This window comes from Dermochelys coriacea, chromosome 4 (genome assembly GCF_009764565.3).
Source record: "Dermochelys coriacea isolate rDerCor1 chromosome 4, rDerCor1.pri.v4, whole genome shotgun sequence".
In the NCBI taxonomy this organism is placed as follows: Eukaryota; Metazoa; Chordata; order Testudines; family Dermochelyidae; genus Dermochelys; species Dermochelys coriacea.
Window position 1 is genome coordinate 88068721 of NC_050071.1, and position 72089 is coordinate 88140809.

The 72089-nt window shown below is 40.6% G+C and overlaps 1 protein-coding gene across 1 annotated transcript; it reads left to right on the forward strand.

The window, feature by feature from the left end:
- The first annotated feature begins 22638 nt into the window (after positions 1–22638).
- Positions 22639–55787, forward strand: MSR1 (macrophage scavenger receptor 1). The gene is made up of 10 exons (XM_038400528.2): positions 22639–23778; positions 25823–25936; positions 31635–32059; positions 34526–34712; positions 36919–36999; positions 40928–41008; positions 44109–44162; positions 53336–53518; positions 54828–55380; positions 55693–55787. The coding sequence occupies exons 1-9, from the start codon at positions 23640–23642 to the stop codon at positions 54959–54961; spliced, it is 1398 nt and encodes a 465-aa protein (XP_038256456.2). The 5' UTR covers positions 22639–23639; the 3' UTR covers positions 54962–55380; positions 55693–55787.
- The last annotated feature ends 16302 nt before the right edge of the window (positions 55788–72089 follow it).

Here is a 72089-nt window from a genome sequence, read left to right on the forward strand (position 1 = left end):
CTGAGTCTTTAGGCCTAGTCTTGTATATGTCGTTTTACTATGTAAAAAAATGACGATAAAAAGGACTTCATTTGCATAGCTGTACAGCAGCAGCCTTTCACCCGTATCTGAATAGCATCTACTTGCTCTTTCCATTTTGCTAAATGGTAAGAGGGTGCTGGCTAATAGAAGCCAGGATCCAGGAGCTAGGCAGTGGCACTCCTGGTATGAAATAGGTTGAGAATCACTGACCTAATATATAGGAAGAGGTTCATGATTTGTTTGTTTTTATGCTGACCTATGCAGTGTTCTGATCTACTTTAAAATTTCCTCTATAATTATTCTGTGCTTCTGTGACTCCTTTGAAATAAGGTATGTTTTCTACGTATAGCTAGATTTATATGCCAGGAATCATGCAAATTTCACTGCTTCAGCACTCTAACAGAGAGTTCCTCCTTTTCATTCTCCCTGCCACTAAATCATTCACTCTCATTTATTTATTTGCTACTATAAACTTTCACAAAATGGTCCCTATGGAAACACTTTTTTTTTCTGATCTCTCTCTATGCCTTATTGCCCATTATCACATTAATCTTTGTAATATTTACATTTAAATTCAGTTTCCTAGTATCTCAAAGTACTCATCTCAGTACTGGATTCTGTCCCCAATCGATTAACTTTTTTCAATGAATTTACCCTCCATGAATTTCCATGGGGACTGACATCTACTTTTCCACAGAAAAAGTACATCACAGGCAGCAAAAACACAAGCTTGCTTCACAGGGCCTGCTAATACACCTTACATCTAAACTGGAGAGAAACCATCTAGGGGTTCTAGCAAATCTGTCTGATCTAATTGATTTTTGTACCCCAAACAGTGCAGTAATTCACTGATCCCAAGTAATTAGCATTAGAGTGTTGCATTTAATGGCTAGCTCCAAAATCATTCTTATCTTTTGAAGGAGTGAATTCCATTGCTGAGGTCTCCTGAATTCACAAAGCTTATCAAGCTGGTTGACAGTTGCATTGTTTCAGTGGAATGTAACTGTTTTGGGAAATCCTGCTTATGGAAGGAAAGACAATGCCTCAGATAGTTGATGCTGGACCCATGAAAAGCTTTGAGTATCTGGACAGGGACCTTAATTTAACTCTGTGTTCAATATTGAACCAGTACAGAGGGCAGAGCACCAGGATAATGCGTTCTTGGCAATCTCTGATGCTAAATAGAAACTGCTACATTTTGTATAAGTTGGAGCTTTTTCAGGGGTTAATTGCTGTATGTTGCAGTAATCAAGCCTGAAGTTCATGTATGGGATAGGATGGTGCACATCTTTTGATCACAGTCACAGTCACAGATAGTTTGATTTCTTTAATTTTTCTGTTGTGTTTGTTGTTTTACTGCAGTGGCTATTAGTTGACCAACTGATCAATCTGTGGGGAGATGCTGTCTTAGTGATAGATGGTGCCGTTTCTTCAGTGAACTTCCTTCTTTCTTCTAGCTACACCTGTGTTCAGCTTTAGCCAGCTGCTCTTTAGCCCACCGTAGATTTTTGCCTAGGTGATGAGAAAGCAGTGTGCTGTTTACATTTGATATAAAGGAGATCTAGAATTGGGCATCATTTCTGCACTGCTGGCACTTGGGCTGTCTTGTCAGATCCCCAGCAGTTTTATATTGAAATGTTATATTTTGAGGAGGAGAGGATTCAGCCTTGTGGGACATTGTATGTGAGGGCATTGGAGGTCTAGGCGCAGTCGCGGTAACAAGTGTCTGGGTTTGCTCTGAGAGGAGGCGCCTGAGGCATTGCAGGGCATTTTGTGCATTTCTACAACTTCTTGGAAGTGAGACAGGAGCACCTAATGCTCCATTGTCTCTAATGGGGTAAGAAAACTGTTTAGGTTCCATGGCTATTCAGTTCTAGCTGCTTCTGATAAAAATGCCAACCAAAGAACCAGTTAACTGTAGTGAGTTGTTCTGATGACTATATTGACCATTTGGAAATGGTACTAAAAACTCATTCCATGTAGGCCAGCAATTTTAGCTGTCAGATGTTAACAACTTTAAGTTATTAGAAAGGCAGTACTGTCTGGAAAAAAATGAGCAAGGGGATTGAGAGTCAGGAGATCCTGAATGCTAATCTGGTTCTAACACTGACTCCCTGTATGGAGAATCATCACCTGTCTTCATCTGTAAAATATGGATGATAGTATTGACTTCCCCCCTTAACAGAAAGGAGTGTTGGGAGGGTTAACTTCTTGCCAATGTTTTGAACATATGAAGTGGTGTAGAAATAGGAAGGATATTATGTCATCCCTAAGTGACCTGATTTGGAGGTGAATCAATGACCTAGAGTGAAAATAATCTGCATCTGTATGTCAGGGTTCTATCCCTTTGTCTTTTTGGCATTATGTATCTTGTTTTGGTTTAGTTGAGCTCACTAAAATTATTTCATTTAATAGAACTTTGTAAATCATCACCAGACCATGTCCATTTGCTGCTATGCTTTTTTCCCTGCACTCTTCTGCATGTTTCTATGACATTATTGTTTTGGAATCTGTGTACAATTTAATGTAATCATTGTGTCTTGTCTCCTCCAAAATTAACCTCTCCAAAATTCTTTCATGAATAACAACATCTACAAGATGTTCCTACTTACAGATTTTGGAGCATATTTAAAGGTCTGTTACAAACTGATAAAATGTTTCATCTGCTTTTTGTTGAACATATGGCGTGCAAGTGTGATGTTTTTCTCAGGATGTCAATCTTCATATAGTCTGATAAAAACATTGATTTTTTTCACTTGCTCATTTTCAAATGTGAATATGTTGTAAATCTCTTGGGGCTGTTTGCTCTGGACAATGCAGTAATACTCAGCACTACAGTCCTCACAAGAGATCCACTTCCTGGACACTACAGTACTAATAAGCAATGGTCACATAAACACCATCCTATACCAGAAACCTACTGACAGCCATACTTACCTACATGCCTCCAGCTTTCATCCAGACCACACCACACGATCCATTGTCTACAGCCAAGCTCTACGATACAACCGCATTTGCTCCAACCCCTCAGACAGAGACGAACACCTACAAGATCTCTATCAAGCATTCTTACAACTACAATACCCACCTGCTGAAGTGAAGAAACAGATTGACAGAGCCAGAAGAGTACCCAGAAGTCACCTACTACAGGACAGGCCCAACAAAGAAAATAACAGAACGCCAATAGCCATCACCTTTAGCCCCCAACTAAAACCTCTCCAACGCATCATCAAGGATCTACAACCTATCCTGAAGGACGACCCATCACTCTCACAGATCTTGGGAGACAGGCCAGTCCTTGCTTACAGACAGCCCCCCAATCTGAAGCAAATACTCACCAGCAACCACACAGCACACAACAGAACCACTAACCCAGGAACCTATCCTTGCAACAAAGCCCATTGCCAACTCTGTCCACATATCTATTCAGGGGATACCATCATAGGGCCTAATCACATCAGCCACACTATCAGAGGCTCGTTTACCTGCACATCTACCAATGTGAGATATGCCATCATGTGCCAGCAATGCCCCTCTGCCATGTACATTGGCCAAACCGGACAGTCTCTACGTAAAAGAATAAATGGACACAAATCAGACGTTAAGAATTATAACATTCAAAAACCAGTCGGAGAACATTTCAATCTTTCTGGTCACTCGATTATGGACTTACAAGTCACAATATTATAACAAAAAAACTTCAAAAACAGACTCCAACGAGAGACTGCTGAATTGGAATTAATTTGCAAACTGGGTACCATTAAATTAGGCTTGAATAAAGACTGGGAGTGGATGTGTCATTACACAAATTAAAACTATTTCCCCATGTTTATTTCCCCCCCTTCCCCACTCTGTTCCTCACACATTCTTGTCAACTGCTGGAAATGGCCCACCTTGATTATCACTATAAAAGGTTTTTTTTTCTCTCCTGCTGGTAATAGCTCACCTTACCTGATCAATCTCATTACAGTGTGTATGGTAACTCCCATTGTTTCATGTTCTCTGTGTATATAAAATCCCCCTACTGTATTTTCCACTGAATGCATCCGATGAAGTGAGCTGTGGCTCACAAAAGCTTATGCTCAGATAAATTTGTTAGTCTCTAAGGTGCCACAAGTACTCCTTTTCTTTTTGTGGATACAGACTAACACGGCTGCTACTCTGAAACCTGTCATTACGGGTTGGTTATTTTTCTGATTTGAAGCCTTTCCCTGTCTTGTTTGTATGTAATTTTTGTTATATTTGTCCTTTCCAATTGTCTGATCTAGTACCTTCAAGGCTTTACTGCTTACGTATGTGAAATTCATCTGTTTTTTGGCAAAATCCTGAGTTTTGCCTCTGACACTTTATTCCATATTTGTATTATCCTTTTGTTGAATGATTCTGCTCCAGTTATTTCTAAAAATATCTTTACTTTCCGATTTTTTTTAGATTATATTGTAGTTTTTGAATCTCTTCCTTGTGTTTAAATTAAAGTAATTCTTAAGGATGCTTACATTAAAGTCCATGTGTATTTTTTCCATGTACCTGAGCTGTACAAGCATTCCCTGCAGTATCCAGTCCCTTATCCACTGTACACTTAGATACCAGGCCTGCTGTTCCCAAAGCAACAGAACACACCAGCCTGAAAGACTCAACTCAGAAACATCACTTTGCTTAACACACAGCACTTACATATATTTATAGTGAAAACAATAATAAGTTTATTATCAAAGACCAGGCATTCAAATGATAGTGAGTAAGAATATTGGAAACAAATGGTTCCATATAAAACAAAATCATAGTACACTTTCTAGAGACTAAAATTGATTACAGGTTAACCTCCTGTCTAAAAGAGCTTATCTCACCAGAAGTTCGCTCCAGTGTTTTCAACTAAGCCTGTTTAAGATCCCACTGTCCATTTTCTTCCTATGTGAGGGATGCCAGAGTGTCTCCCCAGATATAGTCGAACTAACCTTTAAACAGCACCTCTTGGTAAGATACTTCGCCCCTCCTCCCCCATTTTTTCTTTCTGTTTAGCTTGTTTTTGAAATTCTTACAATCCTTCATTTACATTCAGTTCAGATGGGATAGGACACCCATTGTGAACAAAACAATACTCAATTTACATGTAAATAGATACATGGATAAATATTTCTTGTCTGACAGAAAACCTGTTTTTCACCTTTGCTGGCGACCAATACATCAATAGACTTTAAGAACATTTTAGTATATATATGTAACTCCTTACACAACATCCATCCATACATTTTGCAATGATAACAATTACCTTTCATTTGAGACCTTGTGACATTCTTCAGTGAACTTAAATGTAGATACTAGACTCAGGAGATTCCTGTAGCCCCTCTGCACCCCCTTGCCAGTTGGCATTAAGAGGATTTTTTGGTCACAATCCGATATCCAGCATATCATTTTAGGACATGCTTGTGAGTGTGCTGCTTGTATTCAATGTACAGAGTAGGGCAATAATGGTCTTAGTGTTGTTTCCCAACAGAAAAACAATGGTTATGTGTTCCGCTGAGCATTCTCACAGCTGACTCACTACAAGTTCCACAGCTGCAATGGACGTCACCTAAGTGTTTTCTGTACAGAAAAGTGCACATTATTTGGGCACTAGGCATCAGTTAGTCATAACTTGGTCTCTTGATAGATCACAGACTAAACTGCGGTTGGATTGTGGAACTGAACATAAGCATATTTTGGTTCACTGCAGATTCCCAGTTCATTCCCTGTAATGGTTGCAGCCCCGTAAGCATAATGGTTAAAGCAGGTCTAAGGTGGTTTAACCCAATATATCTAGCAATAGGCAAGCTGACTCTTATGAAGGAAAAGGGAAGATGAATGCTGCCTGCATGGAAAATAACTGGAGTAGCCACACAACCCAGTCTTTCAAAAAATGTTTACATTGAGATTTTTCCAGTTATGTAAAATAATTCATAAAGAGATTAAATTCATGTTGCATAACAGCAAGAGCAAGCCTATAGCAGTTGTAGACTATGTGTAGACAGATTAATGACACCATTTCAGTACTTCCAGTGTTTGCAAGGGATTTATTTTCTCTGAGCCCCCACATCCAGTGAAGAAACATGAATCAACTGGTGAACAAGTTTAAGCTGCAGTAACCTGCTCACTAAATGACAGCAACAAAAAACGTTAAGGGAAAGTTAAAATTTTCCATAGACATTGGAAAGCTGTGGTTTAACAGCAGATGACTCATGCTGAAGATATGGCCAATCCCAAAGAAATGTGTCTCATAGTATGATCAGGCCCAAAAATGTTAATTTATTGGGTGAAAATATAAAACATTATTGTATAACAGGTATACAAATTACACAATATATTTGTATTTGTAATTTTTGTCCCAAAAAGCACAATTAATAGTATATGGCTATTTTAGGGTGGGACATAAGGCACATATAGAAGTTATGGACCAGCTTCCACTGAATTTCAAAGATTGGGTGACTAATTCTCTTAAGCATGTGTGAATCCCTGCATACTTTAATTTTTTTAAATAATCTTTCGGAATATAACAACATTCTGAATATATTGCTAGACTTTCGTCCTTAGCAGAGATTAAGGATAACTCTTTGATTACTGATGAAAAATTATTTCTTTTCTGCTCATTATCACATTCATTTTCTGCCTTAATGGGGTGCATTTGGACGACATACTTACCCTAAAGAAAGCTGCAGGACTCCATAAGGTCTGTACAGAGACTCATTTCTTCATCTAGCTCAATTCTAACTATTGGTTATATCAAAATGTGGCAGATTGAATTTATCTATAGATCAATAGAGTAATCTAAAATGGCTCATTACTGAGTTTCACAAGAACTGTTGGTTTCTGCCATTATTTGAAAATGTAAAGAAAGAAACCATGTTCCAATTTTTCTAATAAATTATCTGTACAGTGTACTACATGAAAAATACCCACTATTCAAAGTGCAACTACTTTGGAAAAGCTGACATTGACCATTGATAGATCATGAAAGCATCAGTGTCACTGTCCAGAAAGGTTAATAGCAATGTTTGAACACCACTTTAAACAGATATGAGAGCTTCAACTGGCCTCTATTAAATGAGAAGCCAACACATAAAGCAGATAATCTATGCAATGTATTCACTGTGGTGTTTGCTGTGTAGCAGATGAAATACTGTGTTTTGTCCCTGTTGAAGTTTTTTTTCAGGGAGGGTGGCTTTATTTCTAAATATCTTGGCATGAGAGATGGTTTAAGGTATAGGCTAGCTTTCAGAATATGTATCAAGAATCTAGATATATGGAGATAGCTGCGTGGCTGTGCTGAGATACTGAATATCTTTCAGGAATGGTCTAGCAGCCAGAAGACAAAACTATGATTCTCATCTTCGCCCTCCACCATTCCTCAGCATTAGTGAATTGCATAATGTTACTTAACTATCCAGAATGTAGACTTACGATGGCTGAACTCTGTCTTGGGCTACACCAGTTTCTGCTGGTGTAACCCAGAAAGCAATGCTTCTATTAGCAGAAAGTCCACTGTGTGGGGCAGAACCAGGAGCACAAAATGCCTACAATCAGTAACCTGCAGCCAGTGAAATCTAAAAATGGTGACCAGGCCAATGGATGTGCTGATTCAATAACTCTGCCTTTACTTACCTGGCATTGAAAACATACAGTTTACTAATAAAAATACAATTTGCATTATGCACTGGCAGAGGTGAATACAACCCTTCTTCCTTTAATGTATTATTCTTGTCTGTTTGAAACCTCTTGCTGCAATCACCATGAAAGATATTGTGGAAACACATTCAATCACTCTTCAACAAAAGCCTATGGATATACCTATGGGTAGATGCTAGGGGACCAGGACTAAACAAGTGATACTTAACCTCTCTTTACTATTTTCCTTCCTGTGGCTGGTAACACAACATCTGCCTTTATCCATACGGCAATGTTGTTTTTACAGAAAAATGACTGTTCAGCTTCTCATCTATTGTTATTTATCACATGCAATTTGGCCAGAGTTATGACATTGATGAATACCCCAAACTACAAAGCAGATTTACTGAATGGGATTAGATTATGTGTAAAGAGCTCCTATGCTGTGTAGTGAAAAGGAGCAGAGAAGTCCAGACACAGTGCAAAGTGAACAGGTGGCTGTGCCCCTTCTCTCCGAAAGTCCATGGAAGTCCCTCTGCGTGAATATCACATGGTGGGGTTATGTACATTAGGGAGCTAGTTGGCTTGAAGTGGGGATGGACTGAAGAGGACCCACTTATCTGGAAAGTGAGAAGAATTTCTACTAGAAAATCAATGAGAGGAAATAGTGGAGCAGCATTATCTTTGGTTTTGTGTCTTTTAGCTGCCATGGAAGGGGGAGGAAATAGATGTATCACAGGGAGCCACTGACAGTACAGATCCTCAAAGGTATTCCATTGATTTCAATGGAAGTTAGGAGCCTAAATACCTTTTGAGATCTGGACCTAACAGCCCAGCTCCTGAGTGAGGAATGCAGACAGCTAGAACATGAGTAGCAGTGAATAAAGTCAGTCTTGTCCATGAAGGTGGCCTGGGATCCAGGAAATTGGAACTCAATACATCTATGGATCCTTGAGCTGTTCCCTCAATGGTTGGGGCACTTTACCCCTTCCTATATTTTTTCAACCGGTATGGAATAGTTTGGGCCTAGATCTAGAGAAAGTGACCCTGTTAATTATGTTATTGAGTCCATGTCAACATTATACATAAACTCAATATAAATATTCTTCACTTATGCATGCAATCATAAAAGGGGTGTCAATTACTACATATGTAATTTCTGGGGGTGCTAGAGTTTACTTCATCACCTCTCTTCCAGTGCTTCAACACAATTCATACAGAAAAGCACATGCAGACTCAGAATTCAATCACTGAGGATTTTTGAAAGAATTGCACAGGGTCAAACTCCCCACACTTATGTCCAAAAAGAACAAAAAGATTGAACTTAATTCTTATGTACCAACTTGATAAAATCTTATAATGATAAAGAAACATAATAGCTTACTTTCTACTACAATAATAAGACTACGTCATAATCCACATACATTATCTTCACAGATATACATAAATGTAAATACAAAAAATTAAATATAAATAGCTTAGTCCCCACAGAAATGTAGAGAAAATTAACTCCAAGTACCAAAAGCTTAGATTGAGTTCATCTGAGTCTCAGTTCGTCTTTGTTCCTTAACTCTGTACAGTCCGCTGAGTCAAAAATACTGTAGTAATATCTTCCCTCCTTTTGCTTACAGAAATCTCCAACTGGAACCCACACAGACTCTTTCCTCTTCTGCTGGACTGTGGACCTGCTCAGTTTGCTAGTCAGCTAATTAACCAACCAATCAGTATTAAGTACATAAATACAAAATCCTGTCACAAGAAAAATAAAGAATTAAGAATAGCAAAATATAGATGACTTTTTCCCTGTTATCACTTTTAAATAAGAAGAGCGCTGGTGAACCAGACTGGTTAAGACAATTTAATGAAAATCAGGTAACATTCAAGGTTAATTAAACAAATTAAAACAAAAAAAGATAGCTTTTCCTCCCAATTCCTCCTTTTTAATAGTGCCAATGATTCCCTGTTGGAAAGGTTTCAGAGTAGCAGCCGTGTTAGTCTGTATTCGCAAAAAGAAAAGGAGTACTTGTGGCACCTTAGAGACTAACAAATTTATTAGAGCATAAGCTTTCGTGAGCTACAGCTCACTTCATTGGATACATCCAATGAAGTGAGCTGTAGCTCACGAAAGCTTATGCTCTAATAAATTTGTTAGTCTCTAAGGTGCCACAAGTACTCCTTTCCTGTTGGAAAGCTAACAGTAGTACTAACCTGCTGCAAAATACTTCAGCATTAGGGGAAATCTGTCTGCTTTCCGCTCCTGTGGCTAAGCTTCTCTCAACCCACCCACATCACATGACCTTTTGTAAAGCAGCTACCCTGACTATTTGCCTTCAATAAAGTCTGAGTCCAGCTACGGGGGCCTATTGCGCTACCCAAAACTACTGCACCAAATTCCAGAAACTTCTGGACATGTGTATCTGCCTATCAAAATGTTCCAGACACAACTCATTACTCTGCCCCTTCTTCTTTCTAGATCTCTTAAAGAGATCTCTCCCATTAAGCATATGGATTACACATATATTGCTATATTGGATACTCCTAAAGATGAACTCAGATTTGGTTATACATTACAAGTGATTGTTTCACAGGTCACTGTGTGTGTAATTTCAAAATAAACAGTGCAATTGCATTTTTGTTCCCAGGCAGAAAACTATCCTTTTCATGGTGCTTCCATAGCACGTATCTGCCAGTGATATAGGTTGTTTGTACAGTCATGCTACAACATGCAAGAGGGAAGGAAAAAGCCATCTGTCATTTTATTTATTTCTCACCGCATTATGTATATAAAGTGAAGATTGGTTATGCATTAACATTAGCCAGAATAAAAATACCTTTGCATATTTTTTTCTGCTTCTAAACATCTATCATTTTTATAGCTTTATGTTTGGAAGATAGATAAATGCATTCTATTGCCTGTGATTTTCATAGATATATGTTAGAGAAAGAATTCAAACAAGCTAATAGAGCCATGTACAACATGCCCTCTGAAGGACAGATTTGTCTAATTTGTAATAGCACTGCAAAAATCTTTACAGATTTTCTTGTCATAGGTGGGTACTCCCATAGTAACCTTGACCTGAGTGTTTTTGCCTGTGCTTTCCAAAGTTTCTCCTTTTAATTGCTCTAAAAAATAATCAGTGATATTTTTGTGGGTGTGCTACATGATAATATGCAGCATTTAATTCTTATTTACAGGAATTTATTTCGTGTAATCTGAACACATTTATTATTTTATTTGTAGTACAGTAGAACCTAAGGGTCTCAGTTAGGATCAGTTTGGCCCCATATGTGCTACGTATTGTACAAACATATAGAAAGACCTGGTCCATGCCCTGAACAGCTTGCAAATCCAATTTGCAAATTACATATGTGAGTTTAACAATTGCGAGAAAGAGATACAACAAAGACAATGCAGTAACATTTGTCATTCCCCCCCCTTGAGTCTTGTGATATTAATGTTGGATTTTTTTCCAAGTTCCAACTCCTGGAGTCAAGTCATTGAGCTGGGAACGTCTACCTTTTTTTTTAAAAAAGAAAATGACTACATATTATAATTGTGGAGAACATCTTGAAAATGTAAGTTCTAAAGGCACAAAGATCATATGGACACTAAAAAGACCTACAACGTTATTATTTTTAATATCATGATTTGAAGCCTATTTCATGACTTTGTGCATTTTACTTATGATTTTGGAGTGTTTGTAATTGCCAATACTCATTTCAGTAAAAAATCATAGTTTAGATTTCCAAAGCCAGCCAAGGGAATTAGCTGTGCAACCACTATTGAAATGAATGGGATTTGTGTGTTTAGAAATAAACTTCAAAAATCTGAGTCTATGTGGTTAGTCAGGTCAATTATGTGCACGCACACGTCCAAGGAATGGTGATCACACTGCCTTTCTTTATGAGTAAATAAGAGATTCCCAAACTTTGTAACATGGGGTCTGTAAGGGACTGCGGAAAACTTTGTTACGGCCTAGCCAGGGAGCTTCCGCTTTCTTGAGCCGAGAGGTTACTGTGGGACATAGATAGCTGCTTCATTATTGTGGGATAGAGATAGTTTTTGAAGGACACAGCTGCTTTGCATGGCCCTTCGCCAGGTAGTAGAAAGCCCCCCTTTAAAAAGCACCTAACTTTATATTCATGAGCTGTTTTTGTGTAATGCTTATTAATGCTGACTGTCTGCCCCTCCGTCGGACTGCGTCCCAGGCAAAGCTCCAGTGTGCTGGGTTCCCCACCTCCATGACTGCAATGCTTGGAGTCCCTGTTGCGGGTGGGTCACTAACCTTCAATAAAGCCAATAACTCACAGCTGTGTGTAAGCCTCATTTTTCTCAGAGTACTCCTCCCAGACCTGTGGTGCTTCGAGCACCTTGGCCCAGAACAGGGTCACATAATGGAAAAATGACAGGTTTCAGAGTAGCAGCTGTGTTAGTCTGTATTCGCAAAAAGAAAAGGAGTACTTGTGGCACCTTAGAGACTAACAAATTTATTAGAGCATAAGCTTTCGTGAGCTACAGCTCACTTCATCGGATGCGTGCATCCGATGAAGTGAGCTGTAGCTCACGAAAGCTTATGCTCTAATAAATTTGTTAGTCTCTAAGGTGCCACAAGTACTCCTTTTCATAATGGAAAAAGGCAGGGACAACTGGTATAGAGGGGTTTACATTGTTATACCTTAGATTTTAGAGATGTTATTTAATATTCTTCACATAGCTTTTGCTTTCAAACTCTAATGTAAGTAAATACAGTTCATAGAATCATAAACTATGAAGATTGGAAGGGACCTCAGGAAGTCATCTAGTCCAACCCCCTGCTCAAAGCAGGACCAATCACCAACAAAAACATCCCAGCCAGGGCTTTGTCAACCTGACCTTAAAAATCTCGAAGGAAGGAGATTCCACCACCTCCCTAGGTAATGCATTCCAGTGCTTCACCACCCTCCTAGTGAAAACATTTTTCCTAATATTCAACCTAAACCTCCCCCACTGCAACTTGAGACCATTACTCCTTGTTCTGTCATCTGCTACCACTGAGAACAGTCTAGATCCATCCTCTCAGGTAGTTGAAAGCAGCTATCAATCCCACCTCATTCTTCTCTTCTGCAGACTAAATAATCCCAGTTCCCTCAGCCTCTCCTCATAAGTCATGTGTTCCAGTTCCCTAATCATTTTTGTTGCCCTCCGCTGGACGTTTTCCAATTTTTTCACATCCTTCTTGTAGTGTGGGGCCCAAAACTGGACACAGTACTCCAGATGAGGCCTCACCAATGTCAAATAGAAGGGAACGATCACATCCCTCGATCTGCTGGCAATGCCTCTACTTATACATCCCAAAATGCCATTGGCCTTCTTAGCAACAAGGGCACACTGTTGATTCATATCCAGCTTCTCGTCCATTGAAACCCCTAGGTCCTGTTCTGCAGAACTGCTGCTTAGCCATTCAGTCCCTAATCTGTAGCGGTGCATGGGATTCTTCCATCCTAAGTGCAGCACTCTGCACTTGTCCTTGTTGAACCTCATCAGATTTCTTTTGGCCCAATTCTCTAATTTATCTAGGTCCCTCTGTATCCTTTACCTACCCTCCAGCATATCTAACACTCCTCCCAGTTTACCGTCATCTGCAAACTCGCAGAGGGTGCAATCCATGCCATCCTCCAGATCATTAATGAAGATATTGAACAAAAACAGCCCCAAGATCGACCGCTTGATACCAGCTGCCAACTAGCCATGGAGCCATTGATCACTACCCGTTGAGCCTGACGATCTAGCCAGCTTTCTATCTACCTTTTAGTCCATTCATCCATCCCATACTTCTTTAACTTGCTGGCAAGAATATTGTGGGAGACAGTATCAAAAGCTTTGCTAAAGGCAAGGAATAACACTTCCACTGCTTTCTCCTCATCCACAGAGCCAGTTATCTCATCATAGAAGGCAATTAAGTTATTTTGATCTACTAGTATCCCGGGTTTTAATTTTCCAGCCCAAATGACTATTTATCTTCCATTTTCTCCCCCTAGTAATGTTCTAACTCTCCTTTATCAAGTGACTCAAATACATTCCATATTGGAATAGGTTTTCTAGACAATAGAAAAGTTGTGTAAGGAAAAAATAATAATACCAATTTTTCTTCCTTCTCCTGTTTAGCAGTCTAGCATTTTCTTACCACCGGATGGACGTTTGTTTTCAGTTTCTGTATCCCATTCCTCTGTATTTAAAATATTATAGAACTTAGGGAGCTGAGGGCAAAGAGCCTGGGGTTAGCCTTGTCAAAACACCTTACAGTACCTATACAAATTTCGTGGGCCAAGAAAGCCGCATCAGATCGGGAGGCATCAGATTTTGTGACAGACACATTTTGGAACATACCATTCATAGTTATGGTATCTATCAGGTACAGGATATAATGCTTCACACAGAAAATGAGCAGAAAATCCACAGTCAACTATATATTAAGCATTCCATTTAAAACAGTATATTATTATACTGTTGGTAATTAGCTGATGAGTCTCATGTTATATTTTTGATGAAAGCCATGCAGTTTTCATGTGCTATACTGATTTTTTCTTTTATTTTCTGCTAATAATTTTTTATACCATGATATATCTTACACCGTTTTGTGAGCTCATCTATTATTTTTAGAACTCAACAACCTCTCTAACAATTTCCCATAAAGTCATCTGAGAGAAGACTGATTGGCACCAACCTCGTAAGCATAAAATTCTGCTATTGATGTAAAGTGTCATTTATTGCACAATCTATTTTGACCTCACATAGACACTTATTCCATTAAAAAACATACAGTATGTTAGGGAACTACATCAGCATTTAACATTTTTAAGTAACCCTTTTTTCTTCCTTATTAGTATATTAATGAAAGGTCATTAAGAATGTGTGTGTGTGTGTGAGAGAGAGAAAGAGAGTGCTGAAATGCTAAATATTTTATTTAATGTGAAGACGATAATTTTGCATTGAACTGACAATGAAATCTGGCATGGGTGGGCATATCTGGCCCCAGGAGAATAACTCCAGTGCAAGGAGTATCCTCCCTTGACAAAGAACCAGAGTAGAGATTCCTGTGCAACCCACTACCTCTGCTGCAGAGGGAAGGAGTATGTCCTCTGTACTGCTGCAGTTTCATGATTTAAAATATTTATGGTCATTTTTGGAGTATTAGAGCATTTATTTAGGCTTCTGTAATTTATGTGTAGGGACTGGCCCCATGCAAAGCACTGCAAAGTTTGGGGAAGCGCAGAGAAACTTTATGCCAGTTTTTCACATGCCTAGGGTGACCATCTATTCAAAATGCAAAAATGGGACACATGAGAAGCCCCACTTTTTCTCTGTGGCCCCACCCTTGCTCCTCCTCCTCCCCTCTGAGGCTCCACCCCCTGACCAGGGTGGTAGCTGGAACCAGGCAGTGGTAAGAGCCACCCAGGGAGCCTGAGCCACTGTGGGCAGCCCCGGACCCTCCACCTGCCCTGGACAGGAGGCTGGAGTGCCCAAGAGCAGCCCTTGACCCATGTTCCTGCCCCCACATGGCACATTGCCCAAAGAAGGTGGAGAGTCTGGGGCTCTGGGGCTCCCCACAGTGTCCTGGGCTACCTGGGTGGCTCTTACTACTGCCTGGCTCTAGCTTCTGGCCTGGCCAAGAGTGGGGCGTCTGGGGAATAGGAAGGGCAGGGGGCGGGGTCTTATGGTGAGGGGGGCTAAGGTCCCCCCTCCACCTTTCCCCCCCAACAGGAAGAGGCTGATGCCACCCCTAAGCTTCAGGCTGGCATGGAGCGGTGCCACAGGGACTCTGTGATAAATGCTGTCTTGCAGTCATTCAGCCTGGACCAGCACTTGAAATGTACATTTTGGGACTGTCCCACCCACTGTCCCACCTTACGCTGAAGCTCTGGCCCTATGAATATTTCAGAGAGATTAACTAAATTGACTCATCAATATCCCCTAAATACGTTACTTAATATTATACATTTCATATATATGGCAATATATAGAGAGAGATAGTTCTCTACACTTTTTCTTATAGAATTATGTTGAACAGTCAAAAACTCAGCTTGGTTTTGTCACTGTAGTTTCAACGAGAAGCAGAATCTTTCCGCATAAAAAATCCTGATCTTTTTTCCTCTCGCAATTTGGGATCTGCTTTTTGGTAAAGTCATTTCAAAAGCATGAGATTTTAAATAAAAATTATCTCAGGGGAGGAGATAACTTGGTGCCATCCAAAATGCACATTAGATGCAAGACTTTGAAATGCTATATTGTACAGAGATATCAAAACTACCTCCTATAGTTTCCTTTATTTGATGTTACCGATTACACAATAAACAGCATGAAAAGTCAAAAGGAAGTAGACAATGGAAAGTATCTTACTAGATTGGTATTTTAAATATAGGAAAGTATAATGGTATCTTGAATGCCATTATATGATTACTATTGGTTATGATGACTTTTAACTGGGACCATTACTGCTAGCTGTTTCCCACTGCAGTTATACAAACTTTGTCTCCTTGTCTGTGTATGGTCTCAATTCTGGCAAGAAAAGTATCACATTTTGAGTAGTGTAGTCTAGGGTAAATTTGGCTGAACTGAGTTTACCCACTTCTTTCTTGGGGAATATGGTATTTAGTTTAGGTTAGATTACCCACATTTTTTTTTACTACTATGCAACTGTGTATTTCCTAAATTTGTGGGCTCAAAACAGTTTTGTCCATTTGCATGGAGGAAATTAATACAATGAAATAAATAAATAACAAAACCTCCTGAAACGCAAATAATGACTGCTTTAATGTATGGGAAAAGGCAACACTCAGATTTTCAAATGTGTTGATGATAGAATACTTGCTAAATCAGGGGTGGGAAAACTTTTTGGCCTGAGGGCCACATCTGGGAATAGAAATTGTATGGTGGGCCATGAATGCTCACAAAATTGGGGTTGAGGTGCAGGAGGGGGTGAGGGCTCTGGCTGAGGTTGCGGACTCTGGGGTGGGGCTGGGGATGAGAGTGCAGGAGGGTGCTCCGGGCTGGGATCGAGGGGTTTGGAGAGCGGGAGGGAGATCAGGGCTGGGGCAGGGGGTGTGGGGTGTGGGGAGAGTCTCTGCGTGCAGGCTCTGAGCAGCGCTTACCTCAAGTGGCTCCCGGAAGCAGTGGCATGTCCCTTCTCCAGCTCCTATGCAGAGGTGCAGCCAGGCATCTCTGCACGCTGCCCCATTGACGGGCACAACCCCTGCAGCTCCCATTGGAGTGTGTAGAAGCTGGAGCGGGGCCATGTGACTGCTACCGGAAGCTGCCTGGTATGGCCCTGACCCTGCACCCCGGCTGGAGTGCCGGAGTCAGGCAAGCCCCAGACCCCGCTCCCTTGCAGGAGTTCATGGGCAGGCTTAAAATGGTCTATGAGCCATAGTTTGCCCACCCCTGTGCTAAATGATCATAGTGATCACTTCTGAACTTCAAGTCTGAGCCTATAAAGTCATAATTAACACACTAATTATGGCCTGATTGTATGAGTGTTTTTCTTTTTGTTTTTATTAATTGGGTGACTCTGATTTTAAGTGGATTTCATTCAGAGTGATGCCAATTAAATACTGAAGAACAACCATGCAGGATTCCACAATCTGTCTTGCTACTAGTCAGTTACTGTGACACTATCTAGAACAGTGGTCTCCAACCTTTTTACACCCACAATCACTTTTTGAATTTAAGGGCAACCCAGGATCTGCCCTGCCCCTTCCCCAAAGCCCCGCCCCACTCACTCCATTCCCCGCCCCATCTCTCCGTCACTCACTCTCCCCCACCCTCACTCACTTTCACCAGGCTGGGGTAGGGGTTTGGGAGGGGCTGTGGGCTGGAGCCAAGAGGCTCACAGTGTGGGAGGGGGCTCTGGGCTAAGCCTGGGGCAGGGGGTTGGGGTGAGGGAGGGAGTGAGGGGTGAAAGTTCTGGGAGGGAGTTTGGGTGCAGGAGGGGAATCATAGAATCATAGAATCATAGAATATCAGGGTTGGAAGGGACCCCAGAAGGTCATCTAGTCCAACCCCCTGCTCAAAGCAGGACCAAGTCCCAGTTAAATCATCCTAGCCAGGGCTTTGTCAAGCCTGACCTTAAAAACCTCTAAGGAAGGAGATTCTACCACCTCCCTAGGTAACGCATTCCAGTGTTTCACCACCCTCTTAGTGAAAAAGTTTTTCCTAATATCCAATCTAAACCTCCCCCATTGCAACTTGAGACCATTACTCCTCGTTCTGTCATCTGCTACCATTGAGAACAGTCTAGAGCCATCCTCTTTGAAACCCCCTTTCAGGTAGTTGAAAGCAGCTATCAAATCCCCCCTCATTCTTCTCTTCTGCAGACTAAACAATCCCAGCTCCCTCAGCCTCTCCTCGTAAGTCATGTGCTCTAGACCCCTAATCATTTTTGTTGCCCTTCGCTGTACTCTTTCCAATTTATCCACATCCTTCTTGTAGTGTGGGGCCCAAAACTGGACACAGTACTCCAGATGAGGCCTCACCAGTGTCGAATAGAGGGGAACGATCACGTCCCTCGATCTGCTCGCTATGCCCCTACTTATACATCCCAAAATGCCATTGGCCTTCTTGGCAACAAGGGCACACTGCTGACTCATATCCAGCTTCTCGTCAACTGTCACCCCTAGGTCCTTTTCCGCAGAACTGCTGCCGAGCCATTCGGTCCCTAGTCTGTAGCGGTGCATTGGATTCTTCCATCCTAAGTGCAGGACCCTGCACTTATCCTTATTGAACCTCATTAGATTTCTTTTGGCCCAATCTTCCAATTTGTCTAGGTCCTTCTGTATCCTATCCCTCCCCTCCAGCGTATCTACCACTCCTCCCAGTTTAGTATCATCCGCAAATTTGCTGAGAGTGCAATCCACACCATCCTCCAGATCATTTATGAAGATATTGAACAAAACGGGCCCCAGGACCGACCCCTGGGGCACTCCACTTGACACCGGCTGCCAACTAGACATGGAGCCATTGATCACTACCCGTTGAGCCCGACAATCTAGCCAGCTTTCTACCCACCTTATAGTGCATTCATCCAGCCCATACTTCCTTAACTTGCTGACAAGAATGCTGTGGGAGACCGTGTCAAAAGCTTTGCTAAAGTCAAGAAACAATACATCCACTGCTTTCCCTTCATCCACAGAACCAGTAATCTCATCATAAAAGGCGATTAGATTAGTCAGGCATGACCTTCCCTTGGTGAATCCATGCTGACTGTTCCTGATCACTTTCCTCTCCTCTAAGTGCTTCAGGATTGATTCTTTGAGGACCTGCTCCATGATTTTTCCAGGGACTGAGGTGAGGCTGACCGGCCTGTAGTTCCCAGGATCCTCCTTCTTCCCTTTTTTAAAGATGGGCACTACATTAGCCTTTTTCCAGTCATCCGGGACTTCCCCCGTTCGCCACGAGTTTTCAAAGATAATGGCCAAGGGCTCTGCAATCACAGCCGCCAATTCCCTCAGCACTCTCGGATGCAATTCGTCCGGCCCCATGGACTTGTGCACGTCCAGCTTTTCTAAATAGTCCCTAACCACCTCTATCTCTACAGAGGGCTGGCCATCTCTTCCCCATTTTGTGATGCCCAGCACAGCAGTCTGGGAGCTGACCTTGTTAGTGAAAACAGAGGCAAAAAAAGCATTGAGTACATTAGCTTTTTCCACATCCTCTGTCACTAGCTTGCCTCCCTCATTCAGTAAGGGGCCCACACTTTCCTTGGCTTTCTTCTTGTTGCCAACATACCTGAAGAAACCCTTCTTGTTACTCTTGACATCTCTTGCTAGCTGCAGCTCCAGGTGCGATTTGGCCCTCCTGATATCTTTCCTACATGCCCGAGCAATATTTTTATACTCTTCCCTGGTCATATGTCCAACCTTCCACTTCTTGTAAGCTTCTTTTTTATGTTTAATAAAAAACATAACTCCGGGACTCCGGGCTGAGGCAGTGTTGAGGCAGTGTTGGGGTGTAGGAGGGGGGTGCAGGGTGTGGGTTCTGGTAGGGGGTTCCGGGCTGGGGCAGAGTTTTGGAGTGCAGGGGGGGGGTACAGGGTGCTGGCTCTTGGAGAGGGCTCCAGGCTGGGGCAGAGTGTTGGGGTGCAGGAGGGGATACAGGATGCTGGCTCTGGGGGTGCTGGCTCTGGGAGGAGGGTCAGGGCTGAGGCTTGGGGTACAGGAGGGGGCTCGGGGTGCTGGCTCCAGGAGGGGGCTCACAGCTGGGACTTGGGGTGCAGGAGGTTGGTGACCACTGATGTAGCACATGGCCATGACACCATGACTAGTAATAACCAATAAACTTATGAGCACAGACTTGGGCACTATTGCTCTGATACTGCAAAGATTTATGCACATGCATATTTCTGAAATGTAAATACTACCACTGAAAACAAATTCTATTCAAGTTAAGCACATGCCTAAGTCTGTGCAGGATCAAAGCCACGATCTCCACAATAATTGGGGGTAAATAATATATGAGAGAACTATAATTAAATAGTTGTACAAATAACTTATTGCAAATTACTTATTAAAAATTGTATTCTCAGCGTTGAAGATCCCAAGGTGTATTCTCATGTTGATACACAGGGAGATATCCACATAAGGATAAATTTATTAATATTATCTTCAAGCATCTACATAAATATTGATGCTGCATCAGCTTTTAAAACTAGTCATAAGAGAGAATTTCATTTCCTTTTCTTAATAAGAGGAAGCAAAGGTATTATGTAACTACAATTTTCGGGTTTTGCTGAAAAGAAAGAGGCTGCATAAGTCAATTCTCCTTCCATTGGCACTAAAGGTAAAAATATATATTTTAATTATAACTCACAATTTCATCCTTTTTTAATGAGAAAGGGGAAAGTCCTAAAAATAAATTTCTCCCCTCAATGTTAAAAGGCATCTCTATTACAGCTCAGCTTCTTCTTCAGATAATAGAAAAATGTTATATATGTTGTAGGATTCAAGGGAAGTTAAATATCCAGTGAGATCAGCAAAGAAAGGCACAGTATTCTATCTTGTAATACATTTTGGAAGTCTCCATTATTTATGTGAAAGCATATTCATCCTGAACAGAATATCTTACTTTGTACTTTTAGTAATATTTTAAAGTTAATAAGTTGTGTCATGCTGAATAGATTGTCAAACATTGTTATTGTAATGTATCAAATTGCTGGACTGCTGATCAAACATTTCTAACTGTATACAATAGTCCCCGTTTAAAAATCAGCATTACTAACTGTTGTTATTTATTCTTATTTGTTAAGCACCATCCAGTTACCACAGAGTGGTATCTCAAATACCACAGTTTTCTCCGAAACTTAGAATAGGAAGTAATTTTGTGCTAAATGTTGGCCAATGGTGGCTTTTAATAGTAACCTCTGTGCATGGTGTTACACTGTTAGTGCGGGGAAAGAAATGCGAAAGGCAGAGTGAATGTAGGAAATGCACATACAGCTTTATAGGATATGAAATGAAATGTCTACTTTCAATATAGGATAGTAAAACAAAAATGTAATTTTCTTCCATCCATGCAGATGGGATATATAATTTTTATCTGTTTCTCACAAAGCACTAACAAGTAACTCGGATTTGTATACATGTAACTAGAATAATAAATCATAAATGAAATTTCTTATGGTTTCCTGCACTAAAATATAATCAAATTGCTTTAAAAAAATCGAAATTGTTGTGGATAATCAACATGCAAACTATTAAATATTGTAATCTGGATTTTTAGCAACCCAAGCCCATAGTTTACAATATTCTTAGTTCCTCAAAACTTTCCCTACCATCTGTTCCCTCATTAGTGTTCTCACTGATAGCCTCCCTCACCTTCCAAATATAAATAAATAAAAGATTGAATCTACTCCTTCCACCTCCAATAAATATAGGTATCATCAATGTTTCAAATGAACTGAAGTTAGATGTCAGTGATTTTTTTTCTTTCTTTTTTCTTTTTGAAGAAACTGGAAAGCCTTTGAAAAGGATTAGCTTAATCTAAAACAAGTTAAGCTCTAAAAAGAAAAGAAGTACTTGTGGCACCTTAGAGACTACCAAATTTATTTGAGCATAAGCTTTCGTGAGCTACCGCTCACTTCATCGGATGCATTCAGTGGAAAATACAGTGGGGAATGCATCTGATGAAGTGAGCGGTAGCTCACGAAAGCTTATGCTCAAATAAATTTGGTAGTCTCTAAGGTGCCACAAGTACTTCTTTTCTTTTTGCGAATCCAGACTAACACGGCTGCTACTCTGAAACCTGTCATTAAGTTAAGCTCTGACGTCTGCAATATTTTTCTGAGTTGTTTAATACTTTTAATCTCATTTACTTTTGGGCTCCTGTTCATATACTTATTGTATTGTTGATATGCTTCACTTTTGCTGGGAGTGGGCTTCTTTATAGATTATACGTTCTCAGCAGACATTTAAGTTCTTTACCTGTAATTGGAAATTCCACACCCAGTCAGTTGTGGCAGCAGAGAAGATAAGTAATCTCAGTTGAAACCTTTTTTATTAGATCTATCTTGTATCCACTTGTAGTATTTAATTATATCAATTCAGGATTAAATTTATAAAGGGAAAATTTAATGCAGTTGAATTGCTGCAGGAGCTAAGAAAGTAAACTCATTTGTGGTTTCATTTGAATATTTCTGAGCAGTTTGTCATTTGAGCATTGACTTCTGAATATTGTACTACAGTTTTAAGATATCAGGAATATTTTTCTTAGAAATAAAGAAGTTCAGTACATATTAAAATACAATTACTTGGGTCCATCACATGCAAATTCTTTAACCCCACAGTTATTTCCCCAAGACTCATCAATACAATGAAATTTCACTGTCACAAAAGCAGAAATGACATTTTCTGGTCCCAATAATAGCTCTCTGGGCACTGGCATGTCTGGGTGCTAGAAGATATTGTGTTAATGTAATTATGTCCTATGAAAACCTTGATTAATAGTCTATTTACTGTAGATCAAAATTGAAAATGATTTGTGGTCTCATCAGAGTTCCTTGTCCAAATTATAGAACCACCACTATACAAGTGGGCATAATTACTAATCTTTTTTTTTTTAAAGAGACATACTTTGGCTAGATTTTAAAGGGTTTCTATAACTTAACATCCACTAACGATATTAGCTATATAAGGAGAAGGTAGCTATGTGTGTGATCAAATATCCTGTTTCAGGGTGTATGATGTTTGCTTGCAACTGTCAGGGGACTTTCCCTCATTATACAAAATTTCACAGCTGCCTTGGGCCACTAGGGTGGAATTGAGAGAGAAGGTTGATTTTCCTCGGACGCCTCAAGTGCCAACCATTATCAAAAACAGGAGGCTGAATTAGATGGAACCATAGTTCCAATCAGATATGACAAATCCTTTGCCATCTTATTCACACATTTTTAATTCTTGAGGGTAATATTTTTTTATTGCATGCTAGTGTGTGGTTGGAGTTTTTTTTATTTTTTTTTGGTCTTCATTCTGACTTCTATTGGTACACACTGGTCATAATTCTAATCTCACTTACACTGGTGTAAATATAGGTCCCATGATTTCAGTGAAGTTACTCCTGAAGAGTGTGTGTTGTTGATAGAGCACTGGTCTGGAACTCTGGGACCTGGTTGCTATTTCTGGCTCTGCCACTGGTCTTCTGGATGACCTTGTGCAAATCACATCTCTGCTCTGTGCCTCAATCTCCTCTTCTGTAAAATAGGGATAATGATAGTGTCCTCCTTTGTAAAATACTTTGAGATCTAAAGCTTTGATCTAGCTGAGGAGAATAACCCATAAAATTCTGTTAGAAGAAGAAGAGAACTACCATCTGGGGGGTATGTTCTCATTCAGTTAGAGAGTGAGAATTCAGTGAACTCAAGTACATGCATAAGTACTTTCCTGAGTTGGAGCCTTAATGTTTGATTAAGCTGTTATTTGTGAAGAAATATATAAATACAAGATATTTAAAATATATGTGCACTATTTTAGCCTTTGACATTCAAAATATGGCAAGTTGTGAGGAAGATCATTCAGATGGAATTTTCTGCACAGACCGGCATTCTGATTGCGTCAAGTTTGATACCTTGTCTGAGAAAGCATTGTTTTCACTATGTAAGTACTTCATATGACTCCTTGCTAATTCCTCCATCATCAGAGAATGACACTTATTAATTAAAAGTTTTCAGTAGAAAATGATACACTTCTTCCTAGATTATTTTCCCTTTAGAAAAGACACATTACTTATTTTATATTGACTGTGTTACTCACTTAGGATGAAATTCTTCTGCACCTTTTAAGCCACATATAAACACTATTTACACATTTGCCTATTGTGGCTGTGCAGAGATGCTCTTACAAATTCAGTGGCCTAAGATTACATACAGATGGTATGGAGGGATTGAAATCTTTATTCTAGCCCCAAAGCTTCCAGGAGTCAATCTGGCTCATGGCAGAACTTAGATCAGCCCTTTCCTGGAGGGTACTCGATATAATGCCCCTTGTCAATGGCCCCACAGGTTATGTTCCATAGCCTGGGAATGTATTTGCCATGCCTCCTTCCCCATAATTCTCCCTCCATTGGAACCAGGAATAAATGACTTAGCTCTAAGATAGCCATGTAATTTTCCATGCTGGGGGAATTCTGAGTTGCTCACTTAACAAGACTTTATGACCTGTTTGGACTGTCAGCAAAGCCAGAATCTGAAATCTGGTCCTGTGTATCAAAATATTTGCCCTTTAGGAAAGGCCATTATATTTAGATACTAAAACACTGGAGGTACCTGAACTACTGCAAACTAGTTTGGTATGTGTCTCCCCCAATTCCTAAAATTAGAGAAACACAGTATTTTCTTTCAAAAAGCAAGTTATTCCAAAAGGCTTTTTCAATGCAATATCCAACTGTAAAATAACAAAAACTGAAACCGAAACCCTGTTAACTTGCCTCTTGTAATTCAGTCACTGTAATATGAATTGTACACATAAATATCCTTGAGAGATTTCATGAAGAGAACTATAGCGCCAGAGATTTGATATGGCAGAGTTGAAAAAAATGAAAGCAAAGTTTAAACTTGATAACAAGCCATACATTTACTTTTAGGCTGTCTCTTACCTGGTGACTTTGGACTGAAAATATATCCCTACTATAACTTTAATTAATCATACTACCTTAATCCTTGAATTTATTGCAATAGCATTCAATTCTTAGTGTAGTTTAAAACTGAGAAATAAGTGAGGGCTGTTCACTTATCTTTTCTTTATATACTGCTGTTTAAAAAGAAATACTGTTTCAGCTAACAATGTCACAGAATGTTACCAGCTTTCTTAGGGTAATTTCAGCATCCCAGATTTTGCCCGTGCCCCCAAGAAAAACTCATAGGGAGGAGCTTTTTCTGAGGAAATTATCATGATGATCCCCTCACTAACTTCCTCTCAATTCTTCCATTAGGGGCTGGAGTTTATCTCCATGTGGAATACATCAGCCTCTCAAACCAGGCATATCTGGAAGGTGGATATCTGCAGGAGTCCCGGCTTATCCACCTGGGGGCCATTTGCCTCTGTACTGGCACCGGCCCCTAGGGCCATCCCTTGTTCCTCCTACCAGATTGTCCTGGATGTAGCTTCTTTTTGGGCCCTTTTTCCCCCAGAGGGGAAAGATAATACAGCACCAGAATGTATTATATGTTCTTCCTAAGGTCAATTAAAGGGGAAACAATGATGGCACTTTAACATCAAGAACTGGAGGGAAAGGAAGGTGAGTACAGGAAGAAGAAATCTCAGAGGAAAACTGGAGTCAGAAGAGTGCTTAATTTAGTAGGGAGAACCAGATGGCAAATCTACCTTTCTTAGTGATCTTGGTGACCACTGGTCCCACTGTGAGAATTGGCATTATTTTTTATTATTCAAATTACTGGTGCTTATCAAATGTAAAACATGTTTCCTGAAGTATTTTTATTATTTATTTAATACCCCATGATTATTTTAAAGTTTCTTTAGGGGGTTCAAAATTTCTTAATATCAAGAAAAAATATAGTGTAATATTATATATTCTGGGCTCCTTCTGTAGTCTTTAGTCAGGCAAAATTCCCATTGTTTTCAATGGGAATCTTGCCTGAGTTGGGGCTATGGGATTGAACCCTCTATGTCTAATTCTTTGCAGGTCCAAAAAAGATCACGGATCGTCAAGGAAAAAAACAGAAATGTTTTATGCTTACCCTCAGTGTTCTCTATCTGCTTGTGTTTGCCATTGTCTTTGTAATCATCAGACTAGCAGGTAAAAATTTAAATTTATTATACCAAAGGAAACAAACAGGTATGGGTAATCTTAAGCAAGAGATTTAGTAAAGAACGATTATACCTGGAATTATTTTTACATCAGTGAAGAGCTAAAGTATGACTTAGGATTTGAATGCACAGTGTACACTAGGGTCAAATTTAATGCAGTGATGGTTAGTGCTCCTGGATCAACTAAACCCCAGCGCTTGTGTCCATCCACCTGTATTTGTCACTGCTCCAGAAAAACAATGCTGCCTTCTTTGTGCACTAGGCTTGATACACTGGCTATCATGTTTGCCTTTCTCTGCCTCCCTTGAGAACCAACCTTCATTTCCTTTGGAAGCACCATTGAATAATTCCTTCAGGTGAAAATCCAAAACTAGTTCAAACTGTAAATAAGACACACGATTTTAGCAGCAAAGTTGACCATTGACACAGCCTGCTGAAGGAAGCTGTAAATTCATCATAACTTGGAGACTTGAAATGGAGTCTGGATGTCTTTCTAAAAGACATGCTCTAGTTCCATCACAGATTATTGGGCTTGCTAGTTTTCACAAATGTAGCTAAATAAATAAATAAATTTCCTTTACTGCAGAAATTGTTGGACAGTAAATTCTATGATCTGTCCTATGTAGCAAGTCTGACTAGACAATCAATGTGGCTCTTCAGGCCTTAAAATGTATTAATCTCTATCTAACAGAAAACTGTCAGTTATGAGCCCTCTGATGGTTCATGAACATTGTTTCAAAGTACAATATTAATGCTCTGCTGTTGCATGGAGTTCCATGCTGCTTACGGATGGTCACTTGTACTGGCACAGAGCCATTGATTTCCATGGAGATGCCACATGAGTGAAGAATCCACCAATGCAGATCTCCTTAGAGGACGGGGGCATTATTTCTGTGCATAAAAAACATTCCCCCATGTAAGGTTAAAGACAATTAAAATTCTTTCCTTGCTGGAGCTGTCTTATGTTAAAATAATGTCTGTTTCTTAGTACATACTTCCCAAATTTTACAATGATATTTCACTATCTCCTTCAGAAAGATTCTTTACATATCTCTTGTATATGTTTCAAGTAACTGGCTTTTTGTATCGCTAATAAGACTAAGCGACATCTTCCTGAAGACATTCCATTAATATGTAAATAACTGAACTCCTTTGTCTAATGATTGGGGGCCAGATCCGAAGACCATTGAAGTTAATGGAAATAAACCATTGACTTTGGATCAGGCCCTGTGTATGGGCCTGTATGGGTATGGGTTGGATAGAGCTGTGAAAAGCACAATAAAATATAAATGGAACACCAAAATTGTAATTATGGAAAAGATGTCATTTATTGACTTTTGTGGCAAAAAATCTGGGCATTTTCTTTAATCAATACTGACAGATTAAATAAAGTGGCCTACAGTACTTAATTAAATCCTGAGTACAGAAAGGCATTCAAATGTTCTTTGCGACAAAAAAATCCTCTTTATACTCATTTCTTTTTATGATACATTTTTATCATTATGACTATTGTAATTTTCTTTTTACTAATCAAAATGAGACTTTCTAAGAACTGACAAGAAAAGAAAAATTATCTAGAGTCCAGATCTGCATTGCATTTTGTTCCCCATATATATCATGATCCAACCCAGAGACAGTGGGAAAGCTCATATGAAAGTGCTTGCTCTCCCTGTCCCCTGAGGAGTCCAAAGAGGCATACTGGAAGTTCAGCCACAGACAGATTGACCTGTATCAAGGAGTAATGTAGTCCTATTGGAAAGTGTGCCTCACAGGGAAGCATGCGAGATGGAGGGACCAATGAGGAACAACAACTACCAAGAGGCACCACAGTGGCTCAGGTGGATACAGAGGTAAATGTCAACCTGACTCTCAAAGAAACGATTTTCCCAGTGGAATATTTTGCCAAAATCAATCTCTTCCCAGAGAAAATTTAAATTTGGACAAAATTTATTTTTTTCCAATGGGAATATAGTTCTAAATTTTTCAAGTAGCCCTAACTGTCATGATGAAACATTATGATTCAGTGTCACCAAGAGATGACTGAAAAATCATTTAAAAATCCGAACATTAGAGGGGCAGAAGGGAGGAATGGGATGTTGAATTTTCTCCAAAAAAAACTTGTTAAAAAATCAAAATTTGAAAAATGTCAAACAGCTGTAGTCATATAGTGATGCAATCCAACAATGAAACTATTGCCAAGTCGGGTCAGGATGCTGCACTATGTTTACTTTGAGGCTCTCTGGAACTCCATTTTATGCAAATCTCCTCTCTCTTTTTTCCTCCCTCCCTCACTTCTCCCATCACCCCTGGATATTGAGAGAGACCCAGCAATATCCCACTAGCTTCAGTACCGTTACTCAGTAGCCCTCTGAAATCTCACGTGTATCAAGGGAAGAGCTTTCATCTTTCTGCCTGGGATCTTGAAGAGGGAGAGGAGCCCTGATCAGGCTCTTGTTCTCCACAAGTATCACATTTGTTATTATAAATGCTGTGCCAGGACTACGAATATCTTCACTCTGCAACAGCCAATTCCACCCCTCATTAGCCTGAAGCGTGAGAGAGGAAGAATCAAACCCAGTTTGCTGGATGGCAGCACAGGCACTAACCACTTACCCAGGGCACTTTTCTCATATTGCTTGGAAATTTACAAAACATGTGTCCATACAGAGATGGGAGAAATCACTGTAGCAACTGCTACAACCTGCAATAACAGTTTTCATACATATGTTTACAGTCAAGTTTCTTTCTCAGCTTGGCAAATGTGCCTGGGGAGAGAGTCACAAGAGTGGAACTGAGAACATATATTTCACAAAATATATTTAAAACCCCCCACAGCCATTTATCGGGGGTAGCCGTGTTAGTCTGTATCACAAAAACAACAAGGATTCTGGTGGCACCTTAAAGACTTAACAGATTTATTTGAGCATTAGCTTTCATGAGTAAAAACTGAAGGCATCTGAAGAGGTGGGGTTTTTACCCATGAAAGCTTATGCTCAAATAAATCTGTTAGTCTTTAAGGTGCCACTGGACTCCTTGTTGTTTTCACAGCCATTTAGTCAGTAAGTGTAAGTGCTCTTTACTTTCTATCTAATGAAGCTGCTATTTCCTGATTAACATATGGTCACACAGACTCATTTGGGTAGATTAACCACTGGTGTAACTCCACTGAGGTCAATGAAGTTACACCACGGATACATTTGGCTGAACATGTTTACAATGCTTGGATGCAGTGCCTTGAACCAACCACTGAGAATCTGGAATCTCTTTGCAGTCCTATTCAATGAAATCAAAGCATCACTTCCAGTAAAAAGCTTTTAAAGGAAACAAAGGCAATAGTTACAACAAGCTACTTTTAATTTTGACATTGATGGATCAGAACATGTTTCATTTCATGTAAACTACAATCACTGACTATTAATGCTGACAAATATCTAAGAATGGGTGTATTTTTTTCAGTTTGCATTAGCACCCATTTCACCAACAATACAGAACCCACTGTGTCTGCCTGGCATGAATAATAAGCACTTGTCTGTTTATCTGCAACTAGAATTAAGTTGTGGAACTTGTCTCCAATGAAATAGATGCTGAAAATCAGCCTGCCCCTCTATATCTCTTCAGAATTTTTCTGAGAATTAGAGAGATGATACCCAATGCATTGAGGATTTAACTGCCTCATCATGCATCATATAAGGCACTTAACACATGTGGCCATTAATTTACTCACCCACAAGTTTACCAGTGGGGGTAAAAAAAAAGCAGATCCTAGAAGTGTGCAGTAGTGAGCAGCTGTGCATGTCTCAGAAACATCTCATCACACCAGACATTAATTGGCTCCCTGTTGGCCATCCTAGCGAGAAACTGAATGGACTTAAAGATTAAAGTAGACTTTCCTTGATAGAAGTGATCTTTCTAGACCATCACAGAGCAAACTGGTGCGCAGTACTGACAAATTTGTATGCTACTGCCTAGGCTGTATATGTCCTTTGAATAAATAAGACTTCAAATCCCTATCAGTTAATCCAGCACCTTTCAAAAACACTAAATTCATCGAAAGAGTCATTATCAATGGCTGCTTCAAAATATATGTCAGATTTGAAAAGCAAAATCTATATTCAGTAGAGAAGAGCTCTGTTTAAGGACTAAGACAAGCTCTATATGTTAATTACTTCTATTCTTGTTTTTTTTCAAGCATCCAAATTGTGCAAGCCACTTTACAGAAACAAGTAGAAATGTGGAGGAAATCCTGGCCCCATTGAAATCAATGGGAGTTTTGTCATATTTTTATCCATGGTCTCTACCCCCAAGGCTAAAGGACAAAATTTTAAAACCTGGGTGCTTAACGTAAGCCCCTTAAATAAATTTCACTGATTTTTTTCCCAGTGAGCGGTTCTCATAATTCATAGATTTTAAGACCAGAAGGGATCATTAGATCATCAAGTCTGATCTCCTGTGTGCATAAGTCATTGAATTTCATACAGTTACTCTTGTATTGAATCCAACAATTTGTGTTTGACTAAAGCATATCTTCCAGAAAAGCATCCAGTCTTGGTTTCTCCATCTTTTGATGTCTTCAAATCACCACTTCCCTTTGTAGTTGCTTCCAGTGGTTAATCATCCTCACTGTGAAAAAAATTGTGCCTTATGAATTTGAACATCGCAAGTGAGCATCATATCAGACTGTAAAATCTTTCTCTCTGTCTCAGTCCCTCCTGTTGAAGCTGTTCCACTTTGTATAATGATTAAATATTAATTGGACCAGAGAGAGAGAGTAATTGTCTGTCAGAACCAGGGCGACCACGGTGTCCATGCCTGCTCACTTTTTATTATGGGCATAATTGGGGGGCAGGTGTCCATGTTGCCCCCCAAAATTGCAAGCCTTGGGCAGGCTCAGTGCAGTGTAGGCAGGGGCTGCACTTCACAGTAGGGGAGCTGATGATCACAGTGCCAGCCTCTTCCTAGTGGGGGAACTGAGGTGGGTCTTAGTCCCCCCTCATCATAAGGCATGGTCCCTCTTAGTGGCCCCTCTCCTGCTCCTCCTCTTTGCCCCAAGTCCCTGGCCCCTGGCCAAGCTGGAAGCTGGAGCCGGACCATGGTAAGAGCCATCCAGGGAGCCTAGAACTCTATGAGGAGCCTTGGACTCTCCACCTCTGCTGGATGGGGTGCCGAGGTGCCTGAGAGCAGCCCCTGGCCCATGTCCCTGCCCCCCAGAGCACACCACCCAGGGCAGGTGGAAAGTTCTGGCCTCCTCACAGTGGCCCGGGCTCCCTAGGCAGCTCTTACCATATGTGGAAGTCCTTGCAGGATAGAGGTTTAATAACACATACAAAACAATAAATTAGGGTCACTGATGGGCAAAAGAGAGAGAGAGGGAAAGGGCCAGGGTAACAATAAGATCACACTCAGAAAGGTGCATTTGGTTCTCTTACAATAGAGTTTATTTAAATTTTTTATCATCTCACATGCCATGTGAATTCTGTGGGAACAAGGTAATTTTAACCCATAATACGAGGAATGCTGAGGCCCTGGATAACTTATTTATCTATAACTTATTTAACTTATAATTTAAGAACAAATTATACAGTCTTGATGTATTAATCTATTGATTTCATTATCTCAGTACCGTGCATGATTAAATAATCGAAAAACCTAGCAATAACAGTTGTATTTTCACTTGGAACTTTATTCAGTTCACGTATCCGAAATGGAAAAGAACCTGAAGAATGACACTAATCTAGTTAGTGAGAATAACATACAACGGTGCTTCAATGGAGATTGTCCTGGCAAAGCAAGAGAAGGAAAAGAGGAGCAGACAGAAATCATCATAGCTCACACTGAAGCTTTACATCAAATTGCCAAAGAGATTTCAGAGCTGAAAACTAACCTTCACCAAAAGTCAGAGCATTTCCGAAATCTAAGCACAGCAACTGAACAAAAGCTCTGGGAGGTTGGCCTTCAGATTAACACCTCAGCCTTAGCAATGCAAGTCCTTCGGAAGTTGATAGAAGATATTCAGACCTCATTTAGGTTTCTGAATTTGACATTAGCTGATGTTCAGTCTGCTGCAGAAGACAGGAACAATAAATACACAGGAGTGTTCCTTAAACAGCTAGAGGTAGGAAGCTACATTGATTTTGTCACAAGATTTAAGGCATTGATAGGATCCCCCATTCACTGGCAAAAGAAAAAGTAACAGCTTTGCCTTGTAGATGGTCAGATTGTTGTTCTTATGACTAATTTGGGAATATATTTGCAGAAGGGCAGAGGGAACAGCCTTACTCTCTGCAAGTGCAATTTGTATCTACAGACATTCATTCCCATATTTTTGCACCAGGAAAATGAACTACATATGCAAATCAGACAACCTAGACCTCTTTCTACTTACCTGATTTGCACCTGACCATGAGATAATTAGTGCAATTATGCTAATTTTCATCCACAAAAGGAAGGCTGCCCTTTTGAAAAATTACCCTGTCCCAAAGAGATCATGTTGGCAGGTTAACATTTTGTTAATTTATTTACATCCCAATGGGACTTAGGCTTTAAAAATCCTGCTTTGCACCTATTTGCATATTTAGGGGCATAAATAAAGACCTTTGAAAATCTGTCCCTTAGGAACATAAGTCTCATTGAAAGTCAATGGACTTAGTTTTCTAAATGCCTAAACACTTTTGTAAGTGAGAGTTAGAGTAGAAAGCTCCGAAGTAGAGCTTTGCAAATAACTGATGGAAATTTTTTAAAAAATACATTTTGGGTATGTTCCAAAATGAAACTGTTTCAAATTTTTTGGCAAACTGAAAATTTGAAAAAAATATATATTTGGAGGCAAACAAAACATTTTGTTTGACCTGAAAGGAAGCATCTTGCTTCATTTTTAAGCTTTTAAAAAGTTTTTTTAAAAAATAAAAGTGAACTAAATTTCAACAAAGTGAAAAGTCATTTCAAATAAAAAAATCAAAACATTTCGTTTAAAAAATGTCAGAACAGGATTTTTTTTCAGAACTTTAGTTTGTTTTTTCAACTGAGACAATTCAGTGAAATGGATTTGAATTCACTAAATCTTTCAGTAAATCCAAATCTGCATGTTTCAGAGGAAAAAAAGTATTAGCCAAAAAATTTCACCCAATTCTACTTCCAAGTTGCTTGGGCAGTTTGGAAAAAATGTACCCAGAGACTCTTACTAGTGACCACAGTCCTGTACACTAGTCAATACAAAAATGATCAGACATTGACCATTTATTTTAGACAAATATATTGTACCCTTCTTTCTGCTGCAAGTTTTCAAACATAACCATGCAGGTACTGTACTTAACTAAGTGATAAAAACCAAGGACCAGATTCTAAACCACACCCTTTGTGTAGTCATTCACTCGTTTGCAAAATACTGCAAAATTATAATAGTAACACTTCACAATCACTTTCCGCTTCCTGGGCAAAATCCTAAAATGTGGCCAAGATTACAGTCAGTGCAACTGAACAGTGGGTGGGGCTTTAAGGCAGCTTTGCATTCCTTCTGTTCAAGAGCCTCCCAGGAGTATGAGCTGATTGATAGCATAACTTAAAGCAGTTGAGGATCACAAGGACATAGAGGGTATATCTATGCTGCCTTTAAAAAAACACAGCTGGCCTGTACCAACTGACTTGGGCTCATGAGGCTTGGGCTAAGTGGCTGTTTAACTGTGGTGTAGACATTTGGCCTCGGGCTTGAGGTGAGTCTCTAAGACCTTATGAGGTGGGAAGGTCCCAAATCTTGGAGCCCAAACATCTACACCACAATTAAATATTCCCTTAGCCTGAGCCCCTTAACCTGAGTCAGCTGGCTCAGACCAACCGCAGGTGTTTAATTGCAATGTAGTCATACCCAGAGACTCCCTTTTCCCCAAAATACCCCATTCAAAGAGTAGAGATGGCATATAGCTGCTCTGCTTTAAAAAAAAAAAAGAAAGTACTACTCTATATGAAGAACTGAGCCCTAGTTTTATATGGCATTTTATGAGATAGACAGACTTCAATGGGAGTAGAGTAAGGCCAACGCTGAGCGCTTTTGAAAATCCCGTCCTCCTTTCATTGTGTATCTTGGCCACCTCTGTCAGGTTGCAAAGAATCTGATGTAGTCTACTAAGAGTTTAAAATAAATTGATACTGTTCTGGGGAAGAATAACCTGATTTAAAATAACAGAACAACACTCAGATGCATCTGAAGAAGTGGTTTTTTACCCATGAAAGCTTATGCCCAAATAAATCTGTTAGTCTCTAAGGTGCCACCGGACTCCTTGTTGTTTTTGAACAACACTGTATTTGCACAAGAAATCCTGAACTGCCAGAAAGTATTATTTCAGTTCTAATACATCTTAATATCAATAAGGGACACAAACTTGTGAAATCTTCCTCAGGGGAATGATCTTTTCTCACTGGAGTAATTGATTTACTCCAAGGCAGATTCTTTCTCACTTTTGTTTATTTACCATGTCTATCCCAAAGAATGTAAAAAATAAAAATAAAGGGGATTACTCAAATAAGTAAGGTCTTGGACCATCAGTGTTAGAATGAAATACCTAATGATGCTAATATATTTTTACAGGATATCACAAACCTGCGGGATAATTGGTACAACACATCAGCAACCATTGTTACCATAAAACAACAACAAAGCAATCTGGAGCAAGAAATTAAAGGCGAAGTGAAACTTTTGAATAATATCACAAATGACCTCAGATTAAAAAACTGGGAGCATTCAGTCGCATTAAGGAATATTACATTAGTGCAAGGTAATTTCTGGTGGTTCTTATAATGAGAATAGGTTAAAAATATTTAAGAGTTATCATAAGTGACAAGCAAGTGACAAGGATTAAACAGATAAGGGAAGCTATCACTGTAACTGCTGATCCTGTACGTGCTGTTGTGGTAAATAGAGGACATATTTCTCCAGCAATGTCAACTCCCATAGCGTCCAATCCTGCAAACACTTATTCATGAATTTAGTGTTATGCTCATTTGTGTTTACAGGCTCAAGTAGGTAATAATTATTAGCAAGATTAGAATTGCTGTAGCAAAACAGAACAATGGTCCATCTATTCCAGTATCCTGATTCCAGCAGTGGCCTATGATGGATACTTCATATTTAACTAATGAGGCAATGCTTCCTCATAGGGTAAATTCATTCCCAACCCTTGCTGGTGAACCCTGAAGAATGAGAACTGCTCAGACTTAAGCTGATTCATGAGATGCTATTTATTTATATAAATGTCTATTCATTTTGTGAATCTCACTGATTCACCATTGTGTTACTCCAGTTTTACATATGTATAAGTCCTTTGATTTCAATGGTATTACAACAAGAAAAAGCTGGAACATCACTATGATGAGTCAGGCTCATAGATTGCTGAAGGCCAGATTCTGCATTGAGAACTTCATGCACTAACTTCTGAAACTTGGCAGACACCCTTTGACTTCAATGGAGATCCACCCAAATGCTCCTCAATGCAGGATAATGACCTAAATATCATTCTTTCTGACTATTTGCCAAGGGAATTAAATGTCCACGACTGTCTGGATTTTTTTCTCAATTTTATACTTAAGTATGTTTCAGAGAGCATTGGTCTTGAAAAAATTGAAAGTTATACAATTAAATTTGTAGATTAAAAATACAATTATAGGCACACATTGGACTGCACGTTCCTTTAACTTTACTTCTCATAACTCCAAATGAAGATGGTGAGGACAATTGTCACATCAGGGTCTGTAAGCTGATTGTTCTTGAGAGAGACAATTAATGTGAAAAAGCAAGAAACAATTATCAAGAAGTAAATGAAAGCATGATCAAAGAACAAGTAGAAAAAATAAACATTTTTTCCAGACTATTTTCTCATGAGATCAAACTTTTTTTTCAAATTCTCACTGAAACAAAAGAAAAAATACTTCACATTTTTCAGTTTAAAAAAAATCCAAATCTCGATTTCATGTTTTTGTTGTAACAAAACCACCTATTATGGTGTATCACTAACATGAATAATATACAATGTACCCATCTAATGGTAATGTTTAGCACTGCAAATGTTTTGTGTTGCTCTGGTTGGTTATGTCAAATAACGTAACAACATCCTGCAATGATGTTGACACTGTTAGAGCATTAAAGAAATTAGACTAGTTCTTATTGGAACCAGTGTGAGAATGTGCATTTGACATTGCATGCTGCAGGTTCACAGTAGCAAACTGCAGGGTTAATTTAGTCTTCCAAAACAGAAAATAAACCTAACCAAATTAACCCTGCAGTTTGCTACTGTGAACCTGCAGTGTGCAATGTCAAACATACATTCTCAGACTGGTTCCAATAAGAACCAATCTAATTTCTTATATATTTATTATTGCAGTTGAGTTAAACAAGTATCAGATTTTATGCTGAAAACATATGATAAAAAGTAATTATCTTCCTCATTCTTTGAAAACTGAACAATTTGTACTTTTAGAAAGAAACCTGAGCATTTACAATGGTGTAAAATGTTTTTCAAAGATCATGTAGTTGCTTTCCTCCTTTTTATTATATGCTCTCTGTTGAATTCTTTAGGCATCATTCTAATAAATACATTTTTATATGTTGCTTTGAATATTGCTATGACAGTGCACTTTTTCACTCAATTGCATAAAGTAGCTATGCTGTTTCATTTTCAACCTCTTCCCTCACCTTTAGTTCCTTTCCTCTGCATTCCACCAAAACATGACCTGTGTTTCAGGAATCAAGGTTTAGAAACTCCAACCTCTTGGTTTTGGTTAAGGGTTCTAAATGGGGGCTATACTTTGTTTTCTATCACTTGCATGCAGTAGTATCTCTATCAATGTTATGGTGGTTGAACTACCACAATGGCAGATTGATCTTTTTCTGAATATTGCTAATGAAAAATGATAAGCCTATCCTTTCGCATATGTAATAAATTCATGATTTACAGTAATGGTATATCATGTCCAATTCTTTTAAAGGTCCTCCTGGGCCCAAAGGAGAGAAAGGTGATAAAGGTGTCAGAGGAGATCAAGGTGTAGAAGGAATTCATGGGCTAAGAGGTACATTGGCTGTCATATAATGAATAATACTGGGAACAAGGTGCATGTACTGGATACTCAATAAAGTCATGCTTATGATCATATGAAGTCCCAGTTAAAAGGTTAATTGTTGAAATCTAAACCCTACCGGACAGAAAAGATTTGCTTTAAATTCAGAAAATATGAACTATTCTATATGGATTGAGTTCAGATTAGCTTGCTGAACAATCTTCCCAGCTGCCTAATAACTGGTGAAACCAGACTGATAACTGTATGTTGGTGGTATCTATCACATATTGAACACTTGACTTTGCTTATTTTTTTTGTCTTAGATGAAGACAAATAGTTTCATTTTAAAAGCACAAAAACAAACAAAAATCACCAATAGGCTACATCGTGTGTGTGTGTGTGTGCACGCATGTGTGTTTTAAAAGAAAACTCAATAGATTCAGAGAAATACACTAAATAAATATCAGACAGACTCTAATTGGATTCTCTTTCTCTAGTGATATGGTGTACTGGAATAGATCTGTTTCAACTCACTGGATGTGAATTTAAATGCTGAGTAGAATACAAATTCACTTTCACCTTTGCTATCAGCAGCTGTATGTAGTTTATTTGGAGCAAGTCTTGGTTTTTATCATTTTTCTATATGTTTTATTTGCTAAAATCTATAGCATAATTAATAAACTTTAGAAATTAAAGAATATAAAGGGAAATATTATTTCCTTCTAAAAGAATAAGAGATGACAGTGAATAAAATAATTGGCTCTTAATTCCTCATAAGTATCACAAAAACCTTGGGTAGTGTTTCAAAGCAAGGACTGTATACAGGACGATGTGTTTTTTACTTTGCATATCATCTCATGAAGCTAGAAAAAGCCCAAATATGTAGCACTACATTATTTTCATCATCTTTGATTACGTAAATCTCTTTCCATCATTGATCAATGTATTGACCAGTCCAAGTTTAATTAGTTTAAAAGTTTAAAAGCAAGAGTTTGGTTCATGACTGTCCTCCTTCGGATCATTTTGCTTAAGAAACTAATGCATCAGCTGAGTTTTAAATTAGAAAGCCTATCTATGGCGATGCCTTGTCCTTGAATATTCTGCCAGATTAGCTTTATCTTGAAGAGTCAGTTTACTTGACTGCACATCTATGGATCTTGACAATAGTGCATTAATGTCATGAGCAAGGGAAGTAACCAGTATTATATCAAAGTCCACAACCTTTGCTATTATCAAGGCTCTCTCAGCATTTCCATTATAATCTACTATCGTCAAAGCTTTATAACTCAACCATAAAAGGTCAGTCTGGATTACAACTTGCAAATGGTTTCATTTTGGGAGCATCTTTTTCAGCTGTTCCTAAACTATACATTTGCAAAGTGAAAAGCACCAATATTTTACCTTTTGTTGTTGGTTTTTTTTTTTTTTTGGAAGATGAGGTTCAAGGGAAAAGAGATTCTTGTAAATGAAGTGTGAAAATGAACTTTTTAAATCTCTTAGATTGCACTGATCACACAGATTGGCCTTGGCTTAATTTGGAAACCAACAACAAATGATACAAAAAGTATCTTCTGATTATTTTCCACAATAATGTTTCCCAGAGTACTAACTCTGAATACCTGCATACTTGACCCATTTATTTTAACAATTACAGTAACTTGTTATATGAATGATGTAACAGTAATAATCTATGACTTTCAGTGATGTTAATGGAAGGTCTGCACATGGCTCAAGCATGGTTTATGACTAAATAAATTTACATGTCAGACAATGAAAACATCAGTACATTGAAAACTCTCCTACCCCATCTGTACAGTACCTAGCATATTGGGGCCCCATTCTTGGATGGTCCTTAAGTACTACTGTAATAAACATAATTTATAATAGTAGTGTTAAAACCTATACCAGTGTTTAGTCCACTAGGTTGTTTTCCATGGATGTCGACTGATTAATCTCTAACAGTATTAAGTAGTTTAATCTCTGGCATTTGTGAAAATTGACTTCATTTAAGGAAGACAAAGAGGGAGGATCATTTGAAATTATAGAAGGAAGCAGAGGCAGATACATCATTAACAAGGCAAAAACAGCTAAAGTCTGTGGATCTTGTATTAATAAGAAGTCCTAGATCTCTTAAAAACTATGGGGCAGGTCATCAGAAAGTGTAAATTTATATAATAAAGATGTTTTATAGAGCTATGTTGATTTACACCAGCTGTGAATTTGGACTTATGTATGTATTCTGTAAAATGTATTATGACATCAAGGGTCAGATCCTTCACTGATGTTAACTGGCTTAGCATTATTGACTTCAATGCAACTACCATTTATACCAGCTGAGCATCTGGACCTTGATAGTAACAGCTGAAGAATTTATAATGTGGGAATGATGTAACTCTACATTTCTGAAACATCTACCAAGACCAAAACTACTTCCTTTGAAAAAGGAATAAAGGAAATTTAAAATCAGTTCATCTTGTATGCTCCAGCCATTAGGAAGAAAAATTTAATCTTTTCTAGCTACAAAAAACAGGAAATTAAGTTCAGTTAAAACTCACACGCCAGTTGACTAACTAGGAACCTATCATCTAACTTAGTTTGTTAATGAAATCTCCTAGGAACAGGGAGAGCTGGATCTCAGGAACCCATCCTAAACTAAGGTAATCAGGAGACAGCAGAGCTACAAGTTTTTGCAATGTTGAAGAACATAGAGCCAAACAGAAGGAACTCTATACATTTTCCATATATAATTGGGGGCAGAGGGGAGTAATCTGGTGGTTTGCACAGGTAAAAAACACTAGAGAAGAAGGAAGTAATGGAAACAAACATGGACGTAAACTAATGACCAGAAATGGTTATAATGCTGTTTGAAATAGCAGGCAAGTCTGAAATGGTTACTATTATGACTGGAATATACAAAGCAGTAAAGGCCTTAAAGAAATTGTCCACAAACCAGGAGTGATAACCAAAAGTTAACGTTTTCTTTTGCTGAATGAATGTGATTATTAAAATATTCTATTAGGCATTAATTTAGAGACACTTAAGAGATATTATTATTATTGTTTAAAACAAATTATGCAGGGAGGGACAGAGGTTGAGAAAGCTTTTCTTAAATGTAGAATCAGAATATTAAAATGCAGGAAAATGATAAGGGCATAATGTGGGGGAAACCCTTCAGTGTCTGAAGGACTGGAATCCCTTCAACGGAGTTTCTTTGGGTATTAATATGGGAATTAATACAATATAATTATCTGATAAGATATTGGATTGCGTACTTTTTCACAGCATATCCATGTCTTTTAAGCTCTAGTGATAAAAGTATGCTATCTAGCCTTTGACAATAAGGCCTGATCAAAGTCCATTAAAGTAAATGGAAAGAATTATGGTAGAGTTACAGACCCAAGGAATTACAGACCAGTCAATTTAACTTCAGTGGCTGAAAAGATAATGCAGCAAATCATTAAGCAATTAATTTACAAACACTGAGATGATAATAAAGTGATAAGTAACAGTCAGCATGGATTTGTCAAGAACAAATCATATCAAACCAGCCTGATAGCTTTCTCTGACAGTATATCAAGCTTTGTGGATGGGGGCGGGGTGGGGGGAAGCGGTAGACATGGTATATCTTGACTTTAGTAAGGCTTCTGATACTGACTCGCATGACCTTCTCATAAACAAACTAGGAAATGGATGGAGCTCCTATAAGGTGGGTGCATAACTTGATGGAAAACCTTTCCCAGTGGTTCACGGTGGTAGATATCAGTGGTTCACAGTTGAGTTGGAAGGGCATATCCAGTGGCTTCCCATAGGGATCAGTTCTGGGTCTGGTTCCGTTCAATATCTTCATCAATGATTTAGATAATATCCTAGAGAGTATACAACAGTGATTTTGTCCTGTAATATTCAGACTTGCACTAATTCATTTCTCTGGTTTTGCTAGGTTTTCCTGGAGCCAAAGGGGAAGTTGGACAACAAGGTCGTCCTGGAGATCCTGGACAAAAAGGATCAAAGGGAATTCCAGGTATAGTGACTATAGCAAGAAATTAATAGTAATATAGACAAGACATTCAAGTTGAGGTATTTGTCCTGACTGGTTTTAAAATGATCCCAGTAGAATTCTTTGATAAGATCAGACCAGATCATTCATCTCAAAAATATCTCTCTCCCCAGGACGGATGGCAATGCTTAAGTAACTATGGCCCTCAATTGCACAATGTTTTCCCCTCCTCTAGTCAGCTATAAACTATAAAGTACTATAAAAAGAAAGATCATGGGGCATACTCCAGCCCTGAGCCATCTGATTTACACCATTCTGGCAGCACAAAGTGGGTAGAAGGCCAACTTAAACAGCTATTTGGTGATTCCCTCAATGTAGGACCCCTGTATGATAACTAACCCCTTCTTGACATTTGTATAAGGGGCACATCAGTGACCCTGCTCTGGTTTGGAAGGGGTTAAAAACAGCCCTGGGAAAAGGCTGCCCCGGGGAGCCAATCACAAGCAGGTTTGAGGCAGCCAATCAGGGCCTTACTGGGCCAATATAAAAGGGCTCCAGGGGGAAGAAGAAAGTCAGTCTTGCTGTAGCAGTGGAGTAAGAAGGACCTAGCTGCCTGGTAGAGACAGGGATACCTGGAACAGAGCAGTACTGGGAAAGGGCAGGCTGAGCTGGGGAGCTCTGGCCTGAGGCCTTGCAGCAAAGCCTGAGGAGTACTAGAGCTGCAGGGAAGCAGTCAGGCCAAAAAAATGCAGCAAGTCAAAACACTTTGCCAGTGATGAGTGGCAATTTCAGACTGCAGTTTGCCCCTGAGAGAACGGGCAATTTCAGACTACAGTTTGCCCCTAGATGTGACTGGCAGTAGCCACTGAGGCAAGGTGGGTATAGGGGAGTTTGGGGTTCCCCTGGGAGGGGAGACCCAGTGTGTGGGAGGGCAGCACCCCAAGGTAAGGAACTCTGGGGTCCAGGAGGCACATGGGGCCAGAGGTGGTGGAGACAACAGGGCAGGTAAATGAGGGTAAGAAACCAGCCAGAGGAGGGCGCTCCTGAGCTGACTGACCAGTGGGAGGCACCACTTCGGTGAGTGCTCCGCCTTACTACATGTAGACAATGATGATAAATTAGGTACTGTTTCCTTTACACCACAATAAGTCACTTTATATAAGAAATGACAAATAGCACAGTGAAGGAAAGGAATATTATAGAAAAGGGGAAAGATAGTTACAAAAGAATGAAGAGGGAGAAAGAAAAGAGCCACACAAAAAAGGAGACACAAAGAATCAGAACTATTTTTTCTTGCCATTTGAATTTTTTATTTTTTATTTTATTTTAATTTTTTGGAAGCTGATTACTTTTTTATTTGTACATAAAACTGTATGCACTAGTACACTAAATACCAACGCAAGCCATTATCATATGGACTTAGTTGAGAATGCTGCTCCATAAATACATCCCAACATGGAACCAACAGGAAGGTTGCTGAGTGTTCAGCATTTCTGAAAATCAAGTCACTTATTTTGGTATCTAGAAAGGATGTAGGAGGCTAACTGTAGGTTCCTATTTTTGCAATTCTCAAGTAGGCATTTTTGACCACAAGTTCACTGGAAATGTGGCTAGTGTTATCCACTGTTATGCATTTATTTTGAGGGATTTTTTTGTCAAAATGTTATTTTGAATTAATTTTTATCTTTAAATTTAATTTTCTTAACATGCATTACCAATATTCACAAATAGCTTCCCTGTTCCTGAGAAGTTTTACATGTAAATTAAATCACCATAGAAACTTCAGGAAAATCAAACCCATAAGAAACCAAATCACTATTGTACACTAAGGATAATCCCAAAAACTGAAATTGCTCTGTCAATGGTAGGGTTTGGGAGCTTGGCCTGGGAGCTCCCCTCCCTAAGAAAAAAAACATCTTTTTTCTTCAGATGTTGTGGATGCTGTGGGTAGAGTGAAAGGAAGAAATCATTTGGGGTGTCTATTCACCTTTCTTATAGTTCTGTCATCTTTGAGAATCATCCCAGCTGAGGTTCAGGAGACCAAGTCTGTGTGGATGGGAACCCCCAGCTGTTTCTTTGTCAAATGTAGATTTTCGCTCATATCCTCTTTCCTGCCAAAGAATGGCCAGTTAACCAGGTGATGATCCATTTGATTTTGTTGAGACCTGGCTGAAGCATTGGCTAGCCTTTTGTCTCTGGGGAACTAGTTTGTGGCTGCTCTCCCAGATGTGGAACATGTCTTAGTAATGCCATGCAGAGGAATCATATAACTTTACATGCAATGTTGCCATACATATTTTAGCAGGACAATAATGATCAGCAAATTATGAGTTTTCAAATGATACCTCACAAGGCATACTTTGTGCTACATTTATCATAATCCTCGAAAAGGGGTAAACATAGAGGTACAGACTGTCACAATGATCCACACTAATGTAGATTTACTCCAATGTAGCTTTACCTGGGTTGAAAACCAAAGTTATCTCCATCAGTGTAAGTTATTTTACATCAGTACATCATGTCTGGTTTTTCACTGGTCTAGAAAGTCTGAGTCTACAAACAGCCAGCAAAAAAATATCTCTGAGGTATGAACCACCCATTCAGCGTAATGAGGTATTACTGCAGAAACTTACTGCCATGTCAAGCTCCTCCGCCACCATGTGAGCAGAAGACTCAATTGGGGGAGGTGTGGGAGAGCTTTTGATGCCACTAACCAGTGTGACTGTGCTGTGGAGGTATAGTCTTTTGCACCCCCAGAGTCTTTTGCATAGGTGGGTGACCGTTAAGTCCTCCTTCTCTGGGACTGACTGAAACCTGTCTAAAGAGAAGCAATGGTGGTCTGGGAAAGGAGGGAGCTCCAGTCTCCTATAAGAAGATTCGTGGTAACATCCTGATAGCTGTGCAGACAGCTTTTCCTGGTGGAATGGGGGCCATACGGGATCACAGTGAGTGCTATGTGGGGATGTACCTAGGGCATCAGATTGACTTACTCAAGTCCTGAGAGCTGGTAAAAATGTCCCTTTCAGAAACCTCCCTTGTTTGACCCTCTCAATGGATTTTGCACATAAATATTGTTACTAATACAGGTCTTTTTTTATCTTCTCCACACACACAACTGATTTAGGGCCAAAAGGGGAGAAAGGAGACAAAAGCAGAAGTAGCAACACCATTGCAATATGTAAGTAACAATTAAATAGTTATTTGATTTAAAGAGCACGCATTTTTCTGTTTTTTTCTCTTTACTTAACTTGGTAAGTGTTCTTGTAAGAAAAAAAAGTGCAGCTGGGCTTAATGTGGGTAAGCAATATGCAGGCTTCTACATACAAAGCTTTGGCTCTATAACGTAGTCCTGACCTACAGTGACTCCATTAATCCAGTACCAACCCTTTCTGGAACAAAAAAAATGTCAAGAAGTGTGTCAAACTCTTTTGTGGCTTTAGTCATATGGATATCCACCAAGATCTACACTCGGAACGCTGAGCTCCATTCAGTTGGCAGATCTCAATGGAACTGAACACAATAGTTTATTTATTTAGTGTTCTGTATGAAAAAACCTTTTGAGCATTGACAGAAAGATCCAACAGAAATAACTGAAAAAAATAAAATGTGATTCTGTTAAAATAACAGAAAAGCATAGAATTTTAGCTATTAGACTGTTTGGCAACTGCCGCTAAAGAGTAGGTAAGAGTGAGGACTGATGATATTGTTTCATACTAAAATCATTGATCTCTTTCTGTAAGATTCTCACATTATCCAAATTGCAAACATGCAATTTTTTTTCTCATGGTGTTTGGGAGTTTAAACTGCACCTATGGCAGTTCTCCGGGTGGGAAATCATTGTATTTATTACCAAGCTTACATTACTTTGAACAAAGGCTCAGACTAGTATTCTGTTTGCTCTAAATAAAGTTGGTCAAATATCAAGTACAAATAATATGACAGATCCCACGCCATGACAGAAATGCTTCTAAATCACCTTTATAAAGTGGCCTGTCCCTGTACCATGTTGGCCCCACAGTGCCAGTTAGAGCAATCTGAAGATTAGGAACACATGGTTATAAGGGTTTATAGAAATGATACCATCAAATACTGAAATGAAATTACTCAAATAGAATGTTATTTAAATGCAGAAGCTTGTTTCATCCTTAAGATCAAACACCGATTTCTGTTTCCTTGTAGAAAGCAAGGAGAACTACCGGCACTTTCCTTGCTGTCCATTTTTAAACAAAGATAAAATGAGATTCAGTGATAGGATATTTATTTATTTAGTTTTTAAAAAGGTCCAAAACAATTTAAAGTAACAAGAGAATGAGAGACTTTCAGAATATAAGTTGTGGTTAGTCAAATAAGACCACACATTCCACTCAAAAACATAAAGTTAAAGTGATTAAGAGCAATCTGTACTTCTGTTCATATTTCAGCGACTGAGAATCAAATGGTGGAATACAATCTGTTTTGAAATATAACCACACTCTTCCACTGTAGTGCAAACATCAAATATAAGCTTGTAATATTGCAAAATACCTCTCACCCCCAACTGTTTCTAGAAGGATTTCATTTCAAGCAGAAAGGCAATTTTAAACCTTGCTTTATTTACTCAGATTGATTACCTTTGTAAAGAATATATCCACTCAATTAACAACAAACCTCCACAACTAGCTCCTATTGACCGATTTACTGTACAGAGGATAATTCATTTATGCCATCTGGCTGGAACCTCTAACCTACAGTCTCAGTAACGGGACTTGCTTAATTTATTTTCAGGGTCATTATTTTCATGATGTAGATTCAGCAACCATAGCCTTTGTTTCTTCTTGGGCTGACACGTATGTTTCTGCACAAGAAATCTGGAACTCTCACCCAACTGGAAATGGAGTATAGCTAGTCGAACTGACCCATGTGTCAGCCAAGCTGTGCTTGTTGCAGGATGAAGTTGAGGGTGGGACAAAAGTACGTCACTTCTGTGCTCCTCCAATCCTTGTGTTTGCAAGGAGCTAGATTGTCCGCTGGCATAAATTAGAGGAATCTTAGTACTTAATACTGTTTTAATTGACTGCTTACCCTAACATCAGCAGGGGCGATTGTGTCAGGCAAGGATCACCAGAACCCAGCTCCTCCCTGCCCTACATGTCATCTATACTGACTGGAGTCAGAAGTAGGGGGCAACAAGTAGTAACACTAGCTCCATTGTAGATAGAGATTCCACTGCTGGGATCCCGTTTGTGCCACTCTGATGGTACAAAATGTAACCTGTCCCTTTCCTAGTCTCTCTGAGTACACCCCTTGTGCTTCATGCCTCAGGCTTTTACTTGACCTAGGGTGGAATCACACAATTCTACTCTGAGATCAGGCCCTGGACTACAGTTCCTGGAGTATCCATAGTTCTTACCCTACAGGTCCAACTGAGTTCAGACACCTGCAGTTCTTCCTTTCAAGAACCAGTGGGCATCTAGTGACAAAACAGCCTTCTTAAAAAAAAAAAAAACTAGTTTGTTTTCACAGTAGGAACAAAGTATTGAGAGAGAATTTTAAAAACAGTCTATATGCAAGTCTATCTTACCCACTGGCTTACCATCCTCTGTCGATAACCTAGCCAGGCCTAACTTCTTCAGACACTCCCAGTGGGTTCCAGTGTCTCTCTGGCTCCCCTGAACAACTACCTCGCTCTTTCTTCAGAGTTTCCTTATTAAACTCCCCCATGGTATTCCTGGGCCATTTCCTGTCTGGGCATGTTCTCTTTATAGCTCTCAAGTGTTTTAAGTGAAATGGCTTATCTTGTTTTTTCAGACAGCCCCCCAATATATTCATACATAAACAGCCCAATAACCAGCCCAACATACAATACTCATAAATTATTACAGAGCGGCTCCTAATCTGTCTCACAAAGTTCACATAATGTGGTACATGATCTTGTCCTCATTTTGGTTTTGGCTTGTATAAGCACCCTGCACTCAGAACTATATGAAATTCTTAGATCTGCAAAACTGGGCTGGCAATCTCATGTGAACAGCTTTTGTCATAGACCAATCGGAAACAATCCATAAAGATTGGAAATCTCAGGGGGAAAAGCCTGTTCTTATGCAAATCCAGCCAAAGTTGATCTGGGGATTGAGAGAGATCAGCCTTTGCCCAGGGTATTTTGTTGCTTCCAATCTGATCTCAGCCAAAACCCATAAGTACAAAGCTAAAATAAATATTAAAAAGTTAACCAACATATCTGAAACTTCCAAAAAAAGTTCAATTCGATCCTTTAGCCATTTTTGTTTTCCCATCCTTAATGCAGGCTAATGTGTCATAAGGCTAAGAAGTGACGGTTCAGTAAGACATGGAACATTAAACAATAAACCAGAACTTGGAAGCAAGAACACTGAAAATGTAGGAGTCTAACCAAGGTCATTTGAGGAAAACACCCCAAGAGAGCGGTGACCTCTGATGTTAATAGTATACCTCTTACCAGATCACAAATCCAGGTGTCACAGTCTGAGTATTACAGTAGACCTCATAAATAAAGGGGTGGGGGAGTAGTGTGTGAGCAAAAAAGCCTGAACAGATTTCATAACAGAGGGCAGAAGCCATCAACAGAGGACAGGACAAAAATAAATTAAACTAATAAAACAAAACACTATTGTAAACACAGGATAAACATGATACCCAAAAACTGCCAATGAGAAGTCTTATAGATCATGGGAGCAGTATAAGAACCTGAAGAGAATAGAAAAATAAAACATATTGAAGATGTCACACTACAAGGAGATTTAGGGACCTCCAATATCGGCGTGTTTGTCAAAATTTAAGTAGTTTGTAATTCTGGAATCTGAACAACAGAAGGGATTCTTCTTGCCTTTTAAAGTAAAGCTTTAGTGATCACTAATTAGTTTTAATACTTTAGATAAAGAATTACCAAGAGCTAGATCATAGGTAGGAAAGAGAGTCCGGAGCTGCCCTCCCTGCTTGCATAGCCTATATAAAGGCTAGGTGGAATCCCAGTCTCTCCTCTCAGAGGGTCTGGGATTAAAAGACTTCTCTTTAATGTGTGGAGCAGAACAGGGGAGATAGGAGGGAGGGAGAACGGGCAGACTTCAACTGTGCTCCTCATGGGTGCAGGAACCTGGCTACACAAATCTGATTGCAGGACTGGGGCCTTAGTTAGCAACAAACAGCTCACACATCAAAAAACACAATCCAGGTTTGTTTTTTAATCTCTGGATTTACACATACACACTGGGGGAGGCAGAAGGTGAGGATCATCAAGTCACAGCATTTTTGTTAACCTTTTATTTAAGCACTTGATCCTAGAATTGATCCAAATTCAAACCTCCATAGACTGCTCTGGAAGTTCTGTGGAACATCTGATTTCAGATTTGGCTGTGTATTTCCTTGTTTATTTTTTATGTATTATTCAATACCAAAATATTAATAATCAAATAAATGAAAGTATGTAATTAAAATATGGTCTAAAAGAGTTTAAATCAATTTGTTTGCAATGCAAAATGTTATCCTGAAAAATACAATTACAACTCTGTTTACAAGTTACTAGTAACCTTTTTATTAAAATCTTTAAGAGTATGGTAATTGGATGATTTTTTTTTCACAATATGGTGATGGGAAAAGTGACTAATTCATATCCTGCAGTTTAATGTCTAACTTGTGTCACCTCTTTGGAACATGCACTTAGAAAATTTCAAAGTATCTAATTATAGCACCTACCTTGTGATCCGTGTACAAATGTCTTGACTTGCTGCATAAAGAAATCTTCAAAAGGAAAAGGGTTTAGGGAAAGCTTAAATCAGCATCCTTTGGTTTCTTCCATGCTGTGACATTTATCTATGGAGGTAAGTCATCACATAGTAATAGCTTAGCATACAGCCTGGGCTAATTCTATATTTAGTGATGCCATGAACTAGTAGAGAGAGATTGAAATACTTAGGAAAAAGTTGTTGACTGACTGAATGACTAAAGCTTAGGTTTTCACAAAGGTTAACAGGAAGATCTGTGCTGTGATAGATACCAAATCCCAGTTCCATTTAAATTTTAATGGGGTAAGAGGAGTAGATCCTGCTGGCAGAGGAGAGCCGATTTTGGATGAGCCACCCAGTTCTCTGAGACCTGTTTTAATGTCACTTTCAACTTTATTCTAGTTCATCTAGTCCACTTAGTACAACATAATCCTGGAAGGATTCCAGAACGCGCCTAAAGGAAGTGGAGTAGCAGCCCTGTTCCCCTACAACTTCATGTGCCTCACAAAAATCAAAAAAAATCCATATGATTTCCATGAAATCAAAAATAAAACCTAAGACTTCTATTGATTTACAGATGTCCAAATAAAGAACTTGCTTATTTGTTGGAAGTACTAATGGACCTTCAGGGCAGCATAATACTGGAATTGCTCAGGTTCATTTTTCTTAGACAATGCCACAGATACACTAGTATCCAATCTCTTCTAATCACATGGAAACCATGGGTTTCACCTGGGCTAACTCTGACCCCCATGCTCATATGTATGATGTCTCATACATTCTGGATGGTTTGAAGTCTTGCATGAAAACTTTACAATTAAAAAAAATGCCTGCTGTATACAGTAGATAGTGGCCACAGGCCAGATTCTCCACTGCCTTGAACCTTGTGTTGGCATTTATAGTCGAGTTCGAAACAATCTAATGTGATGCAATAACCAGGAAAAACCTTACTAAGAAGGACCCAGTGACGTGAATGCAAGCAAAAACGTTGAGCCAAGTCATCAGTTAGTTACAATTGAACTGTACTAGATAATATCTAAAAAGAGAAATTGGAGCAAGTGTAAGAGAATTAGATATGCAATGGCCAGCTAAGCATGTTTGTAAGAATGGGGACATAGGTTAATAAGTTCTGCAGCCAGCATTTTAAAGAGACTGTGTCACTTTAAGATAGAAATAGGAACTGATCAAAGGTAACAACTCTATGGGCCTGATTCTCCTGTGTTATAAAGCATTGGGTATAAAGGGAATAACTATTACTGGAGATTTAACAGGGTAAGCAAGGGGAAAATCAGGCTCTGTGACTGAACAGTGGGAGCTGATAGGTTGCATATTTGGGATTAAATAAAACAGTTGTATTTGAGGAGCGTTGCATGAGATTTCTTTTATACCATTTACATGGGATATGGCAGGAAGCCTACACAGTGATAGTTTAGATGCACAGTGTGGCTGACACTAAGGCAGGCTCCTGGCCTGCCCCAGCCCCACATCGCTCCCAGAAGCAGCTAGTGCTTGCAGAGAGGGGCAGAATGCGGAGTCCTGTGCCGCCCGCTCCCTGACCCCCGGGGCTGCAGGGGTGGGTTGGCCCCTTCCGGAAGCGGCATGGTGACGGGATAGGCAGGGAGCCTGCCTTAGCATCAGCCACGCTGCGCTGCTGACCAGGAGTCACCAGAGGTAAGTGCCTGAGCCCCCTCCTGGAACCAGCACTCTGAAACCCTCCTGCACCCCAAGCCCCAGCCCTGAGCCCCCTGCCAGAGACAGTAGCCCATACCTGCTCCTGCATCCCAAACCGCAGAGCCAGCACCCCCACCCCCTCCTGCACTCCAATACTCTAGCCCAGCCCTGACACCCCCTCCCAGAGCAAGTACCTATACCTCCTTCTGCACCCCAACACCCTGCCCCAGCCCTGACACCCCATCCCAGACCCATCCCCCTGTACCTCTTGCACCCTAACACTGTGCTCCAGCCCAGAGCCCACACCCTGCACTCCCCTCCCAGACTCCAACACTCTTCCCCAGCCCACAGCCCCTTCCAGCACCCAAACTTCCTCCCAGTGCTTGCACCCCTCCCCCCCTGCACCCGTCCCACCTACCCCAGGCTCAGCTCAGAACCCCCTCCTACACTGCGAAACCCTCAGCTCCAGCCCAGAGCCCACACCCCCTCCCAGTGAAAGTGAGTGAGAGTGTGGGTGGGGGGTGGAGTAAGTGGGGTGGGCCTTTGGGGAAGGGGTGGGGCCTTGGAGAAGGGACAGGGTAGATCCTGGGTTACCCTTAATTTCAAAAAGTGATTTTAGGTGTAAAAAGGTTGGAGACCCCTGGTTTACAGTATGTCTACCTTTAAGCAGTATTATCAATCTCTCACTTTTATGAGCTGAATGGATTTATGGAGCACATGCTTCTATCTTTTATGAGTAGATTGGAATATGAGATGAACCCATGCTGCAAATGCCCCTCCTTAATGGCATGCTAAAGATGGATGAATAGGCCCACAATGCTTCCCAGTAAAATAATAATTCATTTTGGTAGAGTTAATGAAGTGGTTTCATGAAACAGATAAATTATCCTCAAGATGATGTTCTGAGATTCTAAAGAAGTCATCTCCGGCAAAAACATTTTTTTCTATAGTGCTTCTAAAAAAAAAATCCAGCTCAGACAAATGCAGAACATATAGTAAATAGAAGGTCCCCAGTACTCTTCACTATTTCTTGAAAGTATTAATCCTAACATAAAAGAACAAGCACTTTTTAAATAATAAAAAAAACCTCCTAGCATTAATGCTCATATGAGGATCACTCTCAGCTTTGGCAGTGTCATATCATGCAGTAAGCAAGACAGTGTCTCAGGAACTAGCTATTCAGGGCTTCTAGTTCAAGACAAAAATTGTGAATTCCAATATAAGGGACTGCAGAAGACTTTGTTACAGCCTAGCTAGGGAACTTTTGCTTTCCTCAAGCCGAGAGGTTACTGTGGGACATAGATAGCTCCTTTGTTATTGTAGGAGATAGTTCTTGAAGGACACAGCTGCTGTGTTATTGCAGGATATAAATAGTTCTTGAAGGACATAGTTGCTTTGCATGGCCCTTCGCCAGGTAGTAGAAAGCCCCCCTTTAAGAAGCACCTAACTTTATATTCATGAGCTGTTTTTGTATAATGCTTATTAATGCTGATTGTCTGCCCCTCTGTTGGACTCTGTCCCAAGCAAAGCTCCGGTGTGCTGGGTTCCCCGCCTCTGTGACTGCAATGCTTGGAGTCCCCGTTGCGAGTGGGTCACTAACCTTCAATAAAGCCAATAACTCACAGCTGTGTGTAAGCCTCGTTTTTCTCAGAGTACTCCTGCCAGGCATGTGGTGCTTCGAGCACCTTGGCCCAGAACATCCACCTATAAGCCAGATGGAAGCCAATGCAGATCCTGGAACACTCATGTGACATGCAATGTGGGAGGCACTGCTTAACACAGCTGCTTCTTGCACCATCTTCAGTTTCCAGATGGATTTAAGGTATAGGTCTGAGTAAAATACAGTGCAGTAAGTTATCTTTGTGAGAAAAAAGCATAGATAATGGTAATAAGGTCTACATGCAAAAGAGAGAGTTGCAAGAATATCGGGGGGTGGGAAACAGCTGCATTGCTCTTTGCTGTTACCTGATCTAACAGAAGTTGGGAATCTAATCAAACCTCCAAATTGTGAACACAAACACATACTTGTCATGAGAAGGGCAGAAATAATCCTTAGCAAGGGATTTTCTCTCACCTATGCATTTCACTTCTGTCTTATCTTGATTAAACCTCAACCAGTTAGCATTCTCATCTATGCCTAGACTCTACAAGACACTGGAGGAGAGGCTAAGCTGCACCTGTAGACAAAATGGAGACCAGGAGCTAGGCACCAACAGCATACTGAAAACATCATATTTCCTGTCTCCTCACACACCCTTTGAACAGCCTTATATTGCACAAGATGGGTGGCAAAATGGAACCCAGGGAAAGCCCAAATGAGAGCAGCCTGAGAGAGGAAAAAAAAAGCCATTGCATAAGCCTGGTCCGTGGGACTACTCAGACAGGAAGGAACAGAGCAACAATGTCCACTGTGAATTGACAAAGCCTCATAGGTCAGCAGCATCAAAGGCAGTTGACATATCTAATAGTATGGATACCTGAACTACAACAATTGCAAGTAGTTCAACCACATACATAGTACTGTACCCAAATTAACAAAGGTCATGGAAATCCATTGTAAGAAGATTAGCAAGAAGCATTTGCAATTCTACATTTTCATCAGCAAATGGTGATGTCATATTTTACACTTCTATAAGATTCCATCCAAGGACTGCAAAGGCATCAATAATTCAAATTGCCCAGCAACTCACTGAGTTAGGCAAATATTATCCTTCATTTTACAGATTTTGAAACTGAGACATAAAGAGGCTAACTGATTCCCCAGTGTCACACAGTGAATTTCAGGAGCAGTGACAGCACTCCCAACTCCTGACCTCCATGCTTGCATTCTAACAGCTATCACTCTTTATTACATATGATTGAAACCCACTGAAATATTCCTTGTATGAATCATGGTATCAAGGTTGTATCTAATCAGACCCTATCTTTATTTTCTCAGCTCCAGCTTCCAGTATTCAACTTGTAGGAGGACATGTTCCTAATGAAGGTAGAGTGGAGATTTTTCATGCTGGAGAATGGGGTACTATCTGTGATGACCACTGGGATATTCGAGATGGAGCAGTGGTCTGTAAGAGTCTGGGGTATTCAGCAGCATCTAGAATTCACAGTGGTGCCTATTTTGGACAAGGTACTCAAATGAATTTTTAAATTCACATAGTCTAAGCATCCTTTATATCTTCCCCCACCCCATGCACGCAACTGTCCCCGAATCACAGTGGTAGCTAAAGAACTGTTTATGGAACAGTAGCAAGATAAGATGCATACAATTAATTGGATTTTCAAAGCCATGCTACTGATTTTTAGAAAAGTAAGTTAAAGGGTGTATTTAAAAAATAATGATAAAATAATTGTTTTACTAAGAGAAAAGGACAGAAAAGTAGAAGTTAACCATCTGTTTTATCTACAGTAGGTTAAGTAGTCAATCTAACCCACAAGGAGTATTCTCCGAAACATGGCATTTTACTCAATGTTTTGATTATATAAATAAACTTTAAAATTATAACTTATATTTAAAGTTTTTATTACAATTATATAATGCATATTGATGTGATCAGTCATATAGATAAGGTTATAATGTAATTATTATGACAGTATCTGAGAGCCTTTCAAAGAAATCACAACCAAAATGGACCAGATATTAAATTTATTTCCTCTCTACTGTTTCCCCCCACACCCCCACTGCCCAGGACTACTACTATTTCTCTCTCCCACCACACACACACACACACACACACACACACACACACATATATATATATATATATATATATATATATATATATATACATACATATGTGATAGATATAATTTGAACAAATCCTTGTACGCCTAGGAATCTATGGGTTTTTTTTTGTGATCTTCATGATCATCACTCATGACAGCCACAGAGAAAGATCAAATCCTCAAGCTCCAAAACCCAAGCATACCACCACTTAAAATGAAATTTTTTTTCCACAGTATAGGGTCTATGACAGACTTTCTCAAATCCTGACATCCCTGGTGAAAGGAAAAATATATGTTTCCAATAGTGAAGCTAAGCTTCATAGTGGGTACCAAGTGGATCAGTCATTTCACAACCAAGGTAGTATGCTCTGCATAAAGAAACCTAAATTAATTAAACCCATTGCAATGGTACCCAAAATTTTAGAACTATCTCCCAATCAAAAGAATATTTTCCAAGTTTCTGGATTTTGGATGTCAAGTTAGTTTGGTTATAGGGAACAATAAGTGCCTTTAAATACTTTAACATACCCCATTTTACCAATTTTACTGGGATATTTATTTAATCTGAGGCATTTTAAATTAAGTCAAGTGTTATATGTTATACCCACCATCAATATTTCTTGTTATTATATATAAGATGTACAAATATTTAGTTTCATGTAAGAATTATCCTTCTGAAATATATATGAGATAAATTATTCTTAACATTGCAGGTACTGGTCAAATATGGATGGATGAAGTTCTTTGTTTTGGCTATGAAACCTCTGTTGAAAATTGTATATTTAAAGGCTGGGGTGTGACAGATTGCAAACATGATGAAGATGCTGGTGTTGCTTGTAAAGTTTAATTTGGCCTTCAGAGATGCATAACTCCCACTGAAGTTAATGAGCATATTATGCATATGTAATAGGTATATAAGGACAATAATAGATCTTAAATGTCAATAGTCACCTACCGCAAGCTCTCAGAGTTAGAGAGGTATGAATCTAAAAGGATCTTGAAGAAACTAAGGTTCTGATTTTGTAGGCACAGAGGCTTAATGTTAAGCTTGAAAGTAGTCCTGCTGAAATAATTAGGATTCTTCACATGCTTAAAGTTAAGTACACATATGTATGTTTGCAGGATCAGGGCATAATTTACAGTCATAAAGGCTCAAAGAATACATGCTAGTGGGTCAGGACTGACCATGATGATATGTTAAGCAGCCATTTAATAGTTACATAAATAAAACCTAACTAAATGACAAGAACACTTCAGTGAATTAAGGTCAAAAGAAAACGAGTACTTGTGGCACCTTAGAGACTAACAAATTTATTAGAGCATAAGCTTTCGTGAGCTACAGCTCACTTCATCGGATGCATTTGGTGGAAAAAAACAGAGGAGAGATTTATATACACACACACACAGAGAACATGAAACAATGGGTTTATCATACACACTGTAAGGAGAGTGATCACTTAAGATAAGCCATCACCAGCAGCGGGGGGGGGGGAAAGGTACTCACAAGTAATCACAAGTACTCCTTTTCTTTTTGCGAATACAGACTAACACGGCTGCTACTCTGAAACCTGAATTAAGGTCCTGATTCATGGAAATACACATACTTAACTTTAAGCATATAAGTTCCATTGTCTTTAATGAGATAAGAATATGCTTATGTAATGTCTTAACAGAGATGCTTTCCTTAATTGAAGACTTTTGTATTATTCTATTTTTATGTATTTGACTAATAAAATTAACCTGAAGACTTTTTACAACACTGTGGAATGTGCATGTTTTCCCCCTCTGTGAAATTAGCATATTTAAAGAGAAATCTTTGGTACAGAAATAAATGCAAGAGAATCAAACAGCTGGAAGACATAAGGGAGAATTAAACAGAAAGAAATCAGGATGAATTAAACAACTGAAAGCCTGCTCTAGGGCCAGACTAATGGGTGCTAATTCAACCTGGGTACTGGCATTTATAGTGAACAGACCAAATTCAGAAGTGGGAAGTAAAGTGATGTAAATTAGAATGTCTTTTCACTTACTTAGCCTCCCTTATATTTCCTTATATCTTCTCTATTGATGCATAAGTAAGTCTAAGATGGTATAATTTATGCATTGAGAACATTTTACTTTTTCCATATATTCAGATGATCTTCTCCTCTCCTATTCCCAGTTTTGCACGAGTGACCCAAAAGTTTTGATCATCTGCTGCTGCTGAAATGTCACTTTACCTTATTCTGGAGCTTGGAATGCTCTCGTACCTTACTGTAAGAGTAAATCTCCATTCTGACATTCTAGATTTCCATTGTCATTTTACAGTGCTGTATCTCCACTGATTTCTGTGGAATTATGTCTGATTTACACTGTGAAGAAGTCAGTAGCTGTCGGAACCAGTGATATGTTCTGGGTCATTTCGCTTTGAAAGTGGGGCAGACAAGTCCCCCACTTAGCATAAGATTGTTCCTAAGAATCTTGGCTTGTGGGGTAGGGGAGGGTTTTGGCTTCCTAAGGACTGAGGATGGCAAAATAAGAGGTGAGTGAATAGGGCCTGATTTAGGGTTCATAATAAAACAAAATCCATTCATCTAATTTCAAGATTAATTATAAAGCTTTTGCCATTACTTCCAATGGGCTATATTAGGTGATGGGATATATTAGGTCCTCCAAGCTGCCTAGAGCAGCTGCGTGGGACACAGCCAATCAGAAAGAGCGTGCAGGGAAGCATCCAATCAGGGCCCAGAAAACTTGTATAAACGGGCCTGCTGGGACTAGGCAATCAGTCTACGGGCAAGACTGGTCAGAGCAGTTACTGTCTGTAGTCAGATGAATAAGGACACTTAGCATAAGATTGTTCCTAAGAATCTTGGCTTGTGGGGTAGGGGAGGGTTTTGGCTTCCTAAGGACTGAGGATGGCAAAATAAGAGGTGAGTGAATAGGGCCTGATTTAGGGTTCATAATAAAACAAAATCCATTCATCTAATTTCAAGATTAATTATAAAGCTTTTGCCATTACTGCCAATGGGCTATATTAGGTGATGGGATATATTAGGTCCTCCAAGCTGCCTAGAGCAGCTGCGTGGGACACAGCCAATCAGAAAGAGCGTGCAGGGAAGCATCCAATCAGGGCCCAGAAAACTTGTATAAACGGGCCTGCTGGGACTAGGCAATCAGTCTACGGGCAAGACTGGTCAGAGCAGTTACTGTCTGTAGTCAGATGAATAAGGACAGTGCTCCTGGCTGGTTGCAATACGTGGACAGAGCAGTTCCTGGCAGGGACAAGTGGGGGGAGGGGAGGAGGAAGCAAGGAAAGTCCTCCTGGCTGGCTGTGGGAATGCAAGAAAAAGACTTCAACCCTGAGATAAGGGTGAAGGTAAAGGTGAAGGAGCTGCAGGGAAGTGGCCCAGGGAACAGTACCATAGAGTTAAAAGGGACACAGCATGTGGCTGCTATTTATAGGGTGCCTGGGTTGGAACTTGGAGCGGTGGGCAGGCCTGTGTCCCCCCTCCCACCAGCCACTAGGGAAGTGGCCAAAGCCCTGAAGAAGGGGAGTTTCCACAGGCCCCAGTGAGCGGGCTGAAGTCCCCGAAGAGGGTAGGCATTTGTAGACTTTGATATCTCCCCAAGAAGGGGAATGAACTGAAGAGCTGGGTCCAGTAAGACTTGATACCCAGTGAAGAGTGTCCAGGAAGGAAGCCCTGGGGGCATTGCTCCATTCCATCTGAGAGAGAGAGAGAGAGCCCAGAAGAGGCTGAGAGACAGTTTGAACCAGAGTACTGTGATAGGCTGTATGGACTAGAACTGAGTCCAGGGATAGGACCTCAGACAAAAGCAATATTGAGTGCACTGAGATAGGCCCTATTGAACTTGTACGCTGGAAGGGGTCTGTTTTGTTTTGCACATACAGTCTGTGTGTGACTTGGCCAGAGGGCGAAGTCACTGAAAACCTGCTCAAGACATTAACTGCCAACAGGCCCAGTGCAAGCAGCAAAAAGCAGAGACTGTAGGCTTGCACGCAGCCAGCAGGGGCACTCCTGGGAGATTAGTGGGCTCCGTCACTGACCAAATACTCTGCTGGTGCAAATAGGAATTCATTTGAGAGAATTTGGAAAGTATTTTCCTCAATTGCTACAGGAATTAGAGGCTTAGGCCAAAGGAGTTATACAGACAAATAGAGAGTGTGCTTGAGATGCAAGTAGTTAAAATAAACAGGATACTATTTTATACCTATCCTGAAGACAAAGAATTTCAGTCCCCTGGGCTGACAGTTAAGCAATTTCACAACCATTATACTGACTTCTTATTCCCCTCCAAATAGCCTGAAACATAAAGCCAAAGCTATGGTGATGTATGATCATAGTGTTTTATTATGTACAACATTGACTGACCACTGAATGTGTCCTTGGTTCTATATGAACAAATAAGGAGATATGAGCTTCCCCAAGGAGCTGCAATCTAGGTCAGACAGAAGCAAACCAGCTCAGACACAGAAAAAACTGAGTGACAATACAATGTAGGGAAGAAATCTTGGAATCTTTACAGAGGTTAAACTTGAAAGGCTTTATAGAAAAAAATGTATTTTAAGGAAGGATTTGAGGGAGAATGAGATTGGTGAATTAGAAAATGTGCAGAGAAGAAGAGACATGGTAGACAGCATAACCTCATCCAACACCAATTGACTGTAACGGACATTGGATTGGACCTTTATAGAAGTAGTTTTTTCAGTCGGGGCAGCACAAAAGGCCACAAAACATAAAAGCCTTTTCAAAGGATAATAACATAAAGATCAGGATTAAAATCTGGGGTGGAGGAAAACTTTTCTGTTTACCGTAATAATCATCTACTAGCAGTGGTAAGGGGGTGACGAGGCAATTACAAAGAGCAGGATAAATAAAAGTATTCTAGGTGTCCTAAAAAGCAATTACATGTGGTCACTATACTCAGTATAACTTCTTGGCTCCTGGGTTTACTTTCTATGTATAGGAAAAACAACAAATAGAGAGAAAATTGACATGCCAGGTTGTATTTTGATGGAAGACGAAATTCCCTTCAGCTATCTTTTATCTGTCTTTTTTCCTTATGCTTCGCAAGCTACCAAGCCTGAATGGAACACAAAGGTTTCATCATATTATACATTTTTAATCTCTTTTCTGTGCTGTGTTAGTATAAAGTTGTTCCAAATCCATTTGTTAATCATTCATTAATAACCTCCCTGACATCAATTAAGTCAAACCTTTTCAGAAACACATTTTTTACCTCAAAAGAGATATCTTGTTGGCTTACATTTAAATAATATCCTGTTTTAAAACTATTTAAAATTAATCAGATAAATTACTGGTTCCCATTTTATTGTGAGGCTGCAAAAAATCACCATTAGTAAAAGATTTGGTAACAAAGGCTAAAGCATAGCTATCATTATCTTTTATTCAGAATAATACTGGGTCATTTAATGAAGCAAGACCTACTGCTTCTCAGAGAATGAGCATACTCCATAATCATACCATCTTTCTGGGCCAAATTCAGAACTAAACTAAAATGAATCTAAGGGAGAATACGCTGGTGAAATTGATACCTTCTTCCAGACTCATTCAACTTTAAATTACATTACTTTCCACTTCACTAGGGACATTTCACTTATGCCCTCAACACATCACTAAAGCTTTCATGAAATGATCTGCCCTATCCAATTGCATTGACTATCTTGAGAATAGCATATATTTCTGTGAGGTATCCCAGCCTAATTTACAGCTGTTGCGAGCAAAGCTGCTGATAATAGGAAGGATGTCCACAGTCCCTAATATACGCTATACACCATTACCCACAACTCAGAACACTTATTACTCTTTGAGACAGCTTTTCGCTTCTACTTTTAATTATTATTTAAATAAAGAAAATACAGGATAATAGAAATGACACCCTCACTTATCAATGGTATTGTGGAAAAATGGTATTGATAAGGCGGATAGCCTGTTAGCTGTAGTATATATAGGTATAATATCTCCATTGTTTGTTACTGTTCTGAGTATGCTACTGTACATACATACTGTTATATTCAAATTTGGTAGAGGTCAGGGTGACCTGGGTGTCTTGCATAGTCTGGATTTGATAAATGAGATATTTTGATACTGTTCTAAAATACCATGTCAAACTCACAATCCAGTTTATCTGCTTCACTGCCAAGAGCATTAGCCCTGCTGTTGCTGCATGGTTTTTTTTTCTGCCTGAAGATTCCAAGTTCTTAGAAGTTATCACACTGGAATCAATTGTTCTGTCAGCATTCTCTTTTAGTAAGTATGCAAAGATATTTTATACAGCTTCTGCAGGTGCTGCTGATTTCAGATTTATTAGCCCAGCTGTTGTCTCTCTTTATGCAATTACAAAGTCAGAGGAAACTACAAAGGGTCAGAAGAACACCCATGGTAAGCAATGGTGCATGCACTGCTTTTCATTATAGGGATGAGGGAAGGAATGCTGTTACAGCTTTAAAAGAGACACAGATGTTAGATTTAGTAAAGTCTAAGGCCTGGTCTACACTGCGGGCGGCGGGAGGGGGAATTGATCTAAGTTATGCAACTTCAGCTACGTGAATAACATAGCTGAAGTCGACATACTTAGATCTACTCACCACGGTGTCTTCATTGCGGTGAGTCAACTGCTGCCACTCCCCCGTCGACTCTGCCTGCTCCTCTCGCGACGGAGGAGTACAGAAGTCTATGGGAGAGCACTCGGGGGTCGATTTATTGCATCTAGACTAGATGTGATAAATCAGCCCCCACTGGATCAATTGCTGCCTGCCGATCCGGCAGGTAGTATAGACATACCCTAAGAAACACTGCTGAATCTCTTTGCTCTATTACGGTGGTTTAAAACCATTTTTCATTTGTGGACCCCAAAAATATTATAAAGGGAGGTGTGGACCCCTCTGGAAATCCGTAGACCTCAGGTTGAAAAACTACCACTCTATTGTAATTAGAGCTAGAGAAAGCCAGCTGAGAGGCCAGGAACTGTATCTACTGTGGGGCTCAACATGGCTGCATATCCCACTTCTGCAGGAGATCATTAGATCCTGTACAGCAGAGGGCACAAGAGAAAATATTTTGATGAACCCTTTACTTCAACTTTTTTGCATCCATTTTCTTAGAGAAAGAAGTAGTCTTGTATGGGTGAGACACTGGTTTTTAACTCTTCACTGGACAGGAATTATGAACCATGACTACCTCTTCCTTCTCATTCACTTTCTCCTTCTTTCTTTGCCCATTATACTTTGAAGACCAGAACCTAGCCTGTCCTAAGTCCCCAGCACTGGCACAAGGGGGACTAATAGCTGCCCAAGCAGGCAACTGAGCATTCTCTTCTTTAAAATATGCTCCACACCACACTCTTCAATCTCTGTCAGAATATAGATTACAGGAAGAGGTGTGGCTTAGCTACTCATGATTCCCAGAGACATAATGAAGTCTAAGACCAGGTTTACACTAAAAAGTTAGGTCAACCTGACAACATTGCTCAGGGGTGAAAAAGCTGCATCCTTAAGCTGCATAGTTAGGCTGACCTCACCCTCCGGTGTAGACAACACTAGGCCAATGGAAGAATTCTTCTGTTGACCTAGCTACCACCTCTCAGGGAGATGGATTAACTCCAGCAATGGAAGATCCCCTCCTGTCACTTGTAGTGAAGGTCTACACTGAAGTACTACAGCAGTGCAGCTGTGTCACTGTAGCATTTTAGGTGTAGACATAGCCTAAGCATCCAATAAAAGCTGGCACAACTTAGAATCAGCTCCAGGATTGGGGGAGATAGGGAGAAAGATATTAGAGATCCACTTCTATACCTCTCCCCAGTGGCAGTGCCCCAAACACAGTTCTGACACAGCTAGGGACTGAGTCCTGTGTCTCTAACAATGCTTCCACTCCAAAAAAAAGTCCAAGAGCCTATGTCAAAAGAAGCAATACACAAGTTGCATGGGCCAAAGCTGTCCCCCGATTTGGATAGATACATCTTAGCTGTCTTTTCCCTTTTTTTAAAAAAAAAAGACTTGGAAATTGAAAGTGTTTTGCTGAATACAAATGAAGTGTTGCTTACTTTCACCATAGCTGTCCTAAGTGCTTCTGAATTTTCTGCTAAAATATTGCGGATACCTGTAATCTCCTACAGGAAACAAATATATGAGAAAAAACAGAGTAGGGTGGTTTGATTTTTTTCCCTTTCCTATTATTGACTATTATATTTTAAGAAGGGACTCCACCTCCCATTGTCTAATTTCTCCTTCTTATCAACTCCTGAATTTTTAATCCTGGGTTTCTGACAATTTTTTGCCATGAAAATGATGGTGGTATCACCAATTCTGCAATATAAATAAGAGTGATGCTATGTGAGGCAGCAAGACTTTTTCAAACCCAAATTGCTTTAGTGATAGCAACATAAAATGTCAGTGAAGGGCAGCCAGAAGACAAATATGGAGGAACAGGGGCTGAGGCAGAGACAGGGTGCTAGACAAAGGACATAAGGGGGAGATAGAAAGAGATGGAAAAAGGCAGAGTTAGCTGGGAGGTGCCAGGGTGCCAGTGTTAGGAGTGAGGATTGAGAGCGGGTATGTCAAAGAGATTGAGGGGGCAAGCAGGATACTGTGAGGCTGAAGGGTTTGGGCTGGGGGTAGCTCAGCTGTCACCCCTACACATTTCTTCATGACTGGTTGCTACATTGCTGTGCCTCCACTTCCCTCTGGTGTTCTTCAGTGTATTCCAGCTGTAGGAGTGGCCTGACACTCCAGCCAAGACACAGACAAGGGCCACAGAGTCCTTTAACAGAGCCAACAAAAATATAAAGACAGATAACTTTTCAGCCCCAATTGGGCTCAGCTGGTCACACACACACACCCTCAGTTATAATGCAATGTCCTTGCATCTGTCTTCTGTCAAGAAGGTGCACAGATCTTCACCTTTCTAGGGTTTCAGGTTTCCCTCAGGAGCAGCCTGTCTGCCCTCCTCCCAGACCTCTTTACCTTCTCTCCCAACTAACCATCTTTCTCCACTTTCACGTCCATCCCCTTCACTTGACCACACCCTCCTCAGGTGCAATTAGTGAGGTTACTAGCTCTCTGTCTCCCTCAATCCCACTGATGTCTGTGCAGAATACACATCTTTTCACAGGGGGAGAGAGTGAAATGGAAGAAAGGAGAGGTTTTGGAGGTGGGGGACAGAGAGGTCTTTGGAGAGCCAAGGGAAGGGAGGAAGCCTGAAGCAGAAGAGGAGAGAATTTGTCCAAAGACAGAATCAAGCCCTATATCTATAAATGCAGTCATTTTAGGAAAGAGTTAGCCATTTATATGTAAATATAAAGTATAAGTTATAAGTTATAAGTAAAACAAGGTATAACTAGAGTTAACTTCCTGGAATTCTAGATGGGGTGGGATCTGAGTTACTACAGAAAATTTTTTCCTGGATATCTGGCTGATGAATCTTGCCCATATGCTCAGGGTTTAGCTGATCACCATATTTGGGGTCAGGAAGGAATATTCTTCCAGGACAGATTGGAAGAGGCCCTGGAGGTTTTTCGCCTTCCTCTGTAGGATGGGGCATGGGTCATTTGCTGGAGGATTCTCTGCTCCTTGAAGTCTTTAAACCATGATTTGAGGACTTCAATAGCTCAGACATAGGTGAGAGGTTTGTCGCAGGAGTGGGTGGATGAGATTCTGTGGCCTGCGTTGTGCAGGAGGTTGGACTAGATGATTATAATGGTCCCTTCTGACCTTAGTATCTATGAATCTATAAACACCAACTGGAAAATTCTGAATTGAGGGTGAATAAGTTAGCATTACTTGTGCCTTCTTTAACTTGAAGATTTAAATCACTATACTCAACCTCCAAATCCCTCAATTTCTCTTCCTTTCTTTTTCACAGAGTGTGAGGGAATCCCCGGGGTACAACCTGGAACAGTGGTACCATGGTGCCCCTTTAACTCTCTGGCCTGAGCTGTCTCTCATGATGCTTTGCTAATGACAAGCAGCAAACCTCTCCAGGCACTGTGATCACTCAGTTAACAACATGCAGAGACACAACCAGTTAAGTTGCATGAATGCTCTCTAAGCCACTCATGACCTATACAGAGGGAGACACCACCAAAGCCTCCCCAGCCTTGCACCCCCAGAAATGTCCCATCTTACACTGCTCAAGACCTTCTCTTGAACAATGCAAGCTCATTAATTAGTTTGCCACTTCATCGAAGGATAGTGGACATACACCAGCCTTTGTAATCTGAGCAGATTCCCCAAGCACTTTAGACAAACTCATTGGTAAAGATAAAAGATTAAAATAAATTTATTAACTACAGAAAGATAGATTCTAAGCGATTATAAGTGGTAGGTATAAAGATCAGAGATAGGTACATAAAAAAATTAAAAGTAAACATGCATTCTAAATCCTAAACTTTCATACTAAGCAAGCTTGAAATCAAACAACTTTTCTCACCCCACTCGATGTTGCAGGCAGGTTTTGGTTCTTAATACGCAGGCTGAATTCCCTTCTCAGCCTGAGACCAGTCTCTCCAGTTCAAAGTCTTTGTCTTCCCAGAGTTCTTGTTGTCTTCAGAGTATATGGGGGAGGAGAGAGGTGGTCTTATGGTGACACTGTTTTATACTTATTTTATACTCTCATTTCATGTCCCAGGGAATGATATTGGCCCAGACATGTCTTGGTGGGCCTTGCTGAGTCAGAGAGTTGAGCAATCCTCCCTGTGTGGTGCTTGCACCACTGTATCTTACAGAATTGTAAATCTCTTGTTTACAATTCCCCTGCTGGTCAATGGCTCGTGATGGTCACTTAATGCCCATTTGGATGTGGGTTACCTCCTTTGTTGTCATTGGAGAGCTAGCTGTGGGGATCTCCTGGACACAGAACATATTTCAATTTCAACCATATAGCAGACTATCATAATTCCATATACAATATAATTTTGACAGAACAATGAATTTCAGCAAATCATGATCTTTCATATGATACTTTGCAAGGCATACTTTGAAATATCATAACCAATGATGAATATGAGGGCTACAGGATGATACTTTCAGGTACAGTGCATCACACTGAGTCCTTTATTTTTTCTGCCTTTTTTGTCAATTGGCTTAAACTTCAGCAGAACCTAATGTCTCACTAAAACACATTGAAGATTACACCTCAAATTGGGGATTCCTATGATCAAAGTCACCCCTCAGCTGTATGTGCATCCCTCCCATCACTGTAGTGAGCGTTCATATTGAAATGTTATAGCAGCACAGCTGCAATGCTGCAGCTGTGCCACTGTAGCAGCATAAGTGTAGACATAGCCTAAGGATCCATTAAAAACTGGCACAACTTTGGTTCGTAAGACCACCTTAAACTCCTTAGCTGAGGTCAGACGAAATCATAAACTGAGTAGTGTGATTCTTGTCCCCATTTATGCAGAGGATTCTCTGCTCCTTGAAGTCTTTAAACCACGATTTGAGGTCTTCAATAGCTCAGACATAGGTGAGGTTTTTCACAGGAGTGGGTGGGTGAGATTCTGTGGCCTGCGTTGTGCAGGAGGTCAGACTAGATGATCAGAATGGTCCTTTCTGACCTTAGTATCTATGTATCTATGTCATAGAATCACTCCACAGTTTGTCCTGATGGCAAACTTAGTTTCAAGAGGTCCAGAATGGCAATAGGAGTGGTGGTTGCAAATCAGGATTAATGTTATTGACAGGAATCCTTCCTAGAATATACCAGATTTAAAATCAGCACTATGAACTCCTCACTTCCAAAGTCAAAATAGGCTCTCAATATATTTTTAAATTATATGATCTCATGTTATAAGAAGGAAAGTGAAAAATTGTTCTCCTTAATTTCTGAGGATAGGACAAGAAGCAATGGGCTTAAATTGCAGCAAGTGATTGGATCTTATGAAAAACTTCCTAACTGTTAGAGCAGTTCAGCACTGGAACAAATTGCCTAAGGAGGTTGTGGAGTGTCCGTCATTGGAGGTTTTTAACAACAGGTTAGACAAACACTTGTCAGGAATGGTCTAGTTATTCGTTAGTCCTGCCTTTAGTGCAGGGGGCTGACCTAGATGACCTACTGAGGTCCCTTCCAGTCCTACACTTCTATGATTCTATGGGCATCGTTGCAGAAAATATGATAATCTATTTCTTTTTTGAAAATATAGCACACTAAAAACTTAAATTCCATATTTTAAATGGTAATCCATTTAAATGTGGTAATCCAAAGCTTTAAAAGTTCTGCACAGACAGTATCATGGAGGAAAAACACGGGAGATGCAAATAAGTATGGTACAAAATATACAAATGATAGACTTCACTAAAAAGAATTCAGGGAACAAGAATGTAGAGAACAAAGTGAGTCATATTAGAACTCTCCCTCACACATACAAACTAAATACAATTTAACTTTGCCTATAAAAGTTTTTATTGAGTTCCCTTGGGTATTGGAGTATTCCACTTGGAGGTAGGGTTAAGATTCCCTTTGATATTACTCCCCACCATACGGTTAGGGTGTAACAATGCTGGTTCTGGTGGGACCCAACTGAGAGTGCCAGTTCAGGACAAACTGCTTAAAGCAGGGCAGTTACAGCCCAAGGCTGAACTTTCAATGCACACCAAGGCAAACCAAACCAGACAGACAGAGAGGACTTTGGTTTTACCCCACTGGCTAACCACAAGTCATACAAGCAATTCCCTTAGACACTCCAGTTTCCCAGTATCACCACCAGTGCCACTCGGTATGGGGAAAAATGGTTATGAAAACCAATATCCCAGTAAAAGAAAAAATGGTTCTTTCAATCCCAAAGGACCAAGCCCCAGACCCAGGTCAATATACAAATCAGATCTTACCCACAAATCACACTGTTGCCAGTCCTTCAGAATCTAAAATCTAAAGGTTTATTCATAAAAGGAAAAAGATATAGATGAGAGCTAGAATTGGTTAAATGGAATCAATTATATACAGTAATGGCAAAGTTCTTGGTTCAGGCTAGTAGAAGTGATAGAGTAAACTGCAGTTCAAATCAAGTCTCTGGAGTATCTCAACACATGGGATGGGTCTTTCAGTCCTTGGTTCAAAGCTTCATTGTAGCAAAGTTCCTCCAGAGATAAGAAGCAGGATTGAAGACAAGATGGAGATGAGGCCTCAGCTTTTTATAGTCTCTTCCAGGTGTAAAAACACCTCTTTGTTCTTACGGTGGAAAATTACAGCAAAATGGAGTTTGGAGTCATATGGGCAAGTCCCTGTATACTTTGCTGAGTCACAAGGCGTATCTGCCTTCTCTCAGTGGGTCATTTGTATAGCTGATGGTCCTTAATGGGCCATCAAGCAGGCTAGGCAGAGCTGACACCAACTTGTCAGAAGCATACCACAAGTTTGAAATACAGACAGAAAAGAGCCAATATTCATAACTTTAACTACAAAATAATACACATATATAGACAGCATAATTATAACCAGCAAACCATAACCTTGTCTTAGACACTTTATTTGACCCCCTTTATACAAGATTTGGTGTCACTACAGGACTTTGGTTGCAACAATGATCTATACAGTCCCAGTTCATGTCAATAATGTCACATAGGATTCCCTGGTTTAGGGCATGTGGCACTAGGGTAGGTTTCCTCTGGATATGGTACCTGAAGCTAGGGTTAGGATTCCCCTGGGAAGAGTAATTGAAGCTAGAGTTATTGTTCCTATGGTCAGAGCTCTCTGCCTTAGGGTTGGGGTCCACTGGGTAGAGAGATACTGGTAGGGTTCCTATGGTAGATTACTTGCAACTACGGTCAGGTTTCCTACGGGAAGAGTCCCTGACCGAGGGTTAGGGTTTATATGGGTAGGGTACTTGCAGCTAGGCTTAGAGTTCCTATGGGCAGGGCTCCCCAACCTAGGGTTAGGGTTGCTATGAGTATGGTATTGGAGTTAGCTTTAAGGTTCCTATGGATACAGCTTCCTGATGTACATCTAGGGTTCCTAAATGTAGGGTACTTAGACCTAGGGTGAGGGTTCCTATAGATATGTCTCCCCACCCTAGGGTTAGGGTTCCTAGAAGTAGGATACCTGGAATTAGCTTTTAGGTTCCTATGAGTAGGGCACCTGGCCCTAGCATTAGGATTCCTTTGAGTAGGGTGCTTGAGGCAAATGCTAGGTTCCTAAGGGTAGGTTACTTGGAACTAGACTTAGATTTCCTGTGGATGGGATATTTGGAGCTAGGCTTATGGTTTGTATGGGTAGAATTCCCTTAGAGTTAGGGTTCCTATGGGAAGGGCTCTCCACCCTAGGCTGAGGGTTCCAATGGGTAGGCTACTTGGATCTAGGCTTGGGGTTCCTATGGGTCATGTACTTGAAGTTGAGTTAAGGTTTCTATGGCTAGGGTACTTGGAGATAGGCTTAGGGTTCCTATGGGTATGTTGATGTAAGCTTAGGGTTCCTATAGGTAGGATACTTGGAGTTAAGGTTAGGGTTCCTATGGATTGGGCTCCCCAACCTCTGGATAGGGTTCCTAAATATCGGGTACCTGGACTTAAGGTTAGGATTCCTATGGGAAGGGCTCCCTGTCCTAGGGTTAGATTTCCTTTGGATAGGATACTTGGAGCTAGGGTTAGGGTTCCTATGGTTAGGTCTCCCAGCCCTATGGATAGAGTTGCTTTGGTTAGGGTTCTTGGAGCTAGAGCTAGTATAGGTAGAGCTTTTAGCCCTAGGGTTAGGGTTTCTAATAGTGGTATCCTTGGACTGAGGGATAGAGTTCCTATGAGTAGGGTACTTGGAGCTAGGATTAGGTGGCCTATGGGTTGGGCTCCCTACCGTAAGCTTAGAGTTCCTATGGGTAGGGTACTTGGCACTGGAGTTAGGGTTTTTCTGAGTCGGGCTCCCTGCTCTAGAGTTAGGGTACTTATGGGTAGAGTACTTGGAGCTAGGGGTAGCATTCCTATGGTTAGGATACGTGGAGCAAGGTTTAGGGTTCCTATGGGTGGGGTCCCTGATCAAGAATTAGGGTTCCTAAGAGTAGTGTCCTTGGACTTAGGGTTCATATGAGTAGGGTTATCCCCCCTAGAGTTAGTTTTCCTGTGGTTAGGGTGCTTGGAACTATTGTTAAGGTTCCTATGGCTCAACTGGACAGGGTACTTTGAGCTAGGATTAGGGGTTCTGTAGGTAGTTTACCCTGCCCTAGGGTTTGGGTTGGTAAGGGTAGTATATTTGAACTTAGGGTTAGGCTTCCTATGGGTACACTACTTGGAGCTAGTGTCATAGTTCCTATATGTAGGGAGCCCTGTCATCGGGTTAGGGTTCATTTGAATAGGGTACTTGGAGCTAAGGTTAGTGTTCCTATGGGAAGGTCTCTCCACCTTAGGTTTAGGCTTCCTATGGGTATAGTACTTGGAGCTAGGGTTGGGATTCCTATGAATAGGGGACCTGGAGCAAGGATTGAGGTTCCTATGGGTAGAGCTCCCCACCTTAGGGTTAGCATTAGTATGGGTAGAGCTCCCCATCCTAGGGTTAGGGTTCCTATGGGTAGGGTATGTGGACCTAGGGTTAGGGTTCCTATGGGAAGGGCTCTGCATCCTAGGATTAGAGATATATGGATAAGGTACATGGAGCTAGGGGCAGGGTTCCTATGGATAGGGCTCCCCAACATGCGGCTAAGATTCCTAAGGGTAAAATACTTGGACTAGAGTTAGGATTCCTATGGGTAGGGCTTCTGGTCCTAGGTTTAGGGTTCCTTTGGGTAGCATACTTGGACCTAAGTTTAGGGCTCCCATGGTTAGGGCTTCATGCCCTATGGCTAGGGTTCCTAAGGGTAGGGTACTTGAAGCTAGGGTTAATGTTCCTATATGTAGGGTACGTGGGACTAGGGTGAAGGTGCCTATGGTTTGGGTTTCCTGTGCTAGGATTAGGGTTGCTAAGCATAGGGCTTTGCACCCTAGGATTAGGGTTCCACAGGATAGGGTACTTGGAGCTAGGGTTAGGATTTCTATGTATAGGATTCCCCACTCTAGGTTTAGAGTTTCTATGGGTTGAGTACTTGGAGCGAGAGTTAGGGTTTCTATGGGTAGTGCTCCCCATCCAAGGGTTAAGATTGATATGGTTAGGGCTACCCACACCTAGGTTATGGTTCCTTCGGGTGGGGTGTAGAGCTCTGTTCATAGAGTTTAGGGTTGGTTCCTTGGGTTGAGCACTTGGAGATAGGGTTATGGATCCCTTGGAACCACCTTTTGGAACTCGGGTGTAGGGATGGTCTGTCGTTCGCCCTCCTGTCCTTAGATCAGGAGAAGGTGTTCAACAGAGTGGATCACGGGTATCTCCTGAGTACTCTGCAGGCATTTGGCTTTGGACCCCAGTTTGTGGGTTTTCTCCAGGCACTGTACGCCTCCGCAGAGTGTCTGGTCAGGCTCAACTGGACCCTGACTGAACCGGTCAGCTTCGGGCGAGGAGTACGGCAGGGGTGCCCCCTCTCGGGCCAGCTGTACGCTCTGGCGATCGAGCCCTTCCTCTCTCTCCTCCGAAGGAGGTTGACAAGGTTGGCGCTGTGAGAGCTGGACCTGCAGCTGGTCCTGTCGGCGTACGCTGATGACGTGCTCCTCGTGGTCCAGGACCCGGGTGACTTGGTACGGGTGGAGGCTTGCCAGGCCATCTATTCGGCAGCCTCCTCCGCGCGGGTCAACTGGGTCAAGAACTCTGGCTTCGTGGTAGGGGACTGGTGGCAGGCGAGCTTCCTCCCACCTGCGCTTCAGGCCATCCGGTGGAGCACGGGTCCACTGCTCTATCTCGGCGTTTACCTTTCTGCCACGCATCCCTCTCTGCTGGAGAACTGGCAGAATTTAGAGGACAGGGTGATAGAGCGGCTCCGGAAATGGACAGGACTACTCCGGTGCCTCTCCCTTCGAGGGAGAGCGCTGGTGCTTAATCAACTAGTCCTGTCCATGCTCTGGTACCGGCCCAACATCCTGGTTCTGGCTCTGGGTGTCCTGGCCAACCTCTGTACATCGATTCTGGAGTTCTTTTGGTCAGGACTGCACTGGGTCCCTGTAGGAGTTCTCCATCTACCCCTGGAGGAGGAAGGGCAGGGCCTGAAATGTCCGCTTACTCACGTCCACGTCTTCCGCCTCCAGGCCCTGCAGAGGCTCCTTTATGGTGCAGTAGTCCGGCGTGGAGCATACTGGTGCACGCCTTCCTGCGCCATGTCCGAGGGCTCCGATATGACCGGCAGCTCCTTTATCTCCATCCGAGAGGTCTTCCGCAAGACCTCTCCGGGCTGCCGGTCTTCTACCAGGACCTCCTCCGGACCTGGAAACTGTTTTCAATGACCAGGTCCGTGACGGCCACCGAGGGGGCAGATCTCCTCGCGGAGCCCCTGCTACACAACCCCCAGCTCCATGTGCAGGTGGCAGAGTCCCGCTCGGTGCACCAGAGGTTGGTCCTGTCAGAAGTCACAAGAGTCAGAGACCTCCTGGACTATGACCAGGGAGACTGGCTGGATCCCCTGACGCTCGCTCAGTGCATGGGGCTCTCCAGACCTTGAACTCCCCGGCGCATACTTCAGGAGGTGAAGGCCGCTTTGCTGCCCGCTACTCGGGTTTATCTTGACCAGCTCCTGCACGAGGGCATGCCCCGCCCACCCTCTACCCCAGGCCCGCCGGGGACCTTTTAATTGGACTCCTGCCCCGTGAACCCAACCGACCCCTTCACCCCTTCACTGTAAGCTGGCTGCACGAGATGCAGCTGGTCTTCTTTCAAACCGCGCCAAGAAAACATCTATATACGCTCGTGGTCCACTCCCTTCATGCCCTCACCCTCGTGTCCTGCCCCGATACAAAAGGGCGGGACCTCCTGCCACCTTTGGAAGGTGAGGAGCCCCGGTGGGCCATCTTATATTCCACCTTAGTCCCGAGGCCCACCGGGGATGTCAGTTTGCGGCTCCTTCATGGAGCCGTGAGCACAGGTGTGTTCTTGGCGCGGTTCACCTCAATCCCAGACACC

Bases quoted from the DNA above. Each gene is read 5' to 3' on its own strand.
- MSR1 (XM_038400528.2), top strand. From the start codon at position 23,640: ATGTGCACTATTTTAGCCTTTGACATTCAAAATATGGCAAGTTGTGAG. The intron at 32,060-34,525 runs GTAGGAAGCTAC...ATATTTTTACAG, and splicing joins TGTTCCTTAAACAGCTAGAG to GATATCACAAACCTGCGGGA. The intron at 44,163-53,335 runs GTAAGTAACAAT...TCTCAGCTCCAG, and splicing joins TAGCAACACCATTGCAATAT to CTTCCAGTATTCAACTTGTA.